The sequence below is a fragment of the Molossus molossus genome, unplaced genomic scaffold (genome assembly GCF_014108415.1).
Source record: "Molossus molossus isolate mMolMol1 unplaced genomic scaffold, mMolMol1.p scaffold_m16_p_9, whole genome shotgun sequence".
Classification (NCBI taxonomy): Eukaryota; Metazoa; Chordata; class Mammalia; order Chiroptera; family Molossidae; genus Molossus; species Molossus molossus.
This window is the reverse complement of record NW_023425403.1, coordinates 19,328,697-19,400,785: the sequence shown is the minus strand read 5'-3', so window position 1 is coordinate 19,400,785 and position 72,089 is coordinate 19,328,697.

Below are 72,089 nucleotides of genomic sequence, written 5' to 3'. Positions count from 1 at the left end.
TTCCTTCCTTCATCAGCCTGTGCAGATTTGGGTATGTTAATATTTAGATAAAGTAGATGCTGCCATTGACCTTGATGGGCTTCAAGAAGCCAAACAAAGTGCCATATGATAAGAATGTAAAAACATCAGACTGGAAATCTCCAAGGTATCACTTCCATAGGAAATTATACAACTGGGATAAAAAAAGAAAACAGATGTTTGCTGGATAGAATTGAATTGAACATATGGGAATACAGTTGTGAGTTGAGTTGTGTACATGGCATATTATTCAAGTGACCAGAGAGGGTTATAATGGTGCTTCACAATGGCAAGGGACCTTCATCAACATTTCTGATTAATGTCCTTATAAGAAGAGACAACAGAGAACTCTCCCTCTTTCTCTCTCTGCTCCTGTTGCTTGTACTTTTGGTGTCATATCAAGGAAATCTTTGGCAAGACCAACATTATAAAATTTTACCCCTATGTTTTCTTTTAGGAGTTTATAGTTTCAGGTCTATAAGTCTTTAATCCATTTTGAGTTGATTTCTGTGTATGATGTAAGGTAAGTGTCCAATTGCATTCTAATTGCATGTGAATAGCCAGTTTTCCCAACACCATTTGTTGAAGAGACTATTTTTTCTCCAGTGTCTTGTCTTGGTACCCTGGTTGAAGATCATTTAATTATATATGTCTGGATTTATCTCTGTACTCCCTATTCTGTTTCATTGGCTTATGTCTATTTTTCTGTTCACACCATATTGTTTTGATTAATATAGCTTTGTAATATGTTTTGAAGTCGGGAAGTGGGAGGCTTCCAGCTTTGTCCTTTATTTTAAAGATTGTTTGGTTATTTGGGGTCCTTTGTAATTCCATATGATTTTAGAATTAAAAAAAATTCTACAGATGTCTTTCTATTTATTTGCACCTTATTTAATTTCTTTTAGCAATGTTTTTTATTTTTTAGTATATAAGTCTTTCACTTCCTTGGTTAAGTTTAGCCTAAGTGTTTTATTCTTTTTTGATGCTATTGTAAATGAGATGAGGTTTTTTTGTTTTTGTTTTTAATTTACTGTTTGGATTGTTCACTGTTAGTATGTAGAAATGCAAATGATTTTGTGTGTTGATTTTACATCTTATAACTTTGCTGACTTCATTTACTAATTCTAATAGCTTTTTGTGTGTGGAATCTCTAGGGTTTTGTATGCATAAGATCATGTCATCTGCAGAGGTAATTTTTAGTACACCTTTTTTATTTGAATGTCTCCTCCTCCTCCTCCTCCTCCTCCTCCTCCTCCTCCTCCTCCTCCTCCTCCTTTTTGCCTAATTGCCCTTGAAAGACTTGTAGCACTGTGTTAAATAGAAGTGTTGAGAGTGGGCACCCTTGACTTGTTTGTGATCTTAGAGAAAAAGTTTTTAGTTCTTTTTGTTTTGTGATTTATTTATTTTTAACCATTGAATATGATGTCAGTTGTAGACTTCATTTATGTGGTTTTTATTATGTTGAAATAATTTTCTTTTATTCCGACTTTGTTAAGTGTTTTTATTACAAAAGGGTATTGGATTTTTTTCCAAATGCTTTTACTGCATTTATTGAATTTATCATGTAATTTTATCCTTTGCTCTGTTCATGTGGTATAGCTCATTAATTGACTTGCATATATTGAACCATCCTTGCATCCTAGGGATAAATCTCACTGGTCATGGTATATAATTCATTAAATATGCTGTCAAATTAGACTTGCTAGTATTTTGTTAAGGATTTTTTGCATATATATTTATCAGAAATATTGGCCTATAATTTTCTTTTATGTAGTGTCTTTGTCTGGGTTTGGTATCAGAGTAATACAGGCCTCAAAAAGTGAGTTTGGACCTGTTCCTTCTTCAATCTTTTTGGAAAGTTTTAGAAGAATTGACATTAATCTTTGTTTAAATGTTTGCTAGAATCCACCAGTGAAACCAACTAGGCCCTCGTGTTTCTTTGTTGGGAGCTTTTTGATTATTAATTCTATCTCCTTACTCTTTATGGGTCTGTTTCAAGCTTTCAGTTTCTCATGACTCAGTATTGGTAGGGTGTATGTTCTAGGAATTTACTCATTTCTTCTATGGTATCCCATTTGTTGGGGTGCAGTTTTTTCTTGTGATTGATTTCTAGTTTTATACCATTATGGTCAGAGAAGATGCTTGCTATGATTTTAATCTTCTTAAATGTATTGGGATTTATTTTGTGTTTTAACATGTGGTCTATCCTAGAAAATATTTCTATCACAAGGTAGGGGCAAGTGGTGTTCACCAGTGGTATTCACAGATTCAGAACTAGGAATGGGCCTGGGGCACGCAGCAAAAGTTCTAGAGAACACCAAGGCCAGCTGTCACCTGTCTGGGGCCTGTGGACCTTCATTGTGGGGCAGGGTCTCAGGGAGTTGACAGGGTGAGGTCAGAAGATTTTATCAAAGTAAAGCAGGTTAAGATTTGGCCACATGGAGGGAGGGTTCTGCACAGAAGTAGCACTTTTGGTTGGGTATGTGAGGGGAAAATGGTCCTCACCCCAGAGCCATAAAACTCAGTCTCTCCCTGTCTGTCTCTGCCACCCTGAGTCTGCCAAAACTTCCTCACTAGCCTTCCAAGAAAGTCTGCACCACAGGCCCAGGCTAGACTGAGCCAGCTGATTCTCCACGGGGTATAAATTGGCAGGGTGAGACCACAGGAGTCAGGAGAGTGGGGCTAAGGTATTACCCTAGGCTGACACCATATGGAGGGGAACGCTCAAACCAGGAAAGGTGGTGTCTTTGGGCAGTGCAGGAGATGGATTTAGCCAGAGATCTTGGCACTGTCCCTCCAGCCCTCTCCCTGTATCACAACAGTTAGCTCTGAGCCACTGTCTCTCTGTGACAGCCTGGGGGGAGTGCCCACAGACAGGATTTTATGTGCCGGCCTTTTAAGAGGGCACCTGATTTTCTACCGGACCCTCCATCTCTCCCCAGCAGAGGGAATGTCCACTAATTTTCACAATCAAATGTTATGTGGGCATCTCTTCCACACTCTGGTGCTCCAGGATGGGGAACTTAATGTAGGGTTGAGATGCCTCGCCCCTTGGGGGGACCTTTGCAGCTGAGATATCCCTGCTGCAGGAGATATCCCATCTCCTGCAGCACATGGGTGTGGGGCCAGCCCTTTTCATGTCTCTGTCCTTCCTACCACTCTGGATGTGACTACTTCTGCAGTCCTTGGTTATAAGACTTCTGTCCAGCTAGTCTTCATTTGATTGTTCTGTAATGTAATTGTCATTTGCACTTGGTCCTGGGAGGGGGTGAGTATAACTTCCACATACTCCACCACCATCTTGCACCTCCTGCCATCTGTGTTTCTTCTGTGGTGAGGTGTCTGTCCAGACCTTATGCCCATTTTTCAATTGGGTTGTTTGTTTTCTTCTATTTGAGGATTAAGTTGTTTTTTTTTCATATATTTGGATACCAGTTCTTGAACACATCTGTGTCTTTCTCCGAGTGTGTTGCTTATGTTAAAATTGGTTAGAAGACTGATATTAACACAAATGTCCTCCTCTCACATCTCTCCTGCTCCCCTACCATCAGGGGCTTATTTCTCTACCTCCAGGGAGAGCCTGGTGAAGCCCCACCTCGAGGACCTATGGTGTATGCTCAGGGTGGTGGGGGCTGTTCTGTTTCTGGGCAGACAAGAGACGACCCTGAGTGTGGCCTCACCAGACCAAGTCATGCCCGTGTCCCCTCCCTGAGCTTCTCCCCGTACAAGAGCAGTGACCTTACTTCCTGACCAGAGCAGTGATCTCACTTCTTGACAATAGATCTCGGCTAAACTTGGAACCCCGGTAACCAGGCAACCCCATTCTAAAACATTCCTACCCAGCCATTTAGATAGAGACACGTCCACTTGTAACATGTCCTGTTGCTGTCTCCCCAAGTCCTGAGGTCATGGCCTCCAAAGGAGCAGCTGTGGTAATATTTTCCGCCACTGCCACTGCTGGGTCCAAACTCAGCCCAGACACCTGTGGCCCCTTTCACGGTGGGACCTAGAGGTAAAACAGGGAGACCCAGGGTGGGTTCATTTGGGCCAGCCCACTACTCTGATCCCCACTGAGCAGCTCTATGTCCCCTCCCCGTGTGTGTGTGTGTGTGTGTGTGTGTGTGTGTGTGTGTGTGTAAGGGGGTTCATATGGGGACGGCCTGCCCCAAGCAGGAATGGTCAAGGAGGGGTCAGAAGCCTTGCGGGCCTGCCATGTTCGCGCCCCACCCAGGTCAAGTCTGGCTGGGTGGACATGAAGTGTAGGTGGCTTCCTGCCCTCTGCCCAACGTTTATCATGAGCCTTGGAGTGAATCTCATTCTCCCTGGGTGGGAGTCTGTGCAGACACATGACTGATTGGGGAGTAGAAGTTTCAGTGGGTAGAAGCAGCAGCAACTAGGGCCAGGCAGGGCTTGAGGCCTTCTGACCAGCTATCAGTCACAGTCATTGCAGAGCTCAACCCAGGACACGGAGAAACAGCAGCTGGTTGACAGAGACCCCAACCCCATCTCCACCATTGAGGGGCAGGTGAGCCACACCACACAGGGCAGAGTAGGCCCAAAGTGAGTGTGGCTACCATCGCGGTCGGGAAAACCAGGACCTGTGGGTGGCCGGAGAAGGCCTCCGTCCCCAAAGTTGCCCAGGCTGCACAGGCAGCTCACACTATCCAGCTCCAATCTAAAGAGCGATGGTGTCCACTGGTTGAAAGACCTAGAGCCCATGGAGGCAGGGTTCAAGGGTGAGAAGGTGGGGAAAGTGGTGGTGGTATAGACGGCGGACATTTATGCATGGTTATTGGGAGGGGTTGGTGCCAGGAACCTCCCTGGTTGTCCTCCCTAGTTGTCATGTTACCTCAGGCAGCTACTTCAGCTGCAGCTCTGGAGCCTGGGAACCCTGACATATCACAGGCCCCACGACCCCTCTCCCACTCCCACCAGAATGTGTTTTACCCCTCCCCCTCTGGCACCCCCATGATGTGAATGTCGACATCATGCTTGAAGTTGTCCCAGAGGCTCCTTATGCTATCCTCATTTTTTGGATTTTTTTTTTTTTTGCTGTTCTAATTGGGTGTTTTTTGCTTCCTTATATCCCAAATCAATGGTTTGCTTCATGGCTTCACCTATTCTAATATTGATTCCCTGTAAATTATTCTTTATTATTTCAGTTAGTGCTTCCTTCATTTCTGACTGGCCCTTTTCTATGCTCTTGAGGTCCTCACTAAGGTTTTGGTCTCACTAACTTCCTTGAAATTCTCATTAAGTTCCTTGAGCATCCTTATAACCAGTATTTTAAACTCTGCATGCTACATTGCTTGTTTCTGTTTTGTTTAGTTTTTTTTCCTGTAGTTTTGGTTCTGTTCTTTCATTTGGGACATGTTTCTTTGTCTCATTTTGACTGCCTCCTGTGTTTGTTTCTATGTATTAGGTAGAGTTGCTATGTCTTCTGGGCTTCCTAGGGTGGCCTATTGTTGTAGGTGTCCTGTAGGGTCTGGTGGCACAGCCTCCCTGATCACACCCGCTGGGCTCTCAAGGTGCACCCCTTGTATGGACTGTACACCCTTCTGTGGTAATTGAGTCTTGATTGTTGTTGGCATGTCAATGGGAGGGATTTACTCAGGCTGATCAGCTGTAAGGACTGGCTATGCCCACTGACCTCTGACTACCTTGGAGGATCAACTGTGCAGGGGCCCACCACACAGAGCAAGACTTACCTCAGCAAGGCTCTGGTACCCACTGAGTCCACTCCTTGAGTGTGTCGCTTGTGGAGGTGGTTGGGTGGTGGTGCTTTCATGTGATCTGAAGCTGTCCACTGGGTGTGCTGGCTCTGGGGCCAGGTCAGCCACTATCTGTGTTCTACCTGGGGCCACCAGGCATAAGCTACAAAGCAAGCTGCAGATGGCTGCTTCTTATACTAGGTTGGAAGGTACCCAGAAAAAAGCCAAGCTGTGAACCAAGGCTGGTTGCTTCTAGGGCGGGCCCGGGGGCCGCTTAGCAAGAGGGATGGTGCTCATTGAGGCCAGGTGCTCCTTGTTTGAGAAAATTTAGGAAAATCTGAAGCAGGAGCCAAGACAGGTCAATCAGGGTAAAGCCAATGGAAACAGCTTGGGTGGGCCCAAAAGTTGGGTGGGGCGAGACCTCAGGGAATCATCAGGGCGGGCCAACAGTGTGAGCCAGATTGCTGGAGTCCCAGATATAGTGGCCTGTCTGCTGGCCCCATGGGGGAAGGGCTCACCAAAGGAACAACGGCCTCTGCCAGCACGTCTGTCCCGGAGAAAGCCCCCTCTCCAGCTCTCACCCTGATGCCAAACAGCTCAGTTCTTCCCTGTATGTCTCTGGTGCCTTTCAAGCTGCCTCCTGATGCTGGAGCCAGTCTCTCTGTGGCTGCTTCTTTAATTTCGTAGTTGTAGGACTTCCTTTCAGCTCAGTTTTAGGCAGTTCTGAATGGTGGTTGTTCTGTATTTCAGTTGTAATTTTGATGTAGTTGTGGGAGGAGGCGAGTATTGTGTTTACCTACGTTGCCATCTTGACCGGAAGTCTCCCTCCACAGAAATGCTTGTACAATACTTCAATGATGCAGTTTCTAGACTACCCACCAGAGCACTGATGAAATACCTGGGAACTGGAGAAAACACTAATGTCCATGGAGAGGGGATGTGATCCACCGATCCTGGCTCCGGGGACGAGGAAAGCTGAGCCCCTGCTGAAGTGGGTGCATGGGTCTCTACGTGCCAACAGATAAAGACCTCGGGGGTCCTCTCAACTGGACCAACTGGCTGCATCCAGGATCCCACTCATTAGAACCCATACATGTGATTTCAACAGGCAGACTCACATAGCATCTATGAAAATGAGTCTGCCTGACAGAGAGAGACAGACAGAATGAGAGAGGTGGAGCATGAGAGATACCCACCAGCCACTCATGATGGTTCCTCTAGGGTGGGACTTGCAAATCTCTTAGCTTCTCCTTGAGGTGATGTCTAAATTTTTTATAAAGCATACATGACTTTGCTAATTCTAAAAATATTAAAGTCATGTTTCATGTTATCCATTTATCACTCATTTATGGAATAAATAACATGATTTAGCTTTTTTTTTTTTATCCTTATGGAAGGACATTTTTCCATTCTTTGTTCAGATAGAGCGGGAGGGAGAGAGAGAGAAACATCGACGTGAAAGGGACACATCGAGTGGCTGCCACCTGCACAACCCAACCAGGGCTGGGGACAAACTGCAACCGAGGTACGTGCCCTTAGCGGGAACCGAACCCAGGTCTCTCCGGACCGCAGGCCGATGCTCTCTAACTGCTGAGCCAAACCAGCTAGGGCCTAGCTTTTATTTTTAAGGGATTTACAACCAAAAAAATATAAAGATTTATCATAGTACAAGAATGAATTCTAAAAGAAGTCAGAAACAAGTCAAGTACAAAGTCCTTCCAGGGAGGAGAGCCCGACGGGTTCTCACCGTTCCAGTCCTTTCCCTGCGTGAGCATGTATTGTCGGCATGTGCATATTTGCCTGTGTTCCCACACTCATGCATGCGTGTGTGGGTGCCTGCGCATGTTCACACGTATGTGTGTGTGTGTGCATGTGCACATGTGGGTGTTGGGTGGGGATGATTCCCGGGCACGTGCCCTTCCAGAACCTCGTTTCCCTAGGAGCAGGCACTGCGGGTCAGGCCTCTTCCTCTTGGCATTTTCTGGGTCCCTGCACCGGAATTTCTGAAGCCCCTGCTCTGGAACACGGGCCATTTCCAGTTTTCACTGCCATCATCCTGCTAAAGGGAACATCTTTGTATATTGCGGAGAAATCTCTAGAAGTAGAGATTCTCGGTGTAGTGTGGGCACGATTTTAAGGTGTTTGCGGCTGTTCCTTACATTTGAGGTCACCTTGTCCACTTTGAGCCATGTTTGGGGAAGCAGGCCGTTGACACCTGGGGCTGAGACCTCAGGGAGGGAGGGAGGAGAGGCTGCGAGTGACACACCCAGCTGGAAGGACCATCCATCCTGTCTCTGCCCCATCTAATGTTCCATACCCACAACCCCAGCCTACACCACCCCACCCTGCTCCATAACTATTTTCTGAATTTCTTGCAAAGGGAATTGATTCCACATGTGTAGTTGTTGAATCGGTGTCTCTGTGGGCAAAGAAGGGTCAGGAACTTCCTATTCCTCCATCTGGCTTACCAAGTATGTATTGTTAAATTTTCTGGCAACAGCATTGAAAAGTAGATTTTAAATAATGTCCCAGAAGCCACTCAAAAGAAGCCACTCACTAGAAGTTTCAAAAGAAATGAGGTTAATTTTAATAATATATTTCATTTAACCCAGTATATCCTAGATATTATCATTTCAATGTGTAATCAATAAAAAATTATTAAAATATTTTAACATTCTTTATTTTGTACTTTTTTGAAAGTCTAATTTACACGTTGAGCACATCTCAATTCAGACTAAGCACAATTCAGGTGTTCAGTAGTCACAAGTGTCTGGTAGCAATTGTATTTGACAGTATAGAACAATAATACAGAAATTATTCTTAACAAGTAAAACAGAAGACAACCATAATAATAATAATTTTTGGCTCTTCACAGAGGTGGAAGATCTGAAAGACCATAAACATATAGATGTTTTACTTCATAGATAGAGAAATACAAATTAGAACAATAAGATACCATTTTAAATTTATTAGATTATCAAGGAGTTGAAGAAAAAAATATTATGAGACTTTTGTATGTTTTGTACATGTGTGTGTGTTTGCCTTTTTCAAACAAAAAGGGGCATTCTTTTCCATTTCTGCCTGATAATGAACTAATTTCTATTTATGTCTTCATTAGAAAGTAATAAGATCGTGATATTAGTTTATTTCTTCTACTTACTGATAAGCTTCTGATTTAATTATTTGATTAACCAAATTTCATTAGAATCCAGCTTTTAAAAAACAAAAATATGTTTAAATTTTATGTATGAAGTATTATTTTAGCATAGAATTTCAATATAATTCAAATATTTATTTACATTTCTGAGAGATATTAATTTTTTTATTGTTCTCACAGATTGACTTAAATTTTCCTTCAAATGAATTTTTCTTTGCCAATGAATTTTCTTTCAATTTTTAGTTATAGTGAATGATCTGTAAGCAGTTACCCTCAGAAATCAATCTCGGAAGGATTTTTTTGGCAAGGAATCCTTTTGAATGCTGCTGTAATCTGTTTAAACGGTCAGGTTTCTGCATAATGAGTATCCTTACACAGGGCTCACCTACAACGGATGAAAGGGCTCAGGTCACCTGCTTTAAGATCCATCCATACATCCGCCTGCGGTTAGTCTGAGTCAGGCAGCGCCATTGATGAACAAGAATTCCTTTCTGTGACTGAGCTAAAGGATTAGGGGAATTGCCCTTAAAATAGAGACAAAAAGAAAAAAAAAAGGGAAGTGTTTTATCCCCTGTGTATTGTCATTGGAGAAGAGACTAGGACACAAGAACCAAGCTAAAGAACGGATGTCATTGAAACAAGAAATCTGGGCCAGACCAGTCCAGGGCACAAAGAATTGTGGGAATTCGGTGCTTCTGAATATCACTTAAAAGGGCGCCACCAGACACACACACCTGAAAATGATGCTCCTAATTGTTCCCCCCGACCCCCACGACTCACAAAGAAAAAGGGGGGGAAAGCACAGCGGGAGGAGCCAGCTGCTGAGCCTGTTAGGAGAAAGAGCGTGGATATGATGTTAATTTCGCTTCATTATCTTACACTCTACAAACTGCCTGACAGGTGAACACTCTGCCCAGAGAATCCAGGAAGTTTTGATCAGGAACAGCAGCCTGTCTGGTGTGGTCATATTATCTAAAAATATCCACGAAGAAGGGTAGGAGAAAGGAACAAAGGCCTGTGTGGTTTGCATCAGTTCTCCAAGGCCATAGCTCACCAGCAAATTGGGCACAGTCAGCTTTCCCAACACCGAACACCGGCACATTAAAGAGAAGCTGAAATGCACACTGTGATTACTTCTGGGGAAGAAAACAGGCTATGGGCTGTACCTACATCGATATCCATAGCATAGGAAGTCTTACACAGCTATTAAGCTATTGTTCTCTCTCACTCTTTCTCTCTTTGTCTACACACACACACACACACACACACGCACACACTTCAGTGATCCATTGTTCAAAGCACAGTGATCCTGGTCTGCCACTCATGAAATGCAAATACTGACTTTGGGGAAGAGCCAGGAAATGAGAATTCCATTTAAAGCAAGAGGCAGAGAGTTTTTTGTGTTTTTTTTTTCTTTTTTTCTGAGAATCTCAAATCTTCCCAGGGAGACAGAAAGAGCAGTCTGTATTTTTCTGCTTTGTTTGTTTTCCAGATGGGACTGCTCAGACCACATATCTGGCCTGGCCAGCTGGCTCTGGGGCTAATTCTGTGTTTGAATATCATGCTAGGCACGCCAACATTTCTTCATTGTGTTTCAGAGCGTTCCTACATGCTACTACCACTTTCAGCTCGGACAACCACCTCCTCTCTGAGGGTTGAAAGGTGTGGTCCTGGGTCACTTCAGGCAGTGTAGTAGCGATGCGCCTTGGTGCTCTGTTCTTGCAGTTCCCACCCGCAGTACCACTGGCCTGCTGAAGGAGGTGGTGTTGGCCCCTGCCTCCCCAGCCCTAGTTAAGACCGTTCATTCACAGTCCTCTTCCATTCACAAGTCAGTCTTGATGGGTGGAGAAGAGTCCATCGCCAGAGTGAGCAGATCATTTGGTGGGAATCAGAGCTGCTGCTGTAACCACACTCACTGTCCAGAGTCTCTGGTGTAACTTGTCTGTTGGGTTGAAGAAGCTTCTTGATCACTGAGATCTTGCTCTCCCTGCATCAGAATTATTTAGGCTATTTTTAAAAATGCAGTTGCCGCCCTGGCTGGTTTGGCTCAGCGGTTAGAGTGTCCACCTGCGGTCCCGAGAGACCCGGGTTCGGTTCCCGCTAAGGGCATGTACCTCGGTTGCAGTTTGTCCCCGGCCCTGGTTGGTCGTGCGGGTGGCAGCCACTCGATGTGTCCCTTTCACATCGATGTTTCCCTCTCTCTCTCTTCCTCTCTCTCCCTCCCACTCTGTCTGTACAAAAAATGGAAAAATGTCCTCGGATGAGGATAAAAAAAAAAATGCAGCTGCCTGTATCTTACCCCAAATTTATTACATAAGGATGTGCCTGAAAATCTGTGTTTTAACACAAAGAGAATAGCTTATGAGAAGTAGTTAATGCAATGACTAAAAACACAAACTCTATTTGTGTGATCTTGGGGAAAATTACTTAACCGTGCTGTCAAATGGTGATATAACTTTAATATCTACCTATCTTATAGAAAGGATTAAATAGTAAGTTCATTTAAAGGACCTAGAACAGTGCCAGGCACATAATACACCTTAATACATGCTGGCTATTACTATTATTATGCAACAAACATCCCTGATAATTATTTACAATCATGTTTGAGATCCATAGGCCCAGTGTGTTCATCTTGGGTTCTAAATCTGATTTTTACTTATCACTCCTGAGTCCTCCTGAGTTTGGAGCTCTGTGATGTTCCTCCAACCTGTTTACCTCAAACATAGACCCTCTTGACTCTCTTATAAATCTCTCCAATCCTTCTTTGGGGTGCCAAGAACAGTTATCTTATCTAGTTACTGCCTTTCCTTCAGTCAAAATGGGCTGGCCACTGAGCATAGGGATGCTGCCCTTGGCTTAAGGAGAACCCACTCTCCAAACGGGGAGAAATGGATTGTCCGTAATCGGGGCCCAACTATAGAATTGGAAGTCCCTAGTCATTCAACATAACTCAGTGTTGGTAACTGTTCAAGCCTAGCCAAAGCTACGAGGCTACTTCGGACACAGTGCATTAGAAAAGGGGCCCTTTCCTTAGGGACCAACTGTTCCAGTCTTCTTGGACTGTTCTGGTTCTTGCATTGAAAGTCCCAGGTTTCAGGAAACCCCTCAGTTCTGGGGGAACCAGGATGCTCAGTTCCCCTACAGTGACCTACAGTTACTGGGTTGAATCTCCAGTAGACAGGGTGGAAATGCCCAACAGGACTCTCAGTTATGAGGCCTGGACTCAGTCACACTAACCTTCTGAGGTATGAAGCTCAGACCTCAAGAGCACCTGATCATGTCGGTCTAGAAAACTCAGGTCTGAACAACATAATAACGCTTCCTATTTGCAAGGCTGACGTGGAGCAGAATCATACTGAACGCCTCCTATTTTCTGTGACTTGATAGGGATCAGAGGATTTCCACAATACGGCGCTTCACCCAAGGCACTCAGAACTGGTATCCTCCGGTCTGTCGTGAGTCTGATGTGAACAACAGCAAGAGCTATAAATAGCCATTCTTCCCTGGGCCTGAAGCTTTATATGCTGATTACATTTCAGTAGGGAAATGGCAGAAGAGTGTTCTTTTTATTTCCCCCAAAGAAGAGATTCGGGAGGGAGAATACGAGGATCTAGATTGTATAGAGCTGTAGAAATTGCAAATGTTGCGAAAGCAGTTAATCAACATCCCAAGACAACATCAAGCCTCATCCTGTGCCCACATATCTCTGCCTGGAACCCCAGTGGGCGAGAGTAATAGTATGGAAAAGACGGAAATTGCCTGAATGGGACTGTTGTAGGAGGAGGGCTTACTTAATTAAAGTTCAGTTTAATTATTGCTATAACTTAAGGAAATGGAATGCCATGCAATAATATGGGAGTATGAGAGTTTGGGGCTTTGTTGGATAACAATTAATTTCAGATCGTTTGGGGGGAGGAGAAGGCATGATTAAATACAGGAACAGGCTGAAAAATGAATCATTAGGGAAGTGCATTTTTAACTAAATGGAAATGAGTCTAAGAAGAATGGGGGGAAATCATTATAATTATCATTGTGTGGCCTTATTATGCAGAAGAGGGAGGATGGTCTCTGGGTCAGACCAAGAGCTAAAAGGCTGAGCTCTGGGCTCTGTCTCTTTAATGGGACCCCTGATGAACCCAGATATTGTGCAGGAAGTGGTATGTCCATTACAGCAGCAGGGCTGCTCATAAAAACCCTGAGCCTCCTCTGTCCTAGGGCTCACATCCTATTCCAGGCCACCACCAAGTCCCTTCGGTCTCCAGGAAGCCACGTCCTCCTGCAAAATTCACACAGGCCCGCCCCCTCCCGACTCCTGGGATGGTGGTCTCTCTCTAGCGCTTCCAGTGTTGTCTTTTTTCATTTGTCAACTGGGAAGAAAATTTCTGATTTCTTACCTACCTCAAAATAAGACAACATAAACGTATCAGTGAGAGAAGAGATTTATCCTGTCAAGAGAAAGTAGAGAACAAGAATATAAAATAGCCCTGGTCGCTGTGGCTCAGTTGGTTGAACCTCATCCCATGCACTGAGAGGTTGTCGGTGCTGGGTCGGGGCACATACTCGGGCGTGCAGAACACAGCCAATCTGTGTTTCTCTCTCTCCTTCCATCTCTCTTTAAAATCAATAAAAAACATATTTTAAAAAAAGGATATAAAAGACTGTCTTTTATTTAAGAGAATTAGCCACAGTGAATGATGAGAATAAGAAGAGGGGAAAGTCCTCAATCCATGCAGGGCTTTATATGTATCAGGCAATATATAAAAAGTATATAGAAATATATAGCTTTATTTAAGTTTGTATTTTTTATCACATAAAACTTCAAGTAAGCCTTGCCCTCCTCTTATAAGTTACCTGAAATCATGAGTTTGTACTGATACCTCGAGTTCCAATCAAGGGACATGGGGTTCTTCCTTGCTTTTTCCGCTCTGATTTCCTTATTTTCCTTCTTCCACAGAGAAATCCAGGCTCCCCCAAATATGATCACATGTATTCTTTTGCTTACTTCTACAGTATACATAAAGAATTAAAATTTTCTATTTCTATGTGGCTAACAAAAACAAAACAAAACCAAGAAAATTGCTCACTTTTGTTTGCCAGTTACTTTCCCCAGACTGAGGACATATACAAAGTACTGTGTTTGGACATTCCCTGCATTAATTAATTTATATTTTGCTCCTTCAGTGTGGTTATGCTTTTCATTTGTAATACTCATTTATTACTATTAGCATTAAGTTTTAGGTTTTTCCCCCTACCTTGTTGATTTAATTTTTTAATTTGTTGACATGCTTACAAAAGTCACACCTATATTAAAAGATCTGCTCACAATGCAGTTCTTCTCTTAGCCTTTCTGCTCCATTTTCCTTATTTCTTGAGGTAATAAATTTTATTGTTTTATGGTTCATCCTTTTTGCGTGTGTGTGTTTTGTTTTGTTTTTCAAAAATCAGCACATTTTGTGTGTTTTTTGGTTTCCCCTTGTTTCTTACACGAAAAAGTACTGTACAATCTAAACTCTTTTGCATTTTGCTTATTTTATTTAACAATATATCCTGGAAATCACTTCATGTAAGTTTATAGAGATCTTCTCTATTGTTTTTCCCATTGTGTGCATGTTCTATAGCATTTCACCAGTCCCCCATGCTTGGGCATTTAGGTACAGCCAATACTTTGCCATTACAAACGATGACTGATCTTATGCCTGTGTATTGTGGTAGGTGTATCTTCAGGAGGGGCTGCAGGCTGAAACTGAGAGCTGTTTCCTTGAGGACTTTGTAAGATTCTGGCACAGGTAAGGCCACCGCGGGGCCCAGAGTGGGTTCTGCAGCACAGGCCTGGGGAGAAAGGTGTCACCCATTGCCACACTGCAAATGACTGGTTCTAAGGGTACAGAGGTGACCTGAGGGAACTTCATGCCATTTGTCACCTTGAGGCACCAAAGAACAGCTTTGCAAACTCCCAGAGACAGTAGTACTGTTGGAAGAAGAAATCTCTTGCATTGCTGTGACACCCAAAGCTGTGGCGATGGCAAAGGCCCGGCTCTCTTGAAAGTGACCCATGGACAGCCGACACTTTAAGAGACCAGAGGACGGGACCGTGAGCCCTGGTGACATGCCCTCAGCGGACGCTCAGAACAGACCAGGAAGACGTGGGGCTGAGCGCTGCCCCTCTGCAGCACTGGGTCTCATGAGAACATAACCTAATCCACACTGAATGACGGGTTTAGGAAAGCTCAGGTTATAAATAAATAACAATTTATAGTTTTGCATAGAGGACATGAGTAAAACATAAAAAACCACATGCTATTAGAATTATGATGCGATTTGGCGCTTTTGTAGATATGTCAAAACATTGATTAGGTAGCTCGGAGTAGGGACAGACTCCCCATTTCCTGTTTATTACCAGGGATCAATCATTTGAGTGGGCATTGAACATGGAGCACTCATCTTGAAAGATTAAAGTCCGGGGGAGAAGTGTGTTCACATGGGAGCTGCCTGTCCCTCAGCCGGATACTTCAAAGGGGAATTTACCTTGGTGATTTAACCATGGTCCAAGGTCTGGCCCTCAGTGTTTCAGGTTCAAAAGCTGAGAAAATTGGATTTGTCAGCACACGGAGGTACTATCAGTCAATCGGGCCCTTACTCAAACTGACCAAGTAAGTTCACAAGGCAGATGTGTAAATCAAAATGCCGTTTTATTAATTTACAGTGACAAGTAAAATCGGCCGGGAGACCAGACAAGCATTCTGTTTCAAGTGCCTTCTTTCCCTGTGGTGAAATCTGCCTGGGAAGTCAAATGATCAGCAGAAGACAGCCAGGCGAGGCGGGGATCAGAGGGGGAAGAGGAGGCTGGCCGTCCGCTTGGAATGTTAACTGAAGTTGGACGCTTCACTCTCCACCAGGGGATATGCCTAGAGGGATCAGAGGGACCGGATTCTGGGGACAGGTTACCTGCTGCTGGATAGATCTGTGCGTTCACAAATCCCTCTTCGTCTTCGACACTGCTGGGTCCCGCACTGACCACACCTCTGTGCTGACATGTTCCTTCTCAGGCCGTGTCTATCCCATTGACTAGGTTGCGGTCCAGTTGGCCTTCCTCTTTGACCTTGTGCCCTTGCCTTCACCCTTGCTTACCATGTGAGGCTGAGAAAAGACAGTCGTCCCAGTGTGGCGCTAACCGAGGGTTGGCAGTGCTTCTTGTGTTCTGCTGAGGTTAGACGCCTCATATAATCACATGTGTAATCAGTGTGTAAACCAAACAACTCCTCCAGACTTTACCTGTCAACCTTCAGGCCAGATCCAGTGGGGCGGAGGAGGCTTATGAATTGTTAATGATGGTGATCAATGCCTTTCTCAGTACAGGGCCTGCCTCTTCTCTGCAAACCACTCGCTGCCTTAATTGCACACAGGGTGAGCTGCTGAGCTGAGGAGAGAGGGCCGCTGCAGACCTCGAGTTACAGGCTCATGCTCCCCCTTGGCATTCACACATGATATTTGAAATGCTCAGGATGTCAGGTGACACCTTTATGAAAGTAAAGGAATAGCCTAAAGGTGACAGCTCTGGTTTGGTTTGTGGGGAAAGAGACAGACACGGCATTCACTGCTTGGAGTGCTGCCCTTTGCTCTAATGTGTCTGTCTTCCCCCATCATCCCTCCCTTGGGTACCTCTCTTACAAACAGAATGACCCATGCAAGCCTCCCTCGACTGACATTAGATGAATAGATAATGGTTACTGAGAGCTTGTCACATGCCAGACTCTGATCTGAGCCCTTTACACATTCATTCATTTAGTCTTCACAATAATCCTGTGGAGTTTGGTGCTATTATATCTTCATGTTATAGATGAAGAAAGGAGACATTGGAAAGTAAAGTAACTTGCCCAAGGTCACTAGCTAGTAACTGGCAAAGCCAGAATCCAAACCTGTCAGTCTGATACCTGAGTCTGTCCTGTTATCTGCAATGTTAAACAGAGCTAAAATCTTTCTCTAAATGTCTTCAATTCTCCCTATAGAATTGTTTACATAGCAGCTGATGATATAAGCTCTTATAATCTGAGTTTATAGAAATCTGCTTAAATATTGGAGTATTTTAACAACAAGTATTTGATCCTACCAGTTGTTCATCTTTACATGTTATGTATCCCTCTGGAACTCGGTTTGTTAAAAATAAGGGGGCTAGCCTACAGAATTTCTAAGTCCCCTCCCAATTTTGACTTTCTGAGTTTATTACCACGACCACACTACTACTTTGTATCTGTAGAGATTTTAACAATTTACAGAAATTATTTTATTTTTCCATTACATAAGCATTGGGTCAAGAAGTAATACATGTTTACCCTTATGTTTCCAGAAACAGCTATTACAGAGTCGGACATAGTAGGTACTGCTTACACCTTTACATACTCGCGCTGATTTTCACAATCCTCCTGCAGCATGGGCCGGCAACATTATCTTCATTACACAGATGAAGAAACTGATGTTTAGGGAGTTTAATAAATGACCCAAACCATCAAGTTCACTTCTGTGCCCTTCTGTGTTTCCACCCACTCCTCCATGGTGCTGCAAACGCACCTGTCTTCCCATAGCGGCAACTTCTGAAAGAATAAACAACTGTACACAGTGCATTTCCGAGGCAGCTGTCTGCCAGAGAAACAATACAATTGTGTCTGATTTAATGTAACTTTCCTACCTCATTTAAGAGAACAAATTGTTCTAAGGTAGGTTTTGTAGGGCTATGGATCAGCTGAATACTGTGGGTACATGTCCTTTTCAAAATGAGTAATTGGTAGTGAAAGATGAACATTCAATTGCTTTTTGTTGACTGAATTAGAACTTCGCAATGTTGAACAATGACTCATGCAAGATCACCCAGGAATTTGATGTAATGAAAAGGTGCTCAAGTGACTCATACTTCAACATTGCAGAGCGTGACTACTTTTTGTCAAGGGGTGAAGTAATCCAAATTTCTGCAAACCACAAATCTAATGGAAGTGAAAACAGCTTATCAATAATTGGATTTATACTTGACTGACTAGGTTTTATATGTGACCATGAATGACTTTTGGCACCCAACATTTTCCAAAGAGATACTCTGGGTACACGGAGGAAAAAGAACGCTGATGATCTTAAGATCATTCTAAAGTTCCGTTCCTCGAGGCTCTGTTCTCTGGGAGCTGTTAAGATTCCAAGCTTCAGATTCTCCAGACTTCAAAAGAGATGTTGGCCTCGGATGGGATGAACCACGGGGAAAAGGGCCCCATAAATGAACTCTAATTACCAGTGTAAAAATCTTCCTGGGAGATGGTTGGGTAGGGTCGGCACCGGGAACCGTGACAACAGGAAGGAGCTGAATGGGATGAGAAAGTGAGAGAGTCACTTTAGTTGGAAAGTATATATGCAGCTCGAACTCCTGTGGCCCATTAGAATGAAAAGCCTAGACACACATGTCTGGCTGTTAGGGGCACGTAGGCTTGCTTTTCGTCCTTGTGAAATGACTGGGCTCCTCTGCAGCTGCCGTTCTTCTTCAGAGATGCCTTTAGGACAAGAAATAAATATCTAGACATATGTATAATGGGAAATTGTTTATCCTCTTCACCCACAGAAGTTCTTTTTTTTTTTTTTTTAATAATTTTTTTTATCCTCACCCGAGGACATTTTTTCTATTTTTTGTTCAGATAGAGTGTGGAAGGGAGAGAGAGAGAGAGAATCATCGACGTGAAAGGGACACGTCGAGTGGTTGCCACCCACACGACCCAACCAACCAGGGCCTGGGACAAACTGCAACCGAGGTACATGCCCTTAGCGGGAACTGAACCCGGGTCTCTCAGGACCGCAGGCTGATGCTCTAACCGCTGAACCAAACCGGCCAGGGCACACCCACAGAAGTTCTTACATCCAATAGATCATGAGCAAGTTAAGGATAGGAATATTTTTCTTTTCATCTCTAGCTCCTTTTCTCCTCCTCATTCCTGCTACTATCCACAGAGGCTCACATTGCTCCTTGAATGAATCTCTAGTGGGAACCCAAATAATTTTTTAAATTAGAAAATTGTCTATGACTTTACATATATATAAAGTTCACATGACCATGATCTGCTGAAGGGTAATATACCTAGATATTTTATGGCTTTTGTTGCTATTGCATGTGGGGTTTTCCCTCATGTTGTATCTTTTAATTAATTATTTTTAAAGGGTAGCAGACATTGCATTGATTAGGGATTGCCACAGAAATGCTGCCTAACAAACCACCTCAAAACACAGAGGATTATAACAACAATTACACTTTCTCATGGTCTGTGGGTCAGAAGAAGGGGCTCACATAGGCTGGACTCAGCCAGAGCCCGAGCTGTGGGCAGTCTGCCTGCGGCATCTCCTGCTCCAGGGCCATTCATTCGGACCTGGAGTGAAGGGCAGAAGTGACCCGGGGTAGCTCTTTCCTGGGGATGGCGGAAGTACAAGGGGCCAAGCAGAAGAACCCTATGCCTTGTAAAGCCTGTTGTGGGTAAGTTTGTGAGCCTCAGATGATATGCTGAAGTCCTAATCTACCCCCACTTCCACCTGTGTATGTGACCTTATATGATAATAGGGTCTTTGCACATGTAACCAAGTTAAGATGAGGTCATACTGGATTAGGGTACCCTAACCAATGATGGGTGTTCTTACAAGACAAGAAATTTGGAGATGGACACACAGGAAGAAGGCCATATGATGATGGAGGTAGGGGTTGAAGTTATGCTGATGCAACCGAGAAACTCCAAGGATCGCCAGCAAACACTACAAGCTCAAAGAGAAACAAGAAACACATTCTCCCTTCCTCTGAGCTGGCAAGAAGGAACCAACTGTACCCACATCTTGAATTTGGGCTCTGGTCTCCAGAACTGTGAGAGAACAAATTTCTGTAGCTTTAAGCCACACAGTTATAGTAATTTGTTACAACAGTCCCAGGAAACTAATACAAGGCCCAAGCCTGTCACTTCAGCCCACATTTCATGTGTCAAAGCAGGTCACATGGCCAACTGCAAAGTCAAAGGAAAGAAAGAACATGCTAAGCCATTGTGAGCCCATCCAAGGGTATGCATACAGGGACGGTGGGAAATGGGGCGTAATAATCTAATCTACCACACATACAATTTGGAGTGTATAAGATAACTTTGTATTCTGAAGCATCTTTAGGCAGGGCAGTAGAATCTAATGGTTAATAACATTTTTAAGAAATTCTTAACAGGCTAAAGATTAAGGCCTTGTATTAAGAAAGATCTGAGCCTGAATCTTTGTGCTGACACTTCCTACTTGTGTGATCTCAGGCAAATTACTTAACCACTAAGCGTCAGTTCCTTTATTTGTAAAATGAAAACAATAATAGTGCCTGTCTCACAGGACTCTCAGTATTACATGAATTGATGTTTATGAAATGCTTACTTCAGTTGTTGACATTCAGCATGAGTCAAAACAATGTTACCTGTGACATTATTATTGCTATAATAATACCACAGTAAGGGCCTTGGAAATACAGGGAGCATTTTTTTGTTGGGAGTTTAAAGGTGAGAATACTAGCTGTGTGAAGTGTGTGAGATTTTAAATTTTGATTTATGAAACCTAGTTTAAGATACATTAATGATCCTTTAGGTAGGTGTGGGTTGTGAAGAGAAGAGCCCGTTGTCTGGAAAACTTTAGATTGAACATAACAGAGGATGAGATACAGTTCCACATGCAGAGGGATAAAGGTTTGTTAGGAAATTCACACGGGAAAACACTGGAGGATGGAGGGGAGGCAGCAGCAGTGCCCGGAGCTTTCCACGTGTGTGTGCCAACGCAGAGCCTTGGGCTTAGGTGGACATAACAGAAACATACAGCCTCAGGAGCCGACTGCCTCAACTATGAGATGAAACTCAGAACTTTAATATGGGGATGGAACAATTGTGCTGGTTTCCAAAGGAAGCCAGTGCGGGAAAGATGTGGTGTGTCCCTATACCTTGAGAAATGTTTCCCTGTTGGGAGCCACAAGCTTGTGGAGAATTCGTGGGAAGAGGTCAAAGAGGAGACTCAAGATGGTATTATTATTGAGTTTTGTTTACATCACATGATTAGATTAAAAAAGGAAAAGGGTACTAGGTCACTTGTAGCAAAAGCCAGATATAATAAAGTTAATGGTGGGAGTGTGTGGAGGAACAGGGGGAGTGCGTGGGAGAAGGGGGGAGTGTGCGGAGCAACGGGGTGGGGGTGGGGTGCGTGGGAGAACAGGGGAGTGCGTGGGAGACCGGGGGGGAGAGGGTGTGCGTGGGAGAGCGTGGCAGAACGGGGGAGGGGGGAGTGCTTGGGAGAACGGGGGAGTGCGTGGAGGAATGGGGGGAGTGTGTGGGAGAACGGGGGAGGGGGAGTGTGTGGGAGAACGGGGGAGGGGAAGTGCGTGAGAGAATGGGGGAGTGCGTGGAGGAATGGGGGAGTGCGTGGAGGAATGGGGGAGTGCGTGGGAGAAGGGGGAGTGCGTGGGAGAAGGGGGAGTGCGTGGGAGAAGGGGGAGTGCGTGGAGGAACGTGGGAGAAGGGGGAGTGCGTGGAGGAATGGGGGAGTGCGTGGGAGAAGGAGTGCGTGGGAGAAGGGGGAGTGCGTGGGAGAAGGGGGGCGTTCGTGGAGGAATGGGGGCGTGCGTGGGAGAAGGGGGCGTGCGTGGGAGAAGGGGGGAGTTCGTGGAGGAATGGGGGAGTGCGTGGGAGAAGGGGGGAGTTCGTGGGAGAAGGGGGAGTGCGTGGGAGAAGGGGGAGTGCGTGGGAGAAGGGGGAGTGCGTGGGAGAAGGGGGGAGTGTGGGAGAAGGGGGGAGTGTGGGAGAAGGGGGGAGTTCGTGGAGGAATGGGGGAGTGCGTGGGAGAAGGGGGGTGCATGGAGGAACGAGGGGGGAGTGCGTAGGAGAAGGGGGGAGTGCGTGGAGGAACGAGGCGGGCGCGTGGGAGAAGGGGGAGCCTGTGGGAGAAGGGGGGTGGGTGGAGGAAAGAGGGGGGAGTGCGTGGGAGAAGGGGAGTGCGTGGGAGAAGGGGGGAGTGGGTGGAGGAACGAAGGGGGGCGCGTGGGAGAAGGGGGAGCCTGTGGGAGAAGGGGGTTGCGTGGAGGAACGAGGGGGGCGCGTGGGAGAAGGGGTGAGTGCGTGGAGGAACGAGGGGGGAGTGCGTGGGAGAACGGGGGTGCGTGGGGGAACGGGGGTGCGTGGGAGAAGGGGGAGTGCGTGGGAGAAGGGGGAGTGCGTGGAGGAATGAGGGGGGTGCGTGGGAGAAGGGGGAGCCTGTGGGAGAAGGGGGGTGGGTGGAGGAACGAGGGGGGAGTGCGTGGGAGAAGGGGGGAGTGGGTGGGAGAAGGGGGGAGTGGGTGGGAGGACGGGGCGTGCGTGGGAGAAGGGGGGTGCGTGGGAGAACGGGGGTGCGTGGGAGAAGGGGGAGTGCCTGGGAGAACAGGGGTGCGTGGGAGAACGGGGGTGTACGTGGGAAAACGGGGGGAGGGTGTGCGTGGGAGAAGGGGGAGTGGGTGGAGGAAGGAGGAGGACTTTACCCAAGACATAGAGGTTCCTCATTAGGCCGAAAGTGGCAGCTATGATAAGCTTTAGACTTTCCTTGGCAGAAGATGAAACAAAAAAGAGAACTTTTACTAGAATCTTATTTTTACATACAATGAGGAATTTATTGGGGGAAAGTATGTAATATTAATAAATAAGAGCTAAAATTACTGAGCACGTACTATGTGCCAAGCACTTAGCTAAATCATTACACTTAATCACCTTTCATCCCTGCAATGACCTGATAAGGTCGGTACCTTTTCATCTTCATTTTACAGGTGAAGAAAGTGGGGAAAAGAAGTGAAGTCAATTGCTGAAGGTCACACAGGACGTCCAGTCCGGACTTCCAGAGCGCATGCGCTTCACCATTGCTTCACCCCGCTCTCGCTGCCTGGAAGGCCACTCTCCACTGTCTGCACGAGCGTGGGAAGGAGGGGACCCCAGCGGTCTAATAGATGTGTTCGAAGCCCTCTACCCGGTGCTGAAAGGCCAGGCGACCTGGGCCCAGGTGGCCCAAGACGTAGGATTAGGAAATGGGCCAAAAGGCACAGAAGCAATCGTGCTTTTACCAATTTGCAAGCAAAGTCACACCTTTGTTCAGAAATGGCAACTGCTCCGTTGTTATGTGTACTCACTTCATCACTTCCTGAAACGATCATGCAGTTTTGCACTTTTAGATCTTTGAAAAGGCTGTTCCTCTTCTTGGAATATCCTTTCGTCTCCCCTCTCTCTGGCAAACCTCTGTTTTTTCTGGAAGGCTCAGCTTCAGCGGCAGCCCGTCTTCTGCAGCCTCTCTGCTCTCCCCCACGAGCTGTGAGCTCCCGAGGAGAGACTGTACCTTCCCAGCCTTGTCTGGGCCTCTAACACCAGCACGGGGCTTGGCACTATGTAGGTATCAACACCTACTAAATGAATATTCACGTCATTATAAATCCACGTGGTCAAAGTGAATTAAGCGGCACACTGCGCTACTTGTCTAGTATTTTGGAAGCATGCTATTGCTTATTCTCATTGAAAAGCAGAAGTTAAAGACACGTGCAATCTGTTTTCCTTTGAAGGAAACTTTGTCTTTCTCTTTTATGAAGGTGGGTAATATATGCTCATGAAACACTTTGTTCTGAGAATGGCAGACGTTTCAGGGAAATTTCAATGGAGTAAGTTCTTTGTAATTTCATTACCTAACACTCTGTAAAAATTACTGAAAAGACAAAAGATATAGATGAGGGGAATGGCTCCAAATATTATAGAGGGAAATGGAATAGCTGAGCAGGAATTTATCATTGAGGAAGATTTATACAAATCTCAAGAGCTCCTTAAAAGTTCATCTTAAAAAAAAAATACCTTTAGTCTGAGTAGATTTTGCTTACAAAAATCTTTTTGAGTAAATCCATGGAAAAACATTTTATTACATAGTCTAAAGGAAAGTAGTATATACTTGTTATAATAGCAATTCAGGATCTATTGCTTCAGGGAAAGTCCTGCCAAAAAAGGTTTATCATTGATATATCCTGCTTACATATTTTCTAGGTTAGTTATGAAAGGTCTTATTTCAGCTAAAATATGTTATTAGTTACAATGAATCATCCCAATTCATTTTTCAACCAAAATACTGTAGTATTAGTAATGAAAACAAAACAACTGTTCTCTTTGGAAGAAGAGCCAATTAAATGTTGGATTGTCAGAGTTCATAGACAAGAAAATGGTGAGATCCAAACATATTTGCTCAGGTAGGGACAGAACAAAGCAATTGCAATAAATACATCTCATTAATTGTTAATTTGTACCTTTGTTCTAATCAACTGAGAAGAAAATAAGCCACCAAAATTAGAAATGTGAATTTTAAGCATTTCTGTATCTCGTGGCTCCTGTACAGGGTTTGAAAAGAATGAACAACAATTTTCAAGTTCACAGCAGACACGTGCCTCCTCAGAAGTGCAGGTGGCTCTGTACTATTGCCTCATCTCTTTGTAAGGGGTTTCTACTTAGACCTTAGAGACTAAAATAGACTAGATCAAGAAGTTGCAGAAATGAAAGGGTTTTTGAGGTATTGCGAGAGTTACCATTTACTGAGTGCCAACTATGTTCCAGTCACTGTGGAATGCCCTTCACATGCATTATCTCATTTAATTCTCAGAGCACTCCTATGAAGTCAGTATTATCTCCAGCTTACAGATGAGGAAACTAAAGCATAGAGAAGTACTCCACGTCGTATAGCTGGTAAGTGGTAGAGCTGGAATTGAGATGCAGGTCAGACTTGGGGTTCCCTTTGAACTTGAACACTGCGTTATTATCTCTTACTATGCATTTCTCATACAAAATTCCCACCATGTGATCTAGCCCATGTACTTTCGTGGTATTGTGAGCCCTATCAGATCAGACGTGGTATGTATTTTTCTTACAGTTGTACACACTTATATGGCACTTGGCTTTAACACTTGGTCATATTCACTGAATAAACAAACTCCCTTATGTGCATATCAAACTTTCATCTGTAGAGAACTTGAAAGAACCCATATAATTATATAATTCTCCTGCTCCATTAAAACATATAGCTTTTAACAGATGGGAAAACATAAGTCTAAAAGGATTGAATGACTTGACCAACATCCCACAGCAAACAGTCAGTGGCTTACACCAGGACACCAATCTCCCAGGTCTTTGCTTGGGTCCATAAGATGTCTGTCTACACTCTGTTTTTCTGTATGCCTCTACTTCTCTGTTTCTCCATCTCTTCCTGCCTTTCATCTCCCTCTTCATGTCTCTCTCCTGTAAGCCAGAGAGCAGGCACTGTACCATTTCACATGGCTTTAACCATTTCTGTATCCCAGAACCTAGAAGACTCTTAAAATAATGATTACATGGCTAAATCATTAATGAAGACATGCACTTTTTATTGAAAACACCTTCATTCTCTCTCTTCTTAGACCCAAGACCACTCTGCATTATAAATGTTTCTGTAAGCCACATTTTCATGAAACAATGAGAAAGTTACAAAAAGAATACTCACCTGATGTAATTCAATGGCCTCATCAAGTCTGTAGTTGTGTGTGTGTGTGTGTGCGTGTGTGTGTGTATTTAATCGCTGAGAATTGTATCTGTTTTAGCTAATTTTCTTCCTTGCCTCACTGATTAGTATAGGTGAGTGTGCTGTTCCGGACTCTGATCTTGCATTATTCTTCTAGAGCGGCCCTAAAGCAGCCAGGAGCCATGCACAGCTGGAGGGAGGAGATGTCTAATTCCACCTTTTCTGAAGGCAGCTGGCGTCCTACATATGGGGCCCTTTGTCTGCTTTGGCCTGATGAGGGGAATTTCCCCTGCAAATCACAAGGCATCCGTTCTGTGAAATTCCGGTCCATGTTCAATAGCAGGTGCAGACTTGCTGATGGAATTCCAGCTCTCAGGGCCTTATTGCAGGTTTTTCATGCTTATAAATGTGCTTCTTTGCTCTTCAGGAAAACTTCAAGGGTAAATTTGGGAAGCACTGGAAAGCTCGCACCTTGTGTCCACATGTAAATGGGCTCATTTGTGAGCTGTCTTGGCACAATCCTCTTCTTGGTTTGGCAGTGACGTGGTTAAAGCACCTCTAATGATTTCTGCTAAGTTTCACCTAAAAGTATGATTGCAGAAAGCATTAGACACCTGCTGTGAAGAAACAATGCCAACATTTGCTATAGGGATGAGGAAAGCATCTCAACACCAAAGAAATTCAAGAACGCCTCGGAACCACTGTGCCTTGCAGGAATCACTAAGGAGAGAGGCTCCAGAGCTTGGTGTCTCTCAGCGTCTCCCCCCTACCTGCCTACAAAGACCTCAGTGTTGGCAGGCCGCACACATGGGCACCAGTCAAGGTTGTCTCAGGGCGTTTCCTTCTTTAGTGTGAAGAGCTTCCAAAGAGGAGAAGTATGCAGTCTGCTCTTAGTCCCTAATTGTGTGTGTTGCACTCCCCTCCCAAAAAAAAAAAACAAAAAGAGAAGATAAGCGCCCCTCCTACCGTGGAAGTGTTGCAGAAGGAACATGGGCAAGAAAAACAAAAATCCTGTGCCTCCCAGTATTCGGAAAAGTAGCGAAGGGGAAGAAAGGTGCTGTGAGGTTCTTCAGCTGCCTCCTTTGGACAGTCTGGGCTCTGATGCCCGCATTTACCAGTTCGCTCAGCCCTCTTTCTGTTCGCCTCATTTACTCTGTGTGTGTGTGTGTGTGTGTGTGTGTGTGTGTGTGTGTGAGTGCGGTGGGGGGGGGGGGGGTTGTCCCTATTCTCCACAACGTTGCCAGGTAATTCTGAGTCCTAAGCAGATTTTCTAGGTCATGGTAATAATGGGCTATCTTCTTCATAACCCAGAAAGCTGCATTATCTTTCTCTAGTCAATGTCCTGGGGGCAGGCGAGGGAAGGGGAGCCCAGAGTTGCACAGCAGTTACCAGTTTAAACGTACTTTCCCACTTTGTGATTTCAGTCTCATGGCAGCCTGGTGAGACAGGAGCCGCGGGAAGTCTACCTGTTTCATGGAAGAGGGAAGCGAGGAGTCAGGTACTGAATAATTGTGCTGGGGCCCTAGGGCTCGTGGGCGGAGAGGGCACTTAAACCCAGGCTTCCTGACTCAGAGATCCTCCAGCATGTTCTCCAAAAGCAGTGTCTTCCTAACAAGTTTTCTTTGCTTCATTCTCAGGTGGCATGTTGATGATTAGGGCTGTAATGAGAAGGGAAGACCATGGACTGCAGAAGACTGTGCTCGAAGGATGGCTCCTCTTACACGTGTGCTCCCCACAACCGCAGCCCAGGTGCTCCTTCCCCTCCATCATCACCCCGGGCCCACGCCCCTGGCTCTGGAGAGTGGTGACACCTCCACTCCCAACTGAACAGTTTTCTTTTATTATGCCCATAGCTTGCTGAAGCCCACACCTTCACCAGCATCACCCAAAGTCTCTGAGACGTAGGGTGACTTTCTCTGAATAAAATTTTATTTTTATTAAATTATTATATGCTCATTGATTGTTAAGACACGGATACATGACCAGACATCTGCCTTGGGCAGGGCATCAGTTCCTTGTACCCACCCCTTCCCTTTCTATCTCCAGTTTTCTTTCCTAGAAATAAGCCCTTTCAACTCTTTCAAGTACTTCATCTGATATTTATCTCCATATTTTCGATATAGTACAAAGTTGCCGCTATTCCTTAATGCATTGATTTTAGATGATGTCTACATACCCTGCTAAGATAGATAAGTATTTCTCTTTCTTGTCTCCACCTGTTTATTCTTTCCTTTCTTCAATATGGTTATATTATACTTTTTACATTATTATGATTATATAAAGTTTACTACAGAGTCAAACAATGTGATTCAATTCTATGTTGTTATCTAATTGCCACGAAACAAATTACATCAAAACCTAACAACTTAATAACAGTTATTGCCCGGCTGGTGTGGCTCAGTGGTGGAGCATCAACCCATGCACCAAGAGGTCACCGGTTCGATTCCTGGTCAGGGCACATGCCCAGGTTGTGGGCCTGATCGCCAGTAGGGGGCATGCAGGAGGCAGCCATTCGATGTTCTCACCCACTGATGTTTCCATCTCTCTCCCCCTCTCCCTTCCTCTGTCTCTCTAATATATCAATAAAGGGAAAAAAAATTTAAAAAATACAATAACAGTTATTATTTTATACAGTCTGTGGGTATCAAATTTCAGAACAGCTTAGCTAAGTGGTTTTGGCTTGGTGGGTGTCTCATAAGGTTTTGGTCAAAATGACAACCCCAATGATTCGCATCTTTCCCACGAGCAAAATTTACTAACTCCCTCTTAGGGTCCCCAAAATTTCAGTCCATTCCACCATCAGCTAGAAGTTCTGAACCTCATTGTCTAAATTGGGTCCAAGGGAAGATGAAGCTCCTCAGGGCAGTTCCTTGAGAATAGCTCTTGAAGTACATTATGTGTTCACTGGTTTTTAAAGCAATCACACATTGCTAAGAAGTTCACCTTGGGGGAGGGGCACAGTTCCTGGTCCTGCTCCTCTCCATCTGCACTTTTCTTTCCTAAAACCCAGCCCTCCATCTGAAGACCTGTGAATCAGAGAGACAAGTTATCTGCAGTCCACACACCCAACATACATTAGTGGAGCGGGCATATGATAACTGCTAGGCATTCTCCTATTAAAAAGAGGAAAAGAGGAGACACGCAACAGTCAGTGGTTCATAGCAATTCCAAAATTTAGCAGGACACAGCGACAGTTCCTTGATTAAGACTCAGAGCTTGGAAAGAATTCTCCATGGCTCTTGGCTATGTTCTATTTTCTGAATTAGTCTTCCATTTTCGTGAAAGGTCGCCTGTATTTGCAGCTGAGTTTTCTCAGCCTGTTTTCTTCCTGTAGAACTTTGAAGATCCAAAATCTTCCTTATAATTTGTTCTATTTCTGTTCCTTTCCATCTAAGCTGGAGGTACTTTTCCCAATACAATTCTTATGAAAACTTTATAGGCCTTCTGTGAGTCTTACTGTGGTTCATGCCATTAGACTAAAGCCACATCCAGAAGTCTCTCTGAGATAAGCCCTTTTCTACCTTGGGCTTTTGCTGAGATGCCAAGGGACAGTACCCTTAGGTTTCTTGGAAGCCTTGTTTGATTGCACAGTTTTCTGAGGCACTGCCTTATATATTTCTAAAGCTTGGCAGTTTTTTTTTCATAACCACATAGTCAGCTACATCTTTATGCCATGTTTTCCTTTGTCTGGGTTTGATCTTCCCCTGTGAAGCTTTTCTTAATTTCTAGATCCTTTGCCATCTGGAGGTGCTGGGATTTTTTTGAAATACAAAGTCCCATCTCATTTTGTTTAAAAGAAAACAAAGCTTATCTCTCTACTTCTACATTTTACTGTAAGCAACCTAACGTAACCGTGTGCTACTGTCAACATTCCGTCAGGAACTCTCCTGAGTTACATTACTCACTTGATTAGGTACATTTTCTATTTTCCATGTTGCCACAGGCAACAGTATTGTTAAACCTTCTGCTCTTATATAACAAGGATCACCTTTCTTCCAATTTCTAATAATATTTCCCCTACTTTCTTCCAGACCTTCCCTAGCAACGCCCTCAGAGGCAATCACGCTTCTACTAACAATCTCTCTAATATCCTTTAGGCTTTCACTAACTCTTTTCTCAATGTCCTCCAAGCTTCTGCCCACTGCTAAGTCTAGATTCATACTGCTTTAGGTTTTTGTTATAGCTGCACCCTATTTTCAAGTACAAAACCTTTATACTCCAAATTTACGTCAAAATCTGGTGTCTTAAAGCTACAAGAAATCAAGAGTAGTTTTAGGCAGGTGGTTTTGACTCAGAGTCTGTCGTGAGTTTGCAGTCAAGGTGTTGACTCGGGACTGAAGTCATCTGAAGTCTTGACTAGGGTACAGGATCCACTTCCACAATGACTCACTCACATGTCACCTCGCTCTTGCTCCTAATATGCTGAGTGCCATTATATTATGGAAGCTGGCTTCCTTCAGAGCAATTGACCTAAGAGTGCAAGCTAAAGTCCCCAATGTATTTTATAAGCTAGCCTTAAAACACACACCATGGTCTCTGCAAAATCTTAGTTGTTACATCATCAGCCCTATTGGATATGAGAACAGATTATGCCGGGAGAATGAGAACCAGGAAGTAGGGCTCACTGGCCAACACCTGGAAGCTGGTTATTTCTTTCTCATTAATTTTTCCATAATTAATAATTGCCTAATTTTATTTGTTTAGTTTTATATGTATTAATCCCTCCCCTCTTTTTTAACTTTATGCTGCAACATCTCTCAAACACGTAAGGATTACTTTTCCAAAGGCTAAAATATATCATGTTCATTATAACATGTTTTTCCCCTTATGAACATCTCCTTACTTTGCCCCTCCATCTTTCTGCTCCATCTGGGCTAGTTCCTTCCTATGCTTGATGCACAGTTGTCATCCTCAGACTTCCCTTTACCATTACTTTGTGTCGTAACTCTTGTTTATGGATTCCATGTCTTTCTCTTTGTTGAGTTTTTCCTTCACTTTGCCAAAACACAGGCTCCAGGAGTTTGAGAAACAGTGCATGAGAGATAAAGCTTTCGAGTTCTGTGTGTTTGAAAATGTCTTTATTCTACCCTCACTTAATCCTTAGCTGTTCATGCATGAGCTTGGTGCACATGGGTGGAGTTTGTCAAATTGTAGGCTCTTTCATAGAGTGTCAAGGAACACACAGGTTTCATTTATTTCCATCGCTACATTTTCAATTTTCTTGTGCAGACAGCCTTCCTCTGGGACCACTCAGGTTCTGCAAACAAGAATTCTTCGCAGTCTTCCCTGGGGTCGGAGGGGGATATAGCCCTGACTGCTGCATTCCTAGAGCAGGGCGGAGGCAGAGGACTGAGGACCTCTAGTTCACTATGTAGGCCCTGAATCAGCCCTCTTACAGCACTACGCATCCCCTGCCCTTAACTGTGCCTTGTGCTCCCAATCTCTAATTCAATTTCTCCAGAAAACAAAACAAAATCCTCCTTTTTCTTATGGGAGAGTGAGTGGAGGGGTGGTTACCTGGCTCTCCAGAGTGGGGCAGGTCCTATTGGTTCAACAGCTCAACTTGGACCCTGTCAAAGAACTCAGCTCTTTTCTACTATACACCAGCACCATCTGTAGTCCTTGACAATCCATCTTCCTCTTCTAAGCTAAGTCTACCTTCCATGTATTACTCTGCTTGGGCTGCCATAAAAAATTCCACGGCCAGGGGGGCTGAAGCAGCAGAGTTTAATTTCTCGTAGTTCTGGAGGCTGGAAGTCCAAGACGAGAATGCCAGCATGGTCAGGGTGTGCTGAGCTCTTGCTTCCTGGTGTGGATGTGGACATGATCTCCCTGTGCGCTCATGTGACCTCTTCCTTGTGCATCATGCTCTGAGAAAGAGTGAGATCTCTGGTCTCTCTTTCTCTTCTTGTAAGGTCACTAATCCTATCAGATCAGCCCCCCGCCCCCCATGACCTCATTTAATCTTAATTTTCTCCCAAAGGCTCTGTCCCCAAGAGTTATCATATTGGGAGTTATGTTTCAACATATGAATTTTGGGGAGACCCAATTCAGTCCCTAGCACCCCATTTGCTTCCTGTCTTCCCTCAATTTATAGAATCTTTTAGCTTCTGTTTTCCCTTTTCCTATTTCCACTTCCATTCTCTTTGCCCATGGGTTAATGCTTTCTTTTTCTATTTCTTCACTATTTTTTTTTTTTTTTTAACTTGGGGTATTGGAAGGGAAGCAAGATCAACAGGTTTGGTCATTTCTCCATGTACAACTGTGGGTCCAAGCAGAGGGTAGCAGTTTGTAAGATAAAAACCATAACACAGAAACTCAAAACAAAAGGAAGTCAACCTATAAACATGCCAGGTGTGTGTGTGTGTGTGTGTGTGTGTGTGTGTGTGTAACCTACCAATGTTGCCCAAATGAGCATGGCCTTTTACAGTTCCAGTGTAGCAGAAGATGAATCCTTACACTTTCAATGCACAAGAAAACACTCACTGTCCCTTCTTGGCACCCAGCCCGCTTTCCAGCATCTGCAGCCAGTGCTGCTGGCATGGACTCCACAGCCAGGGGAAGCAGATGGCTTTCAAGCACTGATTAATCACTGCTCTTTACTTAGGATTCCAGCTGTGGTTCACTTTCTTCTTCCTGGCACGGAGCTACTTCTGCTGGCTTCTTCTCTTCCTGGAAAAATATAAGAAGCACCCCTGACTCTTCCTAAGTCTCCTCTGGTCATCAGCTCCACACTGCTGGTGGTCAGCACCGCTTTCTGGCTTATCCCAAAGTCACCCTTAGGCTATCATCTTCGTCAATTTTGGCGCGAAGAACTGCTATCCTCATCTAGCTCTTTGACCTCTGATAACGCAGTGTGGTCAATAGGAAGCAGAAAGTCAAAGTAAAGGAAACCCCCCTGGGTCAGGAAGTCTTTCTGCACGTCTTCTAGAGTTGAAACCAAGCTGGAAGTCACCCCTCGGCTTTATAGCTGCTGTTTAGCCTTGTGCAAAGTCACACAGCACATCAAAAAACAAAAGGAGTTGTCGATAATGAAGCACTGGAGTCTGGCAAATGGTTGGCCAAATTTGCTAGCATTGTAATACTTAAATAGTTCATCTTGCCACATGGTTGGAGGGGTGTAACCACCTCTTTTTACCACCTCTTTCTCTAAGCAGCAGTTCAAAGTCAGAGATATACATCAGAATCACCTTAAAACTCTATCACAAGATATATGTCTAGACCCCACCCTGAGAGTTTATTAGAACCAAAACATTTGTGTTTTAAAATAGTTCTCCAGGTGATTTTGGTTAGAAATAGCTCTAAAATGAAAGAGGCATCACAGTAGAATAATTATTAAAAAATAAAGGCTTTGGACCTGGACAGGCTCTGGCCCCAGCCGAGCTGCTTCTCTCGTTTGTAAGGAGGCAGTACATACATCGTTCACAATAGGATGCGTTTGAGAGTAAAAGAGGGAGCTAGTAACAACTATGTCAGGACGAGAGGCATAAATTGAAACTGTCTGGACAAACCCGTCACCCTCTTCATTAGTCAAATGAGAGATTGGAGTAGACAACTCTGAGGTCCCTTTCAGATTTATGATCCTATTATTCATGCTACAGGGACAAGTGCAGAGCATGTTTGCATTTCAAATGCGTGCAGAACAGACTTGTTTAAACATCAGCTACACTCAGGGAAGCTGAAGTGGCAAACACACCCAGCTTAGAGCCGAGACCCGACGACACCAAGGTTGAGAGGCTGGGCAGATAAAGCAAACAGGAGTGAGCGGCCCTCCTAGGCCAAAGGCATCAAAAGGCATGGGTCAGCAGGGACAGGTTCACAGTCAGAGATTGTCAGAGGCCGTTCTATTGCCATCAGAGCCCCAAGGATAGAAATGAATGACATCTGAGGTCTGTTGACATTTGCACACACTTCTGAATAATATTCCAACGCATTCGGAGACATTTAGACACATTTCTGTATTGTCTTCCAGCATGTTGCACAAAGAATTTGTACAGCTGTTTCCTCCGTGCCCCTCAGCCATGTGGCACAGTTTGAGAAGAGTGTTTAGGTCAATTACATGTTCTAGTTGATCATATGCTAGTATATACATTATGCCATACACAAATTACCAATTTTCTAAAAATCAAAGTGTAATAAAATCTCCCAAAATCCCCCAAACCATGATCATTTTACTTTCGTAGCTTAGAGAACACACCAGGGCTCTGCATGGGCTTGACAGGGATCATGTCGCAGCACAGCTGTGGAGGGTCAGCCTCACAGAGTCCGTGGCGCCACGTCGTCAGGACACAGGAGCGCCCAGCTCACTGAACTTTGATTTTTACAGCTCTTTTTGTCCTACTGTATTTTCTATGTTGGTGCCAACGAAGTGCGTATTAAAGAACATCCTTAGAGGAAGAGCTGGGACAGTGTGAGGGAGCCAGCAATGCCCTTTCCATCCCCCAGCCGCCGTGCTATCATTTCAGGGAAGTGGGCCAAGCTCTCTGGTTTGCACAGGCTCACACATCAGGGGGATTAGCGCAGATATGGGGAGAGAGGCACATCTAGATGGAGGGAGGAGATCGAGAAAAGGAAGCGAGAGGGAGAGAGGGAGGCAGGGAGTGAGGAAAAGGAGCAAGAGAGGAGGAGAAAGGGGAAGGAGGGGGGGACTCAAGTATATAAACAGAGGAGCAAGTAGTGGGGCAGGAGTCGGATGGAGGGAAGCAAAGTGGGGGGTAAAAGGGGACATCTGCAATACTCTCAATTATAAAAATACATGGAAAAAAAGGAAATGAAAAGAAAGATGATGAGCGATAGCAGAGGGTTAGGGGTGGTGGTGTACATGAGCCAAGTTAGATATGTATGTGTCTGTGCACACACAGTTCAGTGATTCTGAGGTGGGGAAAGGTCAATCTTAGGTTAGAATTTTTAGTCAAACCCTTGGAAAGTCTTGCATCAGAATGGAGGGAACAGACCGGCTCCTGTAGCTGCTGAAGCAATTTTGATGCACGCCCTCCAGTTCATTTCGCGTAGACTTGGGCTCGTGCTGTTCGGGAGGAAATTGCACACTGTGGCTAAGCTTCAGGGGTGCAATCAGAGGCACTGGCATTGACGGAAAGCTGCTCACTGCTGCTCCAGGACGGAGCCAGCAGATTGTGAACGGCTCTGTTTCCACAACTGCGGCTGCGGTGCCCGCCAGAGCCCGGGCCCTGCGTGCATTCGGGTCGTGAACATGCTTAGCCCAGGATTAGAATTCTGGCTGCAGTGGGCTTTCTCCTTACTGGTGCTCACCTGGGGCAAAGAAGAGCAGCGCAGCAAGGAGAAACTGCTCTTGTCTGGCCAGGAGTCCTCTCCGGGGAGCCTTGAAGAGGGTGTCTGTCCCTGGGAAAATGGAGGAGGGGAAGGAAGCCAAGAGGTTTTCATTGGGCTCATCAGCCGACGCGGGTTTATGTGGCCAGGATGGCCAGCATGAGGTTGGTGTCTCCAGGAAGAGCTTTGGAAACAAATAACAAACACTGTCTTTCACCTGAGGAATGCTATGCATGCTTCTCATCCCTGGACTTCGAGAAAGGCACACAGGAACTGGAGACAGCCTAGGGATGGGCAGCGAGCTGAACCCGGGATGGGGGACTGAGCAGATGGGAAATATTGGGGTCTTCGGTCTAGAGTGGCGGAGGCTACAGAAGAGATGGGACAGTTCTTTGAAACAGAGGAAGGGTGAAGACGAGAACAGGGCATGAGCACAGATTCTTGGATCTCAAACCCTTGCAGGTTTAGAAAGATAATTTTAGGAAAACAGAATTAAAGCATGAGGTTTTATAGTGAACAGTAAACTTAGGAAACTTGGAGGTGGCTGCTAAACACCGCTAATCGTCATCCCACAGACTCTCACTGGCTCTGGGCATGAACTCCCCTGATTAAGTCCAAGCAGGTGGTTGACAATTTGCCTGTCAGTGCTGAGTCTGAAATGTGGTGTGTGCCCGGGGATAGAGGAAGTTTTCCCAACCAGATTTGGACACCTGGTGGAAAGTGCAACGCAGCCAAGCGGCAGGTCTGGAGCAGAAAAGGAAAGGGCCGTGTTCTGGAAGTAAGCTCAATAAAGCCACGCCGAAACAGCCGCAGAGACCACGCGAGAAGGCTGGGATGATGGCCCAGTGACAGGTCCTTACGTAACCCATGATTCACCACAGAGGGTGGGAAAATTCCCCTCCAGGTCATTTCTAAACCTTGAGGGTTGGGCATATTCAATAGATTAATGTCATTGTAATTAATGTTCCTGACAACAGAAGCTCAGACGCATTCAAATCCTCTTGATTGGTGAAGCTATTTCGGAGATAGAGTGCGAAGGCGATGCAGGGAGCACAGACAGAACTGTTGGAAGAACCCCAGTCTGGCGCAGACTCATCTGCCTCCTGTTGCTCCCAGGGCTACTGCGTCCGACGCTTGCCATGCCCCATAGCAGGGGTCTGTTTATCTGCCATAGCTGGGGAGCTCTGTGATGGCAGAAGCTCTGTGTCACTCAGCGACAGATCTACTTGGCGCATCCTCAGTGTCTGATGGATGAACAGGCCAGTGTCAGCCTGCTCTAGACAGGGTATGCGGTTGTCATTGTGTCCTTTGTAGGTTTTACCTGCTTCCCTGGAGCTCCTCCACTCCCCTGTCCTCAGGCACAGAACCATCTCCGGGGATTTGACAGGTCCTTCGACAACATGGAAGCCCCTCATTTCACAGAGGAGGAAACTGAGGTTCAGACAAGGAAAATCATGTTAAGCCAAAGTCCAGCCGCGAATCTGCATTAGGCCACCAATCAGACTCCGACTAGCTCTGCGTTGTCACTCCTGTTGCTAGGCAGCGCTGCCTCAGAGGTTCCAAGTTGGCTGAAATTCTAAAATAGATCATGTTAATTGTTTTTCTCATTTCCAGATTTGGGGAGGGGGAGGGTAGAGCTGGAACAGAGCGAGTCTTCTCAGAAGTAAGCTTTCGTTTCCCCACTACGTTTGAGACTAGAGGTGGAGGGCGAGGTGGGTGGTGGGGCGTGAGGGGAGGGGGGGAGGCAGCCTGTGGGGGGCCAGGAGCAGAGTGCGCCTGCCCAGGACTTGTCATTGCCTTTCTTTGTTATCAAGTTCAGTTTTATCCAACACAGTTCTTAACCCAACATTTGATGTCCTTCCTGATCTGCACCTGACCTGCTTTTCTGGCCATAATTTTCCTAAATAATAATGATCATAGCCCATTGTTTCCTTGTAGCAATTTAGAATTTTCAAATAATGTTACATCCACTGTGTAGTCCGCTCCTTCCAAGGACTGCATGAGGGAGAGAAGGTCAAGAAAGGAAAACCCAGGGCCGCAGCAGCCTGTGGACTTTGCCCAGGGCCCGTGCAGTGCCTGTGGCTCTGTGCAAGGCCAGAGCAGATGCCTCTTCAGCTCCGGTCCGGTGCTCCACAGGCACTGGGGATCTGTGTCCACTTATTCGGTGCCACAGGCCCCACCCCTCCCCGTATGGCTGGGTGAATCCTTGTGACTCCAGACTCTGGTCCTACTTTCTTCACAAAATCTTTCCCAAAGACTCTGACCCTTGGCTCTCTGAGTCCTGGCAAAGTAGCTTGCTCAGGCAGCCCTTAACACGGGCTGTCCTGGAGCACTAGATGACGTTTATGGGTTCATGTCAATGTCTCTTGAGGACACGAATACAGCATATCTTGGTTTACGCTCGGAGCCGGGCAAGGGCCCAGCCCATTGGCAGACTGGTGGTGGCTAACAGCTTCCCTGTGGATGTGACAAGGAGTTAGCAAAGACCCTGGCAGACCTTCTTCCTGCCTTCCAGAGAAACCTCACCTGAGATCAAGAACTCGACTTTCATTATTTTCCACTATAATACCATTTCCCACTAATATTTGGAGGGTAATTGATTTCTGGAAGTGCAGCCAGGGGAGGGCTGGAGGGATCATGGCAATGGGGAAGCAACTTCACACAGCCTCCCGCTGCGCTGTCACTAAGCTAATGAATATACTTTCAGCTACCAGGAGACTGGTAATTACTGAGAGATCCGACCAGAGCTCAGGTGAAGGCTGTTTAATGAGTCACCCAGTCTTCAGAGGGAAAGCCATGCTTGTATTAGCACTGGCCTGCCAAAGATGAAATGGAATTTTTTTTTAAAAAGCCCTGATAATTAAAAAAGTTCCAAATCAAAGGCTGAGATACTTTATAGACTTTGAAGCATACCAAAGAAGGGTCCTATCATTTATTGCATTTGAGGAAGAGTTGCTTACAAATAGCATAGAGGACTTCATGAATTTTTCATATTTCTTTACTATCAATCCATTGAGGTACTCTTTCCTTCACTTACTCATTCACTCGGCAATGATATTTTTTTCTGCGTTTTCTCTGTATCAGGTCCTACTCTAATATTTGAGAGAAAACTTTAGGGGACACTGTCCTTGTGTACAAGCCTCCTCTGCTCTAATAGGTTGTTCTTCTGTGTTCAGAAGAGGAGGTTGTTTCCATTTTACAAAAGAAGAAACATAGTTTCAGAGAAACTTGGTGAATTTCCCTGGTGGCATCTCAAATATTCAATGAAGCCTTTGAAAGGCAGATGTGAGAATCCTCTCCTCTTTCCTCAAATGCTGACAGCAGTCCCCAGAGATCTGTAATTTACGTGTACGACCAAGTCGTTCTGAACTTGACACCTCTATTCTTTCTCCCTGAAACCCAGAAGAAACTGGGGACTTGAATTCAGGTCTGTCCATCTTCAGAGGTAAAAATGATATGGCCAAACTCTACTGCCTCCCATAGTGCTGTGGGGCAGGGGTGGGGGTGGGGGGGCAAAGCTTTTGGCCTGGAACAAGTGCTATGTGATCGATGTGAACAAACCACTTTCTATGAAGAAAGAGAACACTTTCCTCGTTTCAACAGATCTCTCTTCCGGTCCGGAATATTTCCAAAGAACCTGTAGAGAGACAGTTCTGGAGTTTTGGGGCAGCTCCCGTTAAGGTTGCGGGAGATGAAATTTATTTATTCCTCCCTCATGCTTAATTAATTGGTACATTCATTTTTCCCCTCCAGCATCCTGATCTGGAAAAACAAAAACAAAAACATTTATTACTGATATAGAGGAACAAAAGACTATCTCCTCCAATGTTATATTATGTTCTGTTCTGTAAATATGACCTAGAAAAAAGAAAAAGAAGTCAGCTCTGGCCCGTCGTCTCTAAAGGGTGCTGCACCCACACACAGGAGGAGATCGAGCTGTCTCTTCAGAGGAGGACTATGTTGCTTTACAAGTGGCCTTTGTCCATTTGGCTTCCTGTCTACTGACTCAAAGGAGCACACGTGTCACTCCCTTGATTGGCTGATTCCCAGCTGTATTTTCGTGCTTGTAGGCAGACGTCGAGGAAACCAGGTGGAGGGGAAGAGTGACTGCCTTCCCAGACCATGACTTACTCCAGAACTTGATAGTGTGATGGCTTCCAACGCCGTGTGCCTGATCCATTTGTCCTTTTCCTGTCTTCAGGAATTCATGTGTAAATGTTTTGGAGGACTGTTAGTGGCATGCTGACGAATCTCTTCAAACGCTCTTCCTTGGGGAAATAAATAGCTATAGTCTCATTTTGCCTTGATATTCCTCATCTTTTCTGATGGTAATATGTAGAATAAATGGGCAACAATTTTCTCTTTGACTTCTGTTAGGCAGACACTCACACACACACACACACACACACACTCAGGTTTAGATTTTTTTCCCTTTAGTCTACTTTTTAAATCATCATCTGAGGATATTTTTCTATTTTTTCATCAGACAGAGTAGGAAGGAGGGAGAAGGAGGGAGGGAGGGAGATAAACATCGATGTGAGACAGGCATATCGACTGGCTGCCTCTTGCATGACCTGACCAGGGCTGGGGACAAACCACAACCGAGATACATGCCCTTGACTGGAATCGAACCTGAGACTCATTGGTCAGTGGGCTGACGCTCCAACTGTTGATCCAAACCAGCCAGGGCCCTTCAGTCTACTTTTATGAGGCTCTTACTTAAAGATGAACTTTTAATTTTTTACAACCTGATCTGTGTATTACTCCTCCTCAAATATATTCTTTTTAGAAAATGACAAGATTGCAAGATCACAGGCTTTTTTTTTTTTTTTTTTTTTTTTTAATCTTAGCACAACATTGGGCATAAAACAGGCAATCAAATTATTGGCTATGCGAGGCACTCATTCCGTGGAAAACTCTCCCTTCGCCATGTGCAATAGGATGCCTTGTTCCTAAAGGGAAAGAAACACCACGGTACTTTGGGGAAGATGTTAAGGATGAGGGATCACTGTCAACAGAACACAGGCCTTATATATAGGGTAACTGTTCAGACCACAAGCTTTAAAATTAATTAGAAGGAAATTCTAATCATGTCTCTGATGTTTACCAACACTGTAACCTTGAGTGGGTTGCTTAAATTTTCTAAGCAACTGTAAAATGGGAACAATAATATTACTACTTACTTAGAGCTTTTGGAAGCATAAAATGATATAAGTGTGTAAAGTGCTTAGCAGGATGCCTGGTGTCTGCAAAACACTCAGTAATTGACCTCTTGCTGTTCTCATTATTGGAGTAACACAGAAGCCTTCTGGTGGGGTAGAAAGAGATTAGCTTAGGAGCCAGAAACCTGAGAACCTGCACTGACAGTATCATTTAGAAGGTGGGCGTGCCTGTCACTGAGTTCACACATAATTTCTCATTTTCCAATACTGCCTAAACGACAATAAAGTTTCAAATTCTTTCTCCCCTTTGAAATTCAAGAAGTTAAAAGTCAAAGTTTGATGAAGGGTGTTTCCTTTTACTTCATGAGTAGGCTAGGCTACCCTTGTGGACGTTTCTTAAAATGCTTGAGGCTGAGTTGGGGAAAAACTAATTGGAACATTTTCTGGGCAGAGATGCTCAGCAAGCTTCACCAGAAGAGATTGGATCATCTTTCTCTTTTGAGAAGCTTTTCGTAAGGAGCTGCAGACAGAGCACAGAACAACTAGATCCATCACCTTGGCAGGATGGTTTTGCGAGGGCCCTCGAGCACTAACTGGAACCCTAAACGGCAATCTCTACTTATCTGGGACAATTTCAGAGCAAAAGAGAAGCAAAACCACTTTTCATAGAGTTCCAGCTTCTTATTAGGTCTGTATTGAATCTCAAACAGCTGTAGAGAAAAGAATAATATAACATTTCAACTGTTTTTTTTATTTTTGTTACAGATGTTTCTACTTTTTTACCCCATTGACCCCCTCCTCCCCATCCCCCCACCCCATCCCTGGCTTTGTTGTCCATGTCCATTGGTTATGCATACATGCATGTAAGTTCTGTGGTTTATCTCTTCCCTCCCCCCAACACCCCCTCTTCTGAGGGTTGTCTGTCTGTATCTTACTTCCATGTCTCTGGGTCTACCCTATTTCTCGGACTGTTATGTTCATTATATTCCACAAATAAGTGAGATCATGTGGTATTTGTCTTTTTCTGCTTGGCTTGTTTTGCTTAGGATGATACTTTCCAGGTCCCTCCATGTCGTCTCAAAGGATAAGAGATCTTTCTTTCTTACAGCTGCATAGTACTCCATTGTGTATATGTGCCACTGCTTTTTTTATTCATTCGTCTACTGATGGACACTTGGGCTGTTTCCAGATCTTAGCTATTGTAAATAGTGCTGCTATGAATATGGGGGTACATATATTCTTTCTGATTGGTGTTTCAGGCTTCTTAGGGTATATTCCTAGAAGTGGGATCACTGGATCAAATGGAAGTTCAATTTTTAATTTTTTGAAGTAACACCATATTGTTTTCCATAGTGGCTGCACCAGTCTGCATTCCCACCAGCAGTGTACTAGAGTCCCCTTTTCTCCACACCCTCGCCAACACTTGTTGTTTGATGATTTGTTGATGGTGGCCATTCTGACAGGTGTGAGGTGATACCTCATCGTTGTTTCAATTTGCATCTCTCTGATGATTAGTGATGTTGAGCATTTCTTCATATGTCTCTTGGCCATTTGTATGTCCTGTTTGGAGAGGTGTCTATTCAGTTCCTCTGCCCATTTTTTAATTGGGTTTTTTGTCTTCCTTTTGTTGAGTTGTATGAGTACTCTATATATTTTGGAATTAACCCCTTATCTGATGTATCATTGGCAATGATGCTCTCCCATACAGTGGGTTGCCTTTCCATTTTGGTGGATGTTTCTTTTGCTGTGTAGAAGCTTTTGAGTTTGATGTAGTCCCATGTGTTCATTTTTTCCTTTGTTTCTGTTGCCTTAGGTGATATATCAGTGAAAATTCTGCTGTGTATGTCTGAAATTTTGTTGCCTACATTTTCTTCTAGAATATTTATGGATTCATGGTTCACATTTAAGTGTTTTATCCATTTTGAGTTTATTTCTGTGTATGGTGTAAGCTGATGGTCTAGTTTCATTTTTTTGCAGATAGCTGTCCAATTTTTCCAACACCATTTATTAAAGAGGCTGTCTTTAATCCATTGTATACTCTTGCCTCCTTTGTCAAATATTAATTAAACATAATGTCTTGGGTTTATTTCTGGGTTCTTTGTTCTGTTCCACTAGTCTATATGCCTGTTCTTCTGCCAGTATCAGGCTGTTTTGATCACAGTAACTTTGTAGTATAACCTGATATCCGGTATTGTGATCCCATCTACTTTGTCCTTCTTTTTCAAGATTGCTGTGGCTATTCAAGGTCTTTTTTGGTTCCATATAAACTTTTGAAGTATTTGTTCTAGTTCTGTTAAATATGTCGTTGGTATTTTGATAGAGATTGCATTGAATCTATAGATTGCTTTGGGTAATATGGACATTTTAATGATGTTAATTCTTCCAATCCTAAACAAGGTATGTGCTTTCATTTTTTTATATCTTTCTCTATTTCTTTTTTCAATGACCTGTAGTTTTCTGCGAATAGGTCTTTTACTTCTTTGGTTAAGTTTATTCCTAGGTATCTTAACTTTTTTGCTGCGATGGTAAATGGTAAAATGTTTTTTTAGTTTCTCTTTCTGTCAGTTCATCATTGATGTATAAGAATGCCATCGATTTCTTGACATTAATTTTGTATCCTGCTACTTTGCCAAAATTCATTTATTAAGTCTAGTAAATTTTTGATGGAGTCTTTGGGGTTTTCTATGTATAGTATCATGTCATCTGCGAATAATGACAGTTTTACTTCCTCCTTTTCCATTTGGATCCCTTTTATTTTTTCTTCCTGTCTGATTGCTGTGGTTAAGACTTCTAGTACTATATTAAATAAGAGTGGAAAAAGTGGGCACCTTGTATGGTTCCTGTTCTTAAGGGAAATGCTTTTAGTTTCTGCCCATTGAGTATGATGTTGGCTGTAGGTCTTTCAGATATGGCCTTTATTATGTCGTGATATGATCCCTCTATTCCCCATTGCTGAGCATTTTTATCAGAAATGGATGCTAGATTTTGTCAAAGGCTTTTTCAACATCTATTGAAATGATCATGTGGTTTTTATTCATTTTATTTATGTGGTGTATCACATTTATTGATTTACAAATATTGTACCAGACTTGCATCCCTGAGATGAATCCCACTTGGTGATGGTGAATAATTTTTTTGATGTATTGCTGGATTCGATTTGCTAGTATTTTGTTCAGGATTTTGGCATTTATGTTCATCAGGGATATTGGCCTGTAGTTTTCTTTCTTTGTAGTGTCTTTTTCTGGTTTTGGAATTAGAATTATGCTGGCCTCCTAAAACGAGTTTGGAAGTCTTCCTTCTTCTTGAATTTTTTGAAATAGTTTGAGGAGAATGGGTGTTAGTTCTTTTTTAAATGTTCGGTAGAACTCCTCTGTGAAGCCATCTGGGCCTGGGCTTTTGTTTGCTGAGAGAATCTTGATAACTTCTTCAATTTCCTTAGTTGTTATTGGTCTGTTCAAGTTTTCTATTTGTTCCCGGTCCAGTTTTGGGAGACTATGTGTTTCTAGAAATTTGTCCACTTCACTTAGATTGTCGAATTTGTTGCCATATAATTGTTCATAGTAGTTGTTAACAATCTTTTGTATTTTTGTGGTGTCAGTTGTTAACTTCTCTTTCATTTCTGATTTTGTGTATTTGGGTTCTCTCTCTGTTTCCTGGTGAGTCTAGTTAAGGGTCCATCAATCTTGTTTATCTTTTTGAAAAACCAGCTCTTTGATCCTTAAATTGTTTTTTTGGTCTCCATGTCATTTATTTCTGCTCTGATCTTTACTATTTCCTTCCTTCTACTTGCTCTGGGGTTTTCTTTTTGTTTGCTTTCTAATTCTTTAAGTTATGATGTTAGTTAGTCTATTAGAATTTTTTCTTGTTTCTTGAGGTAGGCCTGTAGTGCTATGAACTTCCCTCTCAGAATTGCTATTTCTGCATCCCATAGAATCTGTGTTGTTGTGTGCTAATTTTCATTGGTTTCCAGGAAGTTTTTAATTTCTTCCTTGATCTCCATGGTAACCCTTTCATTGTTGAATAACATGCTATTTAGCCTCCATGTGTTCAAATGTCTTTGCATGTTCTTGTTGCAATTGATTTCTAGTTTCATGCCATTGTGATCTGAGAAGATGCTTGATATGATTTCAATTTTCTTGAACTTGTAAAGATTTAGTTTGTGTCCTATCATGTGGTCTATCTTTGAGAATGTCCCATGTGCACTTGAGAAGAATGTGAATTCTGTAATTTTGGGGTGTAATTCTCTGTAGATATCTATTAAATCCATTTGGTCTAGTGCTTCATTTAGAGTTTCTGTTTCCTTGCTAATTTTTTGTCTAGAGGATCTATCCAGTGATGTCAGTGGGATGTTGAAGTCCCTTGCTATGATTGTATAGCTGTCGATTTCTCCTTTGAAGTCCTCCAGAAGATTTTTAATATATTTTGGAGCTCCTATACTGGGTGCATATATGTTTATCAAGGTTATATCTTCCTGGTGGATAGATCCTTTCAATATTATGTAGAGGCCTTCTTTGTCTCTAGTTATGGCCTTCATTTTGAAATCTATTTTATCAGATATGAGTATTGCTACCTCAGCTTTTTTTTCTTTCCATTTGCTTGGAAGATTTTTTTCCATCCCTTCATTTTCAACTTATGTGAGTCTTTTGTTGTGAGGTGGGTCTCTTGTAAACAACATATAGATGAGTCATGCTTTCTTATCCAATCAGCTACTCTGTGTCTTTTTATCAAAGAATTCAGTCAATTTACATTTAAGGTGATTATTGATATATACTTATTTATTGCTATTTTTGTTTAGTATGGTTATATTTTTCTTCCTATTACTTCTACTAATTACAACAGTCCTTTTAACATTTCTTGCAGTGCTGATTTGGTGCTAATGTATTCCCTTAGCCTTTTTTTGTCTGGAAAGCTTTTTATTTGACCTTCTATTTTGAATGATAGCTTTGCTGGGTAGAGTAATCTTGGATTCAGATCCTTGTTTTTCATGATCTTGATTACTTCATGCCATTCCCTCATGGCCTGTAGTGTTTCTGTTGAGAAGTCAGCTGAGAGCCTTATGGGGGTTCCTTTGTAGGTAACCTGTTGCTTATCTCTTGTTGCTTTTAGGATTCTCTCTTTGTCTTTAATTTTTGGCATTTTAATTACTATGTGTCTTGGTGTGGGTCTGTTTGGTTTCTTCTTACTTGGGGCTCTCTGTGCTTCTTGAACTTGAATGCCTTCTTCCTTCACCAAATTAGGGAAGTTTTCTGTCACTATTTCTTCAATTATATTCTCTAACCCTTGCTCATTTTCTTCTTCGGTGACTGCTATGATGCAAATATTATTATGTTTCCAGTTGTCCCACAGTTCTCTTAAGCTGTCTTCCTGTTTTTTAATTGTTTTTTCCTTTTCGTTTTCTGATTGGTTGATTTTTCTACCCTGTCTTCTAATTCACTGATCTAGTCCTCAGCTTCCTCTACTCTGCTGTTTAGACCTTCCAATGTGTTTTTTATTTCTCATATGTCATTCTTCATTTCTTCTTGGTGGTTTTTAATTTCCAATTGGTTGATTTTCAACATTTCTATGTCTTTACTCATTGTGTTGATGTCCTTACTCATGCTGTTGAGCTTCCTCAAGATCATGGCTCTGAATTCTAGCTCTGTTAACTTGCTTAACTGCTCCACATTTATCTCATCTTTGGTAGAAGTCTCTTGTTCTTTCATTTGGCTTTTGTTTCTTTGTTTTACCGTTTTGGCTATCACAGTGGGTTTAGGAGCCTGCCAAATTTTCCCTGTGGGTGTTGGTGTTCTGCTGTTTGTGGCGTCCTCTCCTGGGTTTGGATGAGTGAGGGAGGACCCGCGTTAAACGCCACTGTCAAGTCTTACTTTCCTGGTTAGAGTTGCTAGCCCAGGAATGGTTCAGTTATCCTCTAGCTTTTTGCCTGGAGGCTATCAGTATCAGTTACTTGAAGAGCCTTGGGTTCTCAGGTGAATGAAAACCTCCCTCAGGTGCTCAGTGTAAGGGGATTTCCCGAGGGTGGGGCAGATGCTGGTTGTTAATGAGCCTCAATTTTCATTTCAATGGCCCATCTGGGTTGGGTTAAATCTCCAAGGGAGGGGTTGCCGCCTCTCCCCAAAGCCCTGGGAAGGAGTAAGATGGCCACCATCCTGCGTGGCTGTAACTCAGCAAAAGCTCTGAGTGCCCTCCAAATCCTGAGTGTCCCCACAGAGTTCCAGTTCAGTCTGTCCTCCCTCTGCCGGAGCCCAAGTTGAGTGGCTATGGCAATTTTAGCTTCTGTCCCTGCTCTGGGCTGTGGAGCTATTTCGGAGTGTAACCCGAGGGTGCTGCTCACAGCTAAGGCTGCTGCTGTCTGTAGGCTCCCAGCCCTCTTCTTGTACCTTTGCAATCCTACCAGGATCAAGTCAGTATCCCTGGTTATATGATCCTTGCAAGCTGCTTTTCTGTCCCTTTTTCCTGATGGTTGTCTTTATTTTAGTTGTAATTCCAGTTTGGTCCTGGGAGAAGTTCTGTGTAGCTTCCATTCACTGTGCTGCCATTTTGGAAACCTCGCATTTCAACTGTTTCAATGATAATTTCCTTCCACTGCTTATTGGTATACCCTTTTTACCTAGCACACTCACACCGAGGATGACTCTTCCTACCCTCCTTGTGCTACTTGATATTATGGTGTTTGCATGTCTTCATGAATTGACATAACTTACAGCCTCATCATTTGTAATATTATACAACTATAGGTTTTCTATCTTTATATCATAAAACTAGAATTATGGAATGATATAGCCGGAGAGATCTTACAGCTATATTAATCATAATAAGGGCCCATTTTTATCAGACCCTTCCTATGTGCTAGGTACTATGCTGGGAGCTTTATACATTTATTTTATTTAATCATCCCAATAATCCTATGTAGTTGGTTCTATTCATCTCTCTTTTTTTTTTACAGATGAGGAAACTGAGGCCAAAGATTTAAATGTCTTGCTCTAAGTCATGTAGCTGGTAGGGCTAAAACTCAAACCCCGGCTGCATGAAGTCTGTGCTGTGCTACAGGACTGCGCTGTGAGCTAGGTGTTTTTCAGATGAAGATCCTGGACCCCCAGAGAAGTAATGTGGGTTTGCTCAGAGCCACTTAGTTGGTGGTAGTCAGGGCTGCAAGCCAGTTCTCTGGCCTCCCAGGCCCCCGAGCCCCCCACTCTGCCCCCAATACTGAGAAGCAAAGCTCCAGTACCCATCTGGAACTCTCCTTGTTTGCCTGTGTTTGCAAAATTCACAATATTTTTAAATTGAAATTCAATTATATAAGCTACTTTTAAAAAATGACAGTGTCTGGTTTTCCATTCCTCCTCTTCTAGTCTCATTCTTTTGGGACAATCTAAATTTTCAGAATTTTTAGATTAGAAAATTCACTTTGAATAAGGCATCTCTCCTTAAACACATTTGCCATGAATTCTTCTGGATTCCTTAAATAACAGCTCTGAGGTAGCAGGATCCTTGGGACTAGAGAACAGACCACTCCAGTTGCTCTGTTGTTAGGCCTTTGTTTCATTAAAAGCAGAATAAAACACATGTCCTTCCCAAAATGGAATCTAAATGAAGAAACTGATAAGATAAGAAATGTACCCAGATTCAAATGAAGTTTTATTTGGCTCATTTTCAACCTATTCTTTCTATCTAGATGTATCCCTGGTAGAGTCTTAAACAAATGGTCTCGATATTTATTAAACACACCTGTCAAATATCTCACACCGTCTGATCAGATCAGGATATCTCTGGGTTCCAAGAGGAGAGTGATGGATGAAATCTGCTCCTTGTGTGTGTCACTGTTTATTTACTTTCTGGATGAATTCATGTAACAGGAAGACTCTGGAAGGGTTGTTAATTATTACTGTAGTCTAATTTATTGCTTCAGGCATCTGATGTGTTCTATACCTTGGATAATGTTAATTTTGTTCTTTTGTGAGCTGATCTTGATGTTTGCGAAAAGCTATGAGATATAATTTATTTCTCCCCACTTGCCTTCTAAATATTAACTCTATTGAAAAGTGATTAAATGGATTATGTAAATCATGGTCATTCCACCCACTTTAAAGGTTATTCCTGCCATCATGTAGCCAGATAATTAATTTGAATTTGTTCCTGAGCACTAATTCTCAGGGAAGCTAAGGTGTTATGGGTTGAATACCCTATTATGGATGTCACTCTGTGCTTGCCTGTGATAAAATTTGGAAGAGACAAATCTCAAAGCTTTGAGAACAAAAGTTCCTTCAGGCTATTGAAAGGCTCAGCGCATCATGGGATTAGAGCTACACTTTCCCCAGAATTTTAGGAGGTAGATTTTACGGACTATTCTTCTTTTCCTGGAGTTTTCTTAAGTGTCACCTCCCTTGTTAGGAAGCCAGACCTGGTTTGATTTCAAGGATTCTGGGACAGCCCTGCTGCTTCATACAGCAAACCTCATCCACTTTCTGAAAGTCCCAGGCTGGGAGAGACCTGTCGGGTGCATTCACAGCTTCATCTGTCCACCGTCATACCCTGCGCCCAGCACATGCACTGATCAGCACCTCCGCCCTCCCCTGCAGGGCTAGCCACCAGCCAGGTAACTCCTCCTGGGTGGACAAAGGATTCCGCCTCACCCGCTGGACCCTTGAGTCCTCTTCCTCTGCTGCCGATACCTCTTCTGCACCCTCCTCTCCAGTCAGGGGTGGAGCCAAATGACGTGGAGCTGGAAGCTTTTGCCATTTCATGGACCCTTTTCTTTTAATCCTCACCCGAGGATATTTTTTTATTTTTTGTTCAGATAGAGTGAGAGGGAGAGAGAGAGAGAAACATCGAAGTGAAAGGGACACATCGAGTGGCTGCCACCTGCATGATCCCAACCAGGGCCAGGGACAAACTGCAACCGAGGTACATGCCCTTAGTGGGAACCGAACCTGAGTCTCTCTGGACCACAGGTCAATACTCTAACCACTGAGCCAAACTGGCCAGGGCTCAGGGGTCTTCTTTAAGAAAAGGAATATAAAAATGTAAATTCATAATTAGATACATACATGAATATGTATTTAGAATGTGAAAAGAAACCATAATCAATCCTAAGTTTTAAAAAGCGAACATAAACATCAAAAAAGCCATGAAAAAAACAATAGTTTTATTATATGATTGCTTGAAACAACATTTTCCTTAAATTTCCTGGCTGCCTACTCTTTGATTACTTTTTTATAAAACAAGTTTTGTGACTTTATAAAGGAGAGGATGGCAACATATTTTGATCTTTCCTCTACTACAGATCATCAGAAATAGTTTCTGTAAATAGTTTGAGTAAAAGACCAGATTCACACGCAGTCATGCTTGCTGTTTATAGTACTGCTTCAACTTGGGGTCCTACACATAGATTTCTGATAAATCCTATTTCATGCAATTCCCACCAAAACAAAAAACAGAGAGAGAGTGAATGTGTAGTGAATGTGCATGCTACAGTACTGCACACACTCCCGACAAGAGAAGCCTCCACTCTGATCAGTTATAAGAACCAAATCCTTGGCTTCAGGTCTGCTCATCGGATGATTAGAATTTTCTTACAGTAGTTCTGACTCCAAACATTTAAACATTTATTTATTCTCCACTGTCCAGGTCCTTACTGCTCTCCCACTGGAGAACTCTTTCACATCTCAATGCGACCTCTGGCCTTGTCTCTTCACATTATGATGTTGGGTAAATCGGCTCGCTCAGTAGTAGGGATAGTCCTGAAAGCCATTCCTATGTGGAATGACCACTCATGGAAATGACTGAAAACCATATTAATATACCCATTAAACCCAGACTAAATGTATCCCCAAGTCAAATTCCCCTTAGCCAAAAGGCCCATGGACATTCTAGGGCTAACTGATAAATGGGTTAAGTAGGGCAAAGGGGACATTGGAATAGAGAGTCATTAAGCTTAACTAATTTCATTGAAAACATCTTCCCCTCATAAAATTTTACCAATCATATGATCATTGAAATACACGGTCAGTGTCCTTTGGAGGCCCCTGGAAAGGGGCCACTGGGGGGTGAAGAACCCCCAAACTTCCCCTTCACAGTGGGGGAAGAACCCCCAAACTTCCCCTTCTCTATGCTCTGTAATACCATGGTGTGTTCTGGGGTAGAGTCTCCTGTCTTTTCTCTCCTGCTGGCGTCTGCCCCTCCTCTCACCAGACACACAGCACCGCCTTGCATCTCTATCTCCTTGGCTCATTTCTCTCCATCTCCTCTTGGATTATTTCTCCCATCCTGTCCTGGATCCTTTCATGATCTCTCATCATTCAGAGCATTCAGAAGCATCCCTCACATCTTTCGCTTTCTCCTGAAGCGGGTCTCTATTGCTTCATGTCCACAGCATCCATGATTGGTGAATGTCTCAGGCAGGGTGACAAACAGCCCAGACCCTGCCTGCCAGTCACTGGATGTTCCTTCAGGGCTTCATCTTCTACCGGCCCAGTTGGAGTCCTCTGGTTTGGTCCCAGGAACTGCTCCAGTAATACCATTTGGGGCCCTGGGGACGCCACTTTAGGCTTGGGCTTGCCTCTCTGTTAGTTGTAACCCATCGATGAAGCTACTCAGCAAAAAACACTGACTTTCTCCCATGGTCCCTCCCAACCTCCTTAACAAGCAAGAAAGAGCAGAAAGATCTTTGAGTAGAATATTCTAAACCTTACTCTTATTTCTGCTTATTTTTCTTAAAAAATTATTTCTTTCCTCCTGGATTTCCAGTCTGCATACTCATTCTGCTCTTGCTAATCTCTACAAAATTTCACTCGTTCTTGTAGACCGCAGAGCTGAGCACAGACAGCATCAAGACAACACTGTGCCCCAGGGAATCTTTGGGTGGGGGTGGGGGGACTTGTCCCTGAGATGAGCTGTTATGTTTGATAACCAGCAACAGCCTTGCATGCATGTCCATAAATCAATTATTCAATAAAAACTCAACTCTCACTTCTTACTCTCCCCATTTCTTCTCTTTATCTAACTTCTAAATATAATACAGTCATAGGTTTGAGTAATTAAGTTAATTAAATGGCCACCACTTGCTTAAAGAACAGTATCTATCCCTGGTTAGCTAATTTATTTGGAAGCAAATTAAACATTTAGAAATGTGGTTCATGTCTCTCGCTGCATATTAACATCACTTGTGCATAGGAGATGTGGCTTCTGGCCAGCCAGGTTCCTGCTGTAACCTGCTCATTCCAAGTAACGTGGTTCAGAGAGACATACATCTCTCAGTTAATCTATCTAACTCTTGTTTATTGCATTGCAACTTTCAAAATACTTTCTAAAACTTCTAATTTAGGCCCTACAATAAACAACCCTGTGAGGTAGGCAGGAAAGGATAATAATAATTCCTATATTATTCAGTAAACAAATATTGAGTGTATACCATGGATGTGCCTAGCACGCTTCTAGCCACTAAGGGACAAAGAGGAATAGAATTTAGTTTCTGCTCTTATCATATTGGGGAAAAATTGTTCAGATAAATGGACTGACTTGCTCAAAGCCATGTGTATCTTTTGACTTTTTCTCATTGCTTTTTTGACAACAGGTGCTGGGAGTAGGAGTCTTTCATTAGAAGAGTCCCAGGGCCAGCTTGACAAAATGCAGGGCGTGTCAACAGGACCCGTCAAGGACATAGTGAGTATCCTGAAATGCATGGGCCCAAGGTGACCTTGCACCCTGTGTTAGATTCCTGTGGCTGTCGTAACAAACTACCGCAAATGTGGACTATTCAAACAACAGAAATTTGTCCTCTCAAAGGCCCGGAGGCCAGAAGTCTGAAATCAGTATCACTGGCCCAAATCAGGGTTTCAGCAGGCTGCACTTCCTCCGGAGGTTCTAGGGGAGAATCTGGGCTTCGCCTCTTCTAGTTTCTTGTGGCCACTGGCATTCCTTGGCTTGCGGCCACATCACTCCAGTCTGCAGGGCCAACATCTTTGAATCACTCCCTGTTCTGTTTTCACACCACCTCCATCTGTGTTGTGAGCATGCATGTGTGTGTGTGTGTGTGTGTGTGTGTGTGTCTGTAAAGTTTTACTTTGTCTTTCTCTTATGAAGCCATTTATGATGACATTTAGGGTCCCCCTGGCTAATTCAGGCTATCTCCTCCAACTCAAGATCCTTAATTGTATCTGAAAAGATCCTTTTCTTCCAAAAGAGATAACATGTATAGGCTTCAGGGATAGTTGGGGGCCATTACTCAGCCTACTATATGTCTGCAAACCAAAATACACTTTGAGAAGAGGCCATAAATGTTTATCTTTTGATTTCCAAAGGAGCCCTGCTCAGTGACCAGAGCACTAGACAGAGGAGAGAGCTTGGAAAATCCAGTCCAAAGAGGCCCAGAGAGGAAGGGCCTCTCACAGGTTGCTCGTGTGAGCTAATAGACAAGGAAGGATCTGGCGTCTGGTTTTTGGGACTAGAGCTCTTTTTGCACGAAGGTCTTTCGCTGAGATTGGCAATGGGCACTCTGCACATACAGCCCCTCCACTCTGCTGCTACTCCCAGTTCTGGCCTCTCTCCAAAGGCCTGTCTCCACCAACTCAATTCCTCAACCACTGTTGCGGGAGGAGGGGCCATCGGAGGCGGGGCAGTAGCCTGGTCAGGGCAATGGGAGGGACAAGTAGAAGCTGTGTCTCTGGCAGTAGGAAAGATCCGTGGCCGGGTTCCCGTGAGACCACTTGGCACCATTCCTTCCCCTCCACCTTGGAGCAGAACTCCAACAGTTTCCTAGGGGATTGATCTCAGTGCCGCCCAGGCTGATAAGGGGCCAGAGCGAAGGCATCGCCACATCTCATTACAGCCAGACTACAAAATCAGGACTCTGTGAATGCAGAAACAGAGGAGCCTTCACGTGGAAATCCAGACGGCGGAAGGGTCTTGGTTCTGTAAAAGGCGATTTCCTCCCAGTGACTAATTACATGGATTTTCATGTCACGCAGCATAAAAGCCAAGCACTAGTGGGCTTGCCGAGAAGACAAACACACCTGAAAGAAATTTTATCTTCCCCAAACTAGCATATCCTGCTCAGATGTGTGCCAGCAGCCTAGCCGAGCTCTGCAAGCCGGGGAGGGCCCGGCCTTCTCCATTGGTCCCGATAACCCTGTGCACTGGTCAATCTTAGACCTTCTCTGTGCAAGTCATCTCCCGTCAGCCCCTCCTTTTTCATGGTCACTGCCCTGTTTCTGGCCCTCATTGACCGCTCCTTTCTCTATTCTAACTACAAAATAACACATGCTTCTTTCAGAAAGGGCCAAGAGCCAAGAAGTGTAGCTCTAGAAGCTGGAAAAGACAAGGAAACAAATTTTCCTATAGAGCCACCTTGACTTTGGCCAGTGAAACAGATTTTGGACTTCTGACCTCCACAGCTGTAAGAGAATAAATGTCTGTTGTTTTAAGTCACAAAGTCTGTGGAAATTTTTTACAGAAACCATTGGGAACTAACGCAGGTTGTTTCTAACTTTTTGGACTTGTGAGTATTTTATGACCTCCTACCTCTTGACAGGAGCCCAAGACTCCAATCGCCCCTGGCTTTAGTTGGTCCCACGTGGCCACTCCTCTGTCCCAGGGCCTTTTAACAACTCCTCACTTCTGAAAATTAAACCCAAATTCTTTAGCTCAAAGGCCCTCCAGACACTAATCCTAACCCACCTTTAAGCCTTAAAATGGACTATTCTGTGACATGCCCCCCCCCATCCCCACGCTCAACACTTTCTACATTCATTATTTGGCTCACAAGATTTTCTATATATGAAATGCCTTTCTAGTCCATCTGTGATGATGGTATTTAAATTCCAGCTCAAATGGGATCTCTCCCCAGAAGGCCCCTCTCTGTCCTCAGCCCACCCTCAACAAGATGTGATCTTTGCCTTCACTGAACATGTATAACACTTTGCATCTCTCTTGTGGCAAATATCAATTCTACTTTATATATGAGTTACATATTTATGTATTAAGTGCCGAGCGCTTAAATAATTTGCTGAATTAGTTGCTCTTTAAATATTGGTTGAATTGAACTATGCTACAGAGGCCTTGATTATGTTATAATTTGATGCCCGTGGTGAGATGGAAACACCATTCATTTTAGCAATGAAAGATGGTCATAGGAAAGGGAGGCGCAGAGTAAACTAAGGGTAGAGTAAACACACAGCTTAAATCATGCTTCCAGTTGTTCAGATAGTATCCCTGCGTTGTGCCTTTAGAGATTCAAGAATACCTATGATGGGGATTCTTGAGAAAAGAACTCGAGAATATCTTCTGATTCCAGACTTAACAATGAATGATTCCCTACTATGATTCTGTTACTAAAAATACAAATGCCGTCCCAGACTGCACTTAAAGGCGTGCAAGTCTGGCACGAGGGGGAGATGGTCTTATGGTTCTTTCAGATGTGCCTTCTGTGGGAGGTCCGGTCAGTGTGCTCACTGTTTCCTGGACCTGGTGCAGAGCCAGAATAACCCAGGAGCTGTACAAATATAGATTTCTAGATTCTCCCTCCACGAAATTCTGAATGAACAGGTTAGGGAAGAGCCTAGGGGTGTATATTTTGACTAGCACAAATTGTTTGAGGCTCACTGGTCTAACAAAAAACCCTTGTTTGTTTCCAGTTCCAGAATTCTGTTATTCAGAATGTTATGTCCAGTTTCTGGTTCCATGGTCTTGAGCTGTCAGCTCACTGCCTCTTGCTGGTTCTCGCCACAGTCGGTCCCAAGTTTTGGTCTTCTGATGCTCCACCTCTGGGAAAGGGAGCACCTATACATTGGCCAACAGGTAAGGTCTGGGGTTTATAACAACTGGTTGTTTTAGAATTAGTTGCTTAATGCACCAAGCCTCAGTTTCCCCATCAGTAATGAAGGCTGTGACTCAATTTATTTCCCAGAGATGAATGAAGACCTATGATATTATCACAGCAGAAGAGCCACCAAAGTAAGAGAATATGCACGTGTTATCAGACAGACTGGAAGGGGAGCAGATTCCAAGTGTCACTGGCACCGACAGGACTGGTATCATCAGAGCTGACCCTGTATTCTAGGAGGACACCTGAATGATTAAATGAAGTCTTGTGGTCCATAATGCTCTCCTCACCCAGAGGCCGAAGCAGTGTTAACTGTTCCCAGCGCTTGGGGTGGAAAAGCGGAAGTGATGGAGGAAGCCAAGGCAGGGAGGAGGATGCCCTGGCGCTCTGGCTCCGTTCCTCCTAATTTCAGAGATTTACTGCTGCCTTCTAAACAAACAAAGCCGTTGGAGCTTTAAAAGTCCAGTCCAGACAGATGACCAAGAGGAAGGAGTCATTTTTCAGCCTTAACACTATTTGTTTATCATGGGTCCATTGTTATTAACCCCTAAGACTGAAAGCAGAGTGGTCCATTTCATTTTCCGATTACCTCGTTTATGACATCGTTAAAATTAATTGAGCACTCATCTTAGCACATAACGAGCTGGCCATGTGGAGGAGGCAGTGTTCCTGGAAAAATACTGGCGCAAGGTCTGAGTGTGTTCTCCCTGTGAGTGTGGGGCCGTCTGGCCCTAGTCCCACACAGGTCCTGGAACCTTAGCTAGGGCCATCCTGTGGCTGTGGTGGGCACTACCTGTTCTGGGCACTTGATCTTCAACAGAAGTTACCGCAGGACTGAAGCCATGCTTGGAGTTAGAGTGGAGCAAGTAAGACAATATGAATGTTTTTTTTGGGGGGGGTTAGAGGAATTGGAGAGTTTCTGTTTGGGATGAAGTTTTAGAAATGATGAAAAAGTTTTGGTGGTAGCTAGCTGCACAATATCGTTGAATGTACTCAATACCACTGAATTGTACACTTAGAAATGGTTAAAATTGCCCGGCCGGTATGTCTCAGTGGTTGAGCACTGACCCATGCACCAAGAGGTCACAGGTTTGATTCCCAGTCAGGGCACATGTCTGGGTTGTGGGCTCGATCCCCAGTGGGGGGCATGCAGGAGGCAGCTGATAGATGTCTCTGTCCCTCTGCCTTCCTCTCTTTCTAAAAATAAATAAAGACATATTGAAAAAAAATGTTAAGTGGTTAAAATTTTCTGGGTAAATTTTATGTTATGTATATTTTATAACAATTAAAAAAAATAAAGTGGGCTTTTCATAGACTACTCCAATCATGTGGAGGGAGGTACTTTTAAACAATTGTGAAGTGGAACAAAGTTTGCCACCCCCCAAATATGGCTTTTTTGGGGATATTGATTATTTAAGCAGGTTATTTTCAAGGAACCAAAGACTGAGGAAGAAACTTTGACTTACTCCCTAACTGCCTAAATAATTTTAACAAGAGGGCCTGCTCCTGGAAGGAAGGTACTGTGATGGACAGGGACGAACCCAGAAAAGCCTACTGGATCAAAATCCTCGCTGTGTCCTATTGTTGAAGATGGCTCAGCCAACATTTGCCTAGCAAACATTTGCTTTTCCATCTTCATGTGAATTGCCTTCTTTTCATTTGAAATCCCAAACTACAACCCCCCTTTCTTCTTAGCTCAGATGGCATATACGACTTACCTGCCTGATTTATTCTAGGGGGCCCATATTCTTATGGAACCCTTGTATGTACACACACAATTAAATTTGGTTATTTTCTCCTGTTAATCTGTCTCATGTCGATTTGATGATTAGGCCACATAGAAGAACTAAGAGGGAAAAGAGGAGGAAATTTCCCATCCCCTACACTTGCCACCTTGTCCTCTCGTGCGTACACATGGCACACTGAACAAGTGGCGGCCCTGTAGGGTTGACTCATCTTGGGAGTAGTGACGAAAGCTGCCTGTCGTTGTAGGAACCAGACAGTGCTATTCTCCATCTAATTGTGGGCCCCTGAGAACAAACGGAGCTTCTCTAAGTCCTAACACTTCAAATGTTTTGGAAAGTCTTGAATTCTTTTTATCTCCTAAAAGATGGACCTAAGAGTTAGTCTCTGGGGTAGACCACCCTACTTTTCCTATGGAAATGTTAAAGTGTTCACCCTGTTTAGTGTAGGTACTCAAGAAGTCTCTTTGAATGCCAACTTCCCGTCTCTCTTCCCCTCCCAGACCTGCACCCGTAGTGCAGAGCTGGAGGAGGGAACGGCTTCGGGTTTCTGGCCCACACTCACTTCAGTCTGCCATACCTGGGCCTGCGATGTCTTCTCCATCCAGGGTTCAGAAACAGAATCTCAAGATCGGAAGAGTCCTAACAGGCCCCGTTTCCCACCTACATGATGCCTGCCACCGGCAAGCCTGTGGTCAGATACATCTGGCGTGGCTCCCGTCTTTGAGAACCGTTGTCTCAGGAAGACTTCTTAAGTTCAAACATGTCAGCTCAATTCACATTTTCTCCTTGTGTTTTCTAGCTGGCAGCTACGCACGGAGGCCAAGCCGCCCCTTGCTCCCGGCCTCACTCGTGATTCAAACCGCTGCTCATTCACATGAATACCAAAGGCAACCCTTGACGGTTGTGGAAGATTTTCATCTTCGTAGGTCATGAAATATATCAGAACACAATCTATTTATCACCTGCAGTGCGGATTTACAACCGGCCGAGTGTTGTATTTCCAGCCACTGTGTTCGGAAGGAATGCAGCCTCCTGCCCTGGTTAAGGACAACTTCTTTATTCTCATTGAAAATGATGGCAAATAAAGGGCAAGAATTGTTTGAAATCCCACTTTTAGTATGCTCAGAATGGCAATCTTATTGAAATAAGACCTTTAAAGTGCTTCCTTTCACTGTCCTTTCCGGGAGATATTTCACAGATAGCACAGACTCCGTGAAATGCTGCCCGCTCTGGAATCTTTTATCTATGGCTGTAGGAGAGCAAAGGGTGTGACACATGGGAACGAGAGGCCAGCTGTGGGAAGGCCTGGCTAGGAATGTGAATTACATGACCGGTTCTTGGCTCAAAGCATCTCTGGTCGGCTTCTCTCCATGGAGTACACTCTTAGGTACAGGGTAGAGATTACACATGGGATGAGTAAGAGTAGATGGAGTCCTTGACAGTAATGCAGAACTGTGAGCTTTGCAAGTCCCAGCCTTTGACCAAAGGCACATTCATAAAAGAAACAAAAGGTGGATTTTTATTTTTACATTGTCATAGTTGATATGGATTGAACTTTAACCCCCCCCCCCTATATATTGAAGTCCTAATCCCCAGTATCTCAGAACATGATTTTTTTTTGGGGGGGGGGGGGGAATGGGATCATTTCAAATGTAATTAGTTAAGAAGAGTTCATACTGGAATAGAATTGGCCCTTAATCCAATATGACTGGTGTCCTTCTAAAAAGGGGAAATGTGGGTACGGACAGACATGTAGAGGGACAATGATGTGAAGACAGCCATGTACAAGGAACACCAAAAATTGTCAGCAAGCCATCAGAAGCTAGGAGAGAAACATGAAATAGATTCTCCTCTCTGTTCAAAACAAGACAACAGGCCCAAAATGGGGTTGCTTATGCTAAGCCCCGTGTCACCAAACTGAGGCAACTTAATTACAGTTTTGGCCGTCTCAGAACCACAATCTTAATCCAGCCCATCAGGAATCACCTGAGCAGCATTAGTTAGGTATTCTGCCTGATAGTCTCCTACCATTCCTGTGGGGAAAGGGACTCTGCAATAATCAACCTGCTTTCTTTTTTTCCTGCCTAGTATAATTCCCCTGTCCCTGCTCCCTCTGCCTATAAAAGTCTTTCATTTATAAAGCTCCTTTCTGTCTGCTAGATAGGATGCTGCCTGATTCATGAATCATTGAATAAAGCTAATAAGTTCTTTAAAATGTACTCAGTTGAATTTTGTTTTTTAATACTGCACAGCTCTTCGAAAGAATCAACCCAACCAACACTTTGATCTCAAACTTCTAGTCATCAGAACTGCAAGAAAATACATTTTGCTGTTGAAGCCACCCCGTCTGTGGCCCGTTGCTGTGGTAGCCTAAGCAGACTGATACAGCGGCCAAGGTGAAATCATCCAGTGCTGTACATTGTTTGGTAAAGAGTCACAGAAGCTCTAATACCTAACGGTACACTTTTATTTTCAAAGAATTTATGATTAGCATGTTTCTTAACATCTTGATACACTCCTCACGTACACACGTAGATTTGTACACAATTCATAGAGTCTTTCTCTACTCCTGATTCCTGATGTTTGGGATTCTATCACAGCACTTGAAAACGTTTCCCGAGGCTTAAGAATCTTGGCGTCTCAGTTCTATTACCTGAGAAACTCATATCCCAGACACTGCTTGTGATATGCCTACATTTGGCTTCCACATCTGACCATCCTTCTTCCTACTTTGAACAGCACACCTCCATCATTTTTTAAAAGTTTGAGATAAGGGTCATATTTATTTCTCAAAATATGTATACATAGTCTAAAGTAATTTATTAACAAGTTCACAAAACTTTGCCCTCACTATGGAATTTATTAAGTCTATGTTTAGTGAGAATGGTGTGATTAAATATACTTCATTATTTTAGAATACCTTGGTTTAATACTTATGATACAGTGATTCTAATTTAGGTTAGAGGTTCAGGTCCCTTCCTCCTCCTCTTTTCTTTTTTCTTTTTCTAAAAATATTTGGCTTTATTGCTTATTGCAGCTGAAAGAATTTTCTTGCATAGATGCACAGAACCAGATGGAAGAAGTGCCCCTGTAGATGCTCATCACTGATTATGCAAAGGTTTTTGTTTAAATTCTGCTGCTAAATTTCATCTTCTCTAATGTCAATCAGTTGCTCTTCCTAACCACAAGGTATTTCATTTCTATACTTTCAGCAATAGGTTCAAAGCACACTAAAACTCTGTTCAGAAGCTTTTTCAACAGATATTGGATAGTTTCTTTAAGTGTACAGATATGAGAATTTTTATAGGTGACACATGGATTTTTTTCCAGGTAAAAACAAAATTACATAAACATGGAAATGATTCCAAATATCTACTTTCAAATTGTTCTTTTAATGACATGCATCTTATCAAAAAGCACTTTCTCACAGATTGGCCAACTTATTTTAAAATTCAGTAGGTCATCTCTGACTTTTTTAAATACCCCATGATGTGGGCAGATGAGCATATTCGGAGAGTAAGAAAAATATCAGCTCTTCCATTTTCTTGACACTCTCTGGAGTTTGCATTGTTACTATCTTGAATAGACTATTTGGGCTATTTGGACATTTTCTAGGTGAGAATTTTCTGTGGCAAAGACATGGGCACTTCCTTGAAGAAATTGTTTTAAGCCACTTGCTTGTTTTGTATTAATTTAGTTAAATCTAGATAACATGACCCACAATTCCACTTAACCAGGAACGTGTCTACTATAATATCTTTCAGTAACCTGACAGCTCGTGATGAGGGGCTGTCATTAACCTCCTTGATCAGAGGGTCTCCACTCTTTCCTTAAGATGCTGGGGACACTACAGGAGGCCCACGACTGCACTGGGGACACACGGGCTGAGCGAGTGTGCCGATTCTAATATACGTAATAGTGCTAGTTAAGTTAAACATCTGTTTTTTGTTTGTGTGTTTGTTTTTTAGGTGAAACTAAATATAAAAAAAGTTCTAACATTTTATTCTGGATAAATGCTGTACACCTCATTTTGGAGACCACTGATCTAAATCAACATAGTAAGATCACAGGACACAGAGAACTCCAGAACACTCCTTGTTAGGGGAGGGTGGTCGGAAGGGCTATGAAATCCTATAAGACTTTTTATTAGATTCGGCCCTATTGCTTACAATAGCTCTGGGGAACACAGGGTGATATGCATCACCATTGTTCAGCCAAGGACACGCACAGCGAGACATCCAGGTCATGTCCAGGAAGTTCACTACTGGGACCATCGCTGCTAAATTGCCGAGATCACTAAGTGAGCCCTTGTTCCATTTTCATAAAGCTGTGCTGTCCTTGTGTTATGGCTCCAGGGGGCTTCGAAAGCTGAGCCAGAATATCCAATCACAAACAAGTTACCAAGTCCATCAGACCCATTTGTTAGGATTTCTTTCTGGTCAATTAAAAACTAGCTTTTGAAAGCACTCATAAAGGCTTTTGCGGGGCTCATAAGGTAATGTTCAAACTGTCTCTAATGATTCTTCAACCACAATTAAGCAAAACAGAAGAAAAATCTTGCTGTTTCCCAGAGCCCTGGGAATATCACAAATGCTGTTGAGGTTCCATTAAGTTGGAAGTATTTTTACCTTTTATCTTTCCACACACACACAGACACATACACACACACACACACACACACACACACACACACAGCTACATTGGTTTGTTTCTGAGAGATGTGCAAGGGAATGAAAAATCATTGGTCAATATATGTACTAGTGGGAGTGGGTAGAGGTTATCAGTTTTAAATACTTTACATAATATGAATTACAAGTAACAATGTTCTCAACTGATCATTTTTTGAAAAGTGATACCATAGAAGAAAATGTGGTCCCAGATGCTCCTTCATCAGCATCACCCGGCGAGGCCCTCCCCCAGGATTCTGATGTAACAGAGCAGTTGCGGGCCTTCCTGAACTGATGGCCACTGAAATGGAGGAACCATTGATCTCCGCCGAGTGTCAGTAGAGATAAAGATATCAACTCAAGTATGCACACATTGCGGATCTGCTGCCCCAGAAGCAAGAGCTCCTTTATTCCAGATCCATTCACAGCTTCTGTTCGGGTCGTGACGCCGTCTGAGAGTGAACAGTTATTGCAACAATGAAGCTGCTTCTTCCAGGCTCTCGCTGTCACTCTCCTGACATGCCACCTGTGTCACATCCCATTAGGTTCTGGGGATGAGCCAGGGCACTTGTCACAGACTGACACACATTGGAGAAGAACCTTGATAAGACAGGATGCAGCAAAGCGAAGAAATAGAAATGAACCAAGATACCACCTTTCTAGAACCCTTCTCAAACAAAACCAATTCTGGGAGACAGAACTTTGGGGCCAGTGTGGCCACTGATGGAGGTGGAGCCTGGCAGGTCTGGGCCTGGGATGTCAGAGAAATGGTAACAATGAGAGTTGATCCGGAGCCCTGTTTTCTTTGACATGTATTTCCCACTGTGTATTCTGGGTCTGGAGAACACGAATTCTACCCAATGCTCCAGGAACAGAGGGTCTCGTGGTTAAAACCTTTCTTGGATATTCTAAATCTTTTTTTTAAACTTTCTATTTTGAAGTGATTATAGACTCAAAGGAAGTTGCAAAATAGTACAAATTGCCCCATGTAGCCTCCCCCCAAAATCCCCCATGGGGACAGTTATGCAGCTGTACACCTAGTACAATATCAACCAAGAAATTGACACAGACACACTACCATCAACTGAGCTACAGGCCTGATTCAGTTTTCCCCACTTTTTTTTTTTTTAAATCCTCACCTGAGGACATTTTTCCATTTTTTGTTCCGATAGAGTGGGAGGGAGAGTGAGGAAGAGAGAGAAAGAGAAACATCTACGTGAAAGGAACAAATCGAGTGGCAGCCTCCCCCTGGTTGGGCCGGGGATGAATCACAACTGAAGTATGTGCCCTTGACTGGAATCGAACCCACAACTCATTGGCCTACAGGCCGATGCTCTGACCGCTGAGCCAAACCGGCCAGGGCAGTTTTCCCCACTTTTCACAGGCATTCATTTGTGCATGCGTGTATAGTTCTATGCAATTCTATCCTATGTGTAGATTCATGTAACCATGACCACAATCAAGATACAGAACTATTTCATTACCATAAAGTGGCTTCCTTATGCTCCCCCTTTGTGTTCACACCCCCCTCCGTCTTCTGGAAACTACTAATATGTTCTTCATATTTATAATTTGTCATGTCAAGAATGTCATACAGTATTTAACCTTTTGAGATCAATTCTGTTTACTTGTCATAATACCCCGGAGTTCGGTCCAGGTCGGTACATGTGTCCATCGCCTACCCCTTTATACTGCTGGGTAATTAATATTCCATGGTATGGATGTACCACAGTTTGTTTAACTGTTCACCCACTGAAGGATATTTGGGTTGTTTCCAGTTTCTGACTATAAGTAAAGATGCTATGAACATCTGTGTACAGATTTTTATATCAACATAAATGTTCTTTTCTCCAAGATAAATGCCCAAGAATGTACTTGCTTGGTATAGTAGTTGCATGTGTACTTATATAAGAAACAGCCAATGTACCATTTTATATTCCCACCAGGATCCAGTTTCTCTGCAAGTTCACCAAAATTATCATTGTGTTTCATTTTAGCTGTTCTGACGGGTATGCAGTGATCTTTCACTGCGATTTTTATTTGCAGTTCCCCAGCGGCTAATGAGGGTGAGTATCTTCGTTCAGGTGCTTGAAGTTCATCTGTATCTCCTCTTTGGTGAAACGTCTGGCGTGCCGTTTGCTCATTTTATAATTGGATTTTTGCTTGTTTTATTCTAGTTGAGCTTGAGAGTGTTTCTGTATTCTGGGTTCTAGTCCTTCATTACATACGTGGTTGGCAAATACTCACTTCCAGGCTGCGGGACGCCTGCCCCTCTCTCCCACAGCCCACACGCTTCTATTTATTTATTTATTTATTCAAATCTTTATTGTTGGATGCAAAATGTGTTACAGATGTTCCACATTTTTCCCCCATTGACCCCCTCCCCCCCCCACCTTTTCCCACACTATTGTCTGTGTCCATTGGTTATGCATATAAGTTCTTTGGTTTATTTCTTCCCACCCCCCCCCCCAACCCCTTTCCCTTTGAGGTTTGTCAGTCTAGCAATGAATTTGTGCTTCTTAATCCCTTCACCTTTTTCACCCATTCCCCCAACCCCCTTCCCAACTGGCAACCAACAAAATGTTCTCTGTATCTATGAGAATGTTTCTGTTCTTCCTGTTCATTTTGTCTGTAGATTCCATTATTGATAGATATGTATTCATTGCCATTTTGTTTGTTCATACATTTTATCTTTTTCTTCAAAAAGACCCTTCGTCATTTCATATAATAACGGTTTGGTAGTGATGAACTCCTTTAACTTTTTCTTGTCTGGGAAAGTTTTTATATGTCCATCAATTCTAAATGACAGCTTTGCAGGATAGAGTAATTTTGGTTGTAGGTTCTTGCTTTTCATCAGTCTGAATATTTCTTGCCACTCCCTTCTGGACTGCAAAGTTTCTTTTGAGAAATCAGCTGACAACCTAATGGGAACTCCCTTGTAGGCAACTAGCTGCCTTTCTCTTGCTGCTTTTAAGATTCTCTCTTTGTCTTGAACCTTTTGCATTTTGATGATGATGTGTCTTGGTGTGGGCCTCTTGGAGTTCATCTTGTTTGGGACTCTCTGTGCTTCCTGGACTTATATGTCTGTTTCCTTCACCAAGTTAGGAAAGTTTTCTGCCATTATTGTTTCAAACAGGTTTTCGATTTCTTGTTCTCTCTCTTCTCCTTCCGGCACCCCCAAGATGCAAATGTTGGCATGCTTGAAGTTGTCCCAGAGGCTCCTTACACTATCCTCATTTTTTTGGATTCTTTTTTCTTTTTGCTGTTCTGATTGGGCATTTTTTGCTTCCTTATATTCCAAATTGATGGTTTGCTCCTTGGATTTACATACTCTATTATTGAAGCTGTGTAAATTATTCTTTAATTCAGTTAATGCCTCCTTCAATTCTAACTGTGTATCCATGATTTCTAACTGGTCCTTTTTTATGCTCTTGAGGCCCTCCCTAAGTTCACTGAGGTTCTCACTAAGTTCATCGAGCATCCTTATACGCAGTATTTTGAACTCAGTATCTGTTAGGTTGCTTATATCCCTTTCGCTTAGTTCTTTTATTGGGGTTTTGTTCTTTCTTTTGGGACCTGTTTCTTTGTATCCTCATTTTGGCTGCCTCCCTGTGTTTGTTTCTGTGTATTACTTAATGAGAGGTATGGGGCTCGCTGAGACCCGATGCTGCTCGTTTGGAAGAATTTAGGAAAAACCTGAAGCAGGATCCAAGACCGGCCAATCCTATGGTTAAGCAAGTGGCAACAGCTTGGGTGGGCTTGAAAGTGGAGTGGAGTGGGGTGGAGTGGGGTGGAGTGGGGTGGGGTGGGGCCTCAGGGAATCATCAGGGCGGGGCTACCAGTGTGAGCCAGGTTGCTGGAGTCCCAGATATGGCTTCTGTCTGCCGCCCCCCGGGAAGGGCTCACCAAAGGAACAAAGGCCTCTTATAGCACGTTTGTCCCTGAGGAAGCCCCCTCTCCAGCCCTCACTCCAGTGCCAAACAGCTCAGTTCTTCCCTGTATGTCTCTGGTGCCCCTTGAGCTGCCTCCCCTCCAAGCTTAGAGGGAGAGAATTCTGATAAGTCTATGCGCGGGCCCTTTAAGGAGCTGCCTGGGGCTCCAGCCGCCTCAGCCTCCCTGAGCCTCAGTTCCCGCTGGTTTTTCCAGCCAGAGTGATGGGGATTCTCTTCCTGGCACTGGAACCCTGAGCGGGGCACCTGGTGTGGGTCGGGGACCCCTCAGTCCTCAGGAAGGACTTTCCCAGCCACTGGAGCCTCTTGATTTTTATCCGCCACACTTGGGTGTGGGACCAGCCCGTCTTGCCGCCGCGCCACCACCGCAGCCACCCCTCGTGCCGCCGCCCCTCCTACCAGTCTGGATGTAGCTGCTTTTTTAAATTCCGTAGTTGTAGGACTTCTATTCAGCTTGATTTCAGGCGGTTTTGAATGATGGTTGTTCTGTAGTTTAATTGTAACTTTGATGTGATTGTGGGAGGACGCGATACCACATTTACCTACGCCGCCATCTTGACCGGAAGTCCCACATGCTTCTAAATTCTGATGAAGGCCAATGTGCTCTTCCTCTCATGGACTGTGCCCCTAGCGTCGTGTTCAGTAACCTTCTTCCTGGCCCTCAGTGCTGAGCATGTTCTCCTATGTTTTGTTCGGAAAGTTTCACAGTTTTACTTTCACGTTGAAATCTATTTAAATATGATATAAAGTTCCACTTCGGTATTTCAGTCCATGAGCCATTTGGAGTTAATTTTTATATAAAACATGAGATTTAAGTCGATGTTCAATCTTAATGCTTTTTAACATATGCAGGGCTAACATTCTATAATCAAATACATCTATTTTTAATTTTAAACTGAGTTCCCCAAACTTGGCCATCTATTCATGCAGAAAATATTCATCGGGCACTTTTTGTGGAGAGGCATGGGGTTGGGCATTGGGATACAGACAGAATCTCTGCTCTTTATGAACAATTGTATACACCTACTCTTCACAACACTCCCAGAACTGTGGTGTGTGTGTGTGGAAATCCTGCAGGAAATTCTGCTTGAAACAGTAGAGAGACTCAGAGACTGAGTCAGATACTAGTGTAGGCAACGAGGGATGCAAAACCAGAACGGATGTGAAATCAAAACCGGACAATAGCCAGCACCTGTGGGAAGCCTGGAGTCAAAAGCCAGAGGGCAGAAGGAGGAGCATGGGCTCCGGGGCGGGGCAGAGGGGCACGGGCTCTGGGGCGGGGCAGAGGGGCACGGGCTCAGGGGCGGGGCAGAGGGGCACCGGCTCAGGGGCTGGGCAGAGGGGCACGGGCTCAGGGGCGGGGCAGAGGGGCACGGGCTCAGGGGCGGGGCAGAGGGGCTCGGGGGCGGGGCAGAGGGGCACGGGCTCAGGGGCTGGGCAGAGGGGCACGGGCTCAGGGGCGGGGCAGAGGGGCACGGGCTCAGGGGCTGGGCAGAGGGGCACGGGCTCCGGGGCGGGGCAGAGGGGCACGGGCTCTGGGGCGGGGCAGAGGGGCACGGGCTCAGGGGCGGGGCAGAGGGGCACCGGCTCAGGGGCTGGGCAGAAGGGCACGGGCTCAGGGGCGGGGCAGAGGGGCACGGGCTCAGGGGCGGGGCAGAGGGGCACGGGCTCAGGGGCCGGGCAGAGGGGCACGGGTTCAGGGGCGGGGCAGAGGGGCACGGGCTCAGGGGCACGGGCTCAGGGGCGGGGCAGAGGGGCTCGGGGGCGGGGCAGAGGGCGCCAGGAACGACACGTTGTGGTGCACTGCCACTGTCTGTGCCCCGCCTCTTCTCCACTTTTGAAGATCTCAGTGCTTTTTGCTTTTCTTATTTGCTATATACCTCAATGTGAGGGCTTGACTAAAATCAGCTATGATATACGTGTGTGTGCACGCGTGCATAAGTATATGTATACACATATAAATATGTATGACACACATAACACATGTATATATATTATACATATACACACAATTTTTTTTATGTGTGAAAATGTTTCCTACTCCATACCAGTTTGGTTTCAGCAACGCTTGCCACACATTTATCTAGCATTTCCGATACCTCACATCCTCTCCAGTCATTAATGAAGACCCCATGTATTGCCTCATGCGCCATGGTCTTTCCCAGTGACTTTAAGAATGACATCTGCATCCCTCCTCTTCCAGCTCACAGTGTCAACACCTTACATGCATGCTGATGTCAAGGGTACCGCTGATGTTGCTGGCTCTCGCCCTGCCCACGCTGAGGGTACTGGTGTCCCAGTTCCACTGCCTATAACTCTTAGTAATTTATCTCTGTTTTATGCCTCTCTTTTTCTCTAAGGTGTGGGCATTGGTCCCTGGGGCTGGCCTGAAGGGCATTGTCCATTGTTCAGAGTCACTTTGCTCTCTGACCTTGACTCATAATGTAAGAACCAAAATTTGTCCTTGCTTGTCTTTCCTAAGGCACATCAGCCCCTCTTGCAAAAGGATTTCCTGTGGGCCTTTCTGTCATCATTTAAAAATGCCCTTACTTTCAACAATAAAAACAAACAAACAAAAATGCCCATACTTATCATAGCTCTGGTTCCGGCCATTTACAAAAGGACCAGCTAGTCCCAATTTATAAGAAAGTACTTCTGAAAGTACATTGGCAAGCCGGTCATTTAGAATTTGGGCCTCGCACATCATAGCTAAAAATTATACATAATGGCCAAGTTCTCAGGTCAGCCCACAAAAGCCTACTTATCCAAAATGTAGCCGAACTGAGGTAATGAAGCCATACACAGCCTGACCACACTTAGCAATGTGTTTCTGTTGGAATGCATGTCTTGTACCAAACGGGAAGCCAAGAAGACAGAGCGAAATAAATCTGGAACTTAAATCTATCTTGTTGTTGAAATTCTGTGGCCAGGTACCAGTAAACCAAGCCTTGGAGGGTGAAGAAATCTTGGATGTTGATGCTCTCGGAGTCATTTATCAAATCCTGGGAGCTTCCAAAGAAAACTGTGTAAAATTATAATTTAGTTCTATGGAAGTAGAGCTTGAATTTAATACCACCTACCAAAGTATTGCGACATCTATCATCCTGGGATGAGGTCGGAGACCCTAAATCAAGAGAGGATGAAGGCACCCCTGCTGGGCTGGTACTGGGTTCTGGTGCACCGCCAGATGAGCCAGAGATGGGCACGAAGGCAGTCGGGGCTGGCACAGGCCGCATACCGCTGGCTGGTTTGGGAAGCAGTATCCATCCACTTCTATTACAGCTACATCATGTTCTCTGTCCCTCACAGATGGCTCTCTTTTCCGTTTTCTCACTACGAGAGCATCTTTATCTCACACTGATCAAAAGAACAGGCCATTCAGTAACACGAGGAAAAATAGCACGAGAGAGAGAGTCTTTAAAACTGACCAGATGGTAAAGAGGCTTCTTGACCCAAGGGGAGAACTAACGGATTGAGAACCTACTATGTGCCAATCACTATGCTCTGCCTTTTCACCTGCATAGCTTTTCCCATTTTCCTAAAAGTCCTAGCTTATGGGCATTATTATCCCTATTTAACTGATGAAAACGAAAGCAGACAGGGTTGTTAGACTGAGAACCCTGGACCAGTCGGTGAGGGGCATTGCAAAAATTCAAACACAACTTCTCATTTCAGAGTGATGCTCATTCCACCACCTCAGCATTTGAACAGAACATTTCCGTGTCATTACCCAAGAAACAACTACATCTTACTCACTGGTTCTCCACCAGTAAATATATATATATATATATATATATATATATATATATATATTCATAAAGCAAGAATGACCCCCATTACTTCTTAGCTATATATTTAATAGAGGGAAGACGATAAAAGTACAAAGTACATTTGGTGTTGAGTAGGCTTAGCTGCAGGCTGCTGGTCAGACTGAATGAGAAGGTCATAGTTTCCAGGGAGCCCAGGCAGACATTGGGCACTTGTGAAATTGACACTGAGCTTCCCACACTGAGGAATGAGCTGCTCACTCATTTACTATGTGCAGCACCTGGCTCAGAGCCAGGAAGAAGGGAAGATTATATGTATTATTTGATAACAGAAAAACAAAAACGCCTTGTACTGTAGAGAAATTGTTTGAGTTTTTTAGATTACAAAAATAAGAGAGCTATAACATTCGCTTCGACAGCACCAAAATTAAATCTAACCACAAAATCACATCAAAGCCAATATATGGAAGAGTTGTGTTTCCAGTTAAAAGACACACACACAAAAATCCAATTTCTTTGCCGTTCAGTGTCTTCAGTAACAGCTCCTCCTGGGGCCCGTGCTGCATTAGAATCTCCCCCTAGTGGAAAGCTGGGACATGTCAGCATTGATGACGGTCTGATTCACAACAGAAAAAATGTCTCAGGGGCTGAGCAAAAACTGATACAAAAAAACAGTGGATTTTCATGGAATGCAGGTAATAGTACACCCTCCCCTCAGGTGTATGCTCAGGAAATCCGAATAGAACACACATCCTGGAAAGTAAAGATACCCCTGAACAACCTCTTTCATGCCTGCGCACAGACTAGCCTCTCAGTTCTCCACCTCCGCGGGGACCCACCAGCACAGTGTATCCCAGCATGTGGCAAGCATATCACACACATGCAGATGATCTCAGATGGGCCTTGCTAACACCTGCTGAGACCCGGCTCAATCAGGTAGAATTCCACTTGAGCAGCTGCGCTTGCTTTCTGCTTGGTTTTGGTTTGTACTCAAAGGGCTGCTGACAGTATCTGTCAAGTGACAGTTTTGTGAGGCCCACTTCTGTTTTTTATCCTCACCCGAGGACATTTTTTCATTTTTTGTTCAGATAGAGTGGGAGGGGGGTGGGGGGAGGGAGGGAGAGAGAGAGAGAGAGAGAGAGAGAGAAACATCGACGTGAAAGGGACACATCAAGTGGTTGCCACCCACACGACCCAACCAGGGCCAAGGACAAACTGCAACCAAGGTACATGCCCTTAGCGGGAACCGAACCCGGGTCTCTCTGGACCGCAGGCCGACACTCTAACCGCTGAGCCAAACCGGCCAGGGCGTGAGGCCCACTTCTTATTTTAACAAAAGGTGAGCAACCCGAGCCAAACACAAGTTAGCCACGTGCTCCAAATCACAGCAGGAGGTTGAGCATATACAACTGCTATAGAAAAGAATACGGCACGTTCTCATCATGTCCAGCCAGCTGCTTAAAGCAACCCTCAGAGAGAGCTGGCGCGTGGAAAGATGGGGACCGGTCACTCCCCTAGCCAAATGCCCAACTCCCTCTGCAGCTATTCAACTCACGGTTACCTTGGACCCCTTCCAGGACACCGAATATTGTAACCTCAAGAAGAGGAAATAAAAGACTAACGCAGACTTTCTAGGCTGGAAACTCCTTGTGTTACTGATCTCAGTACAGGTGGCCTCTTTGAATTCAGAAGCAGTGGAGCTTTTGATATTTGGACATAGGAAAATTACCACAGAGACAAGAGCATCAGAGTAAAAGTAGAAAATCTTCTGGGGAGTATTTCTCCCCATGAAAGTGTTGGCAGAGGTGGGGGCACAGGCTACAAAGGAGGTCATCAGACAGGGATCTGTAGTGTCCAGCTTGCTCAGAAAGAAATGTTCTTGGGTCGCATGGGTTTGTGCAATTTCAATATTGAAAGAAATGATGAAAGTTGATTTCAACACATTTTAAGCACTGAATCTTGAGACTTTGCCAAGATAGAGTTTGAGCATTCTGAAATTAGCATATTAGCTAGAATTTGGAAGAGGCAACTGGCTAGGGGAGACTTGAGAAAAATACGCGTGGGGTTGGACATGGAGTAGGATGCTGGGAGCAGGGTCCTTGACCGGGGCCAGGCTGTGAGACCCACACTAGGCCATTCTCAAAGGGGCCTCCCAGGACCTTGGCAGCAGAGATCAGCCGGAACTGCACTGCGCCGGGCGGGGGTGGGGAGGCCTGGGCAACCTCGAGGATGAGGGGTCCCGGGGCCCGCAAACGGGAACTCCCATCCACACTTGAGAGACGCACCATCAGGAAAGCACAGAGCTGAGCAAGATGCCAAGGTCAGTGCATCAGACAAGAGCATAGGGAGGGATCTAGAAGTAGAGATGAAGGCTGAGGTGCTGAGCCAGGGATTAGGGCCTGGGATGAGCGGGTCTGGAGGGGGAGTAAGGCCCGGGTGGGGCAGACCCGGGACCCAGGCATTGTGCCAGGATGGCTCAGGTGTGCCACCTCACGCGGGGCTGGCTGCACGTGGAGAGCGGAGGCGCTTGACATGTTACACCCTGAACTGTGAGGTTCGGTCGAGCCCCTCTGCAGGAATGGCAGGGAATGTGTGTCGGGCCAGTCCTGTTACTGGCCCTGGTCCCTGTCAAGTGTCCACAAGCACCCTTAAACTAAGTCAACCTACAGAGATCATCCAGGGGTCAGTTTCATTCTTACCTTGTGTTGTCCCCCTAAACCCATGCAGAATGGAGACCTTGAAAACACTGTCAGAAAAAGTATGAATTTGGGCTGGCCCCTTTGGTCGAGTGGAATCCGTAGGAATTAGTTAGGGTTGGCGTGGTTTGGGCGGCAAAGTTGTTAGCCAGCCAGAACTTGAGAAGAAAAGAGTTGGGTAAAACCCCACGGAAAGAGCAGTCTCCAGCTCTGGCTTCTGGCCTGTTCCCTCAGTAGTCAAGTTCCAACCTCAGACCTACTGGTCATGTGCTGGAGCTGCTTCCTCCCACCCGGTCCCCTCGGGGGCCTGGTCAGCCTGGGGGAGTGGGAGGAAGGTAAGGGGTGCAGCTGCTGATTTTTGTTGGCTCCCCTGAAGCTGCACCGAACACTGATCTGGAAGATTTTCCTCCGGGTCAGGTGGCCACGTGGCGCTTGGCTGGAGCTCTGTGGAAGGGGGCACCGTTAGCGACGGGCTTCCACACCTCCCAGCCCAGCTCTGTCCTCACCCCCAGAGCCGGCGGATGCTCGTCTGACCTGGAGCTGGGCAGCA